At 44.4% G+C, this 72089-nt stretch overlaps 1 protein-coding gene across 1 annotated transcript; it reads left to right on the top strand.

The window, feature by feature from the left end:
- The first annotated feature begins 16735 nt into the window (after positions 1-16735).
- LRRC32 (leucine rich repeat containing 32) lies at positions 16736-68429 on the top strand. Its single transcript, XM_088473807.1, has 3 exons — positions 16736-16802; positions 43040-43130; positions 65553-68429. Exons 2-3 carry the CDS (start codon positions 43044-43046, stop codon positions 67443-67445), a joined length of 1980 nt encoding a protein of 659 aa, XP_088329933.1. The 5' UTR covers positions 16736-16802; positions 43040-43043; the 3' UTR covers positions 67446-68429.
- The last annotated feature ends 3660 nt before the right edge of the window (positions 68430-72089 follow it).

Raw genomic sequence — 72089 nt, 5'->3', positions numbered from 1 at the left:
ATCCCGAAAAGGGTTAACATACCAACACTTGTAGTCAGTATGCTAACCCTCCCCCTCTTCCTACCTTAACCCTTCCTCTTTGGTGCCTAACCATAACCCTCCCCCCTTGGTGCCTAACCCTAACCCTCCCCCCTTGGTGCCTAACCCTAACCTCCCGCTCCCCGTGGCCTAACCCTAACCCTCCCCCTTTGGTGCCTAACCCTAACCCTCCCCCCTTAGTGCCTAACCCTAACCCTCCCTCTACTGCCTAAACCTAAAACCCCTAACACCCCGATACTTACCTTCAGTATCCCGGTGGTGGGGATGCTGGCGTCAGCATCCAGACCATTGGGATGCCTAACGCATGCCATTTCAAGCCTTGGGGGTATATTAATTAAAAGTCAAATTTTTTTGAGTCGATTTAAATCAACTGAACTCAGAACAGAATGTATAATGCACCGCTAAAATCGGTTCTTTGCTAACATTCGATTTTGACTTAAAAATCAAATTCAATGTGAGTGGGATTTGACAGGTGTAAATACATTCGGTTTTGATTTCTGTTCAAAACCGAATGCAAATAGAACCTAAAAAAACGAATTGAAACACATTCTAAACGAGAAGCACTGCACAGATCACTATGATTTGTGCAGGCTTATTTGGGTTAAAAGCACCTAAAGAGTTGAAAAAAAAAATTGGCATAGGGTCCCCTCCTGAATCCACAGCCAGCCCTGGACCTTTTAGCCTGGTCTGGTCATAGAAAAACAGGGGAAAAGCCGTAGTTGGGTCCGTTTTCCACTAACCAGCACCAGGCTGAACCAGCCTCCTCTCCCGATCATAAACCCCTAAGGCTCTTCCCTGCACCCCTGGTGGTGGTGGTGAGTGCATGGGTAATGGTATAAATGAAGTAGTAATATTGTTTTTCACAGTGGGACCTCAAGTCCCAGGCAGCCTGCCCCGCGGCACTTGGAGAACCACAAGTACCAACAGGCTGCTGGAACCAGTACCCACACTGTGGAAAGAATAATAAAAAAAAACACACACTGAATGTTGGAATATTTTATTACACATTTACTCACTGGACAAAGGTCGGTCTAGGCATCCGGTCTTCAGAAAATGAAAAAACGACTTCTCCGGACCAGAATGAATGCTATACTTCATATTCAGTATAGTGCTAGCTGAGTGACAGGGAACTCACGAGGTTTCCTACACCTTGGCTGCTCTTAGCCAATCAGTGGTCGGTTACTATGACAAAAGTCACTGATTGGCTAAGAGCAGCCGGACTCTTAGCCAATCATGGCTAAGGTGCAGGAAACCACACGTGAACTGTTATTCTGTTCTGGTCCGGGTAAGTCTTTTTTTTATTTTCTGAAGACCGGATGCCTACTGGACAAGAGGACCAACCGGCGCCAGGAAGCAGGTAAGTATATATGAGTGCGGGTGAGTGAGTGAATGTGTAATAAAGTATTCCAACATTTGGCGCGTGTGTCTCATGTTTTTTTTTATATTTTTCCACAGTGGGGGTACGGGTTCTACAAGTGCAAACAAAAAGTATGGTGGTCGCTCACATCAGCTTAATGACATTGCACAGGTGCTTGTAAAGGGCGGGGTTTACTCTGAACCACAGAGAAAAAAAGATTCCCTACAGCACAAAATCAACAAAAATACTTGATTCCTACATGATAATAGAGATTCAGAGGTATTAGTTACATACATTTGCGCCAGGCCAGCGTCAAGGCTCCTCTATACTGGTGTCCCTAACATTAAGGGGCTCACGTCCGAGGTGCAAGGTACCCCAAAAAATTCCAGCCAATGACCATCCCCAGGGCATCACATGAAAAGGGGAAAAAAGGTGATTGTGAAGTGTAAAGTATAGATGTGTAAGGATATCATTCTAAATGTTTCATACGTCCCCTCTCAATGTACCCTTAGGGTGGGCATATTGAGCTTCTGTCCCATTCTGTAAACCCTTATAAATTCCCTTTTTTTTAAATCTTTTTTCATCACGTCATTTACTTTTATCTCATTCTATAATACTCATATATATTTATTTTCTCAAATTCTTTTTTGTATCCTAGATAACTTATGCACACAAAGTGCAGGATGTGCTAAAGCTGAAAATGGGGTAAAACCTCAGAAACAGTGTTTTTTACCGCATTTTCCATATGTACTAAGCACCGGAATGCGATGCATTCATGTGCTTCGTCCCGCTACCCAATAGAAGCCTATAGGCTTCTTACCAGGATGATTACCCTGAGAGGAATACGTTCGGATCCCTCCCATCACCCCCTGCAGCCGGCGGCCTGCTGTGCATGCACAGAAGGACGCCAGGGTGACTACTGGGTGTTAAATCTAGAAGTCCCTCTGTCCGGGGCCATCGCAAAGGACAGCTCTATCAGGAGAGCTGTCCTTTACGATGCATTTCTAGGTAATCAACTGCGGTATGTACCCGAAGAGAAGCGGGATGTACCTCATTGCGTAAGTGATGCTTTGTACATCCCGCCTTGACACTTGATGCATCTTCTGGTTGTACCATGAGTACTGTCTTCTTTTGGAAGCTAAGCAGGGATGGGAATAGACCATTTTTGGCTGGGGACCATGGGGTATATTAACTAAAGGTTGATTTTGGTCGAATTTTGGTCACTTTTGTGTTTCAGGGTCTAAATCACACATTTACTTACAGATTTTTCAATGATCCACTCAGCCACACCCCAATCTGTACAACCACTCCTATGGTCCACTCAGCCACACCCCAATCTGTACAACCACTCCTATGGTCCACTTAGCCACACCCCAATCTGTACAACCACTCTTATGGTCCACTCAGCCACACCCCAATCTGTACAACCACTCCTATGGTCCACTTAGCAACACCCCAATCTGTACAACCACTCTTATGGTCCACTCAGCCACACTCCAATCTGTACAACCACTCCTATGGTCCACTTAGCCACACCCCAATCTGTACAACCACTCTTATGGTCCACTCAGCCACACCCCAATCTGTACAACCACTCCTATGGTCCACTCAGTAATGCCCCAATCTGCAAAACCACTCCTATGGTCCACTCAGCCACACCCCAATCTGTACAACCACTCCTATGGTCCACTCAGCCACACCCCAATCTGTACAACCACTCCTATGGTCCACTCAGCCACACCCCAATCTGTACAACCACTCTTATGGTCCACTCAGCCACACCCCAATCTGCACAACCACTCCTATGGTCCACTCAGCCACACCCCAATCTGCACAACCACTCCTATGGTCCACTCAGCCATGCCCCAATCTGTACAATCATTCCAATGGTCCACTCTGCAATGCCCCAATCTGTACAACCATTCCAATGGTCCACTCAGCCACGCCCCAATCTGTACAACCATTTGAATGGTCCACTCTGCCATGCCCCAATCTGCACAACCACTCCTGTGGTCCACTCAGCTGCGTCCCAATGCACAGTCATTTCTATGGTCCATTTAGTCATGGCCCAATCTGCACAACCGTTATTCATATGGTCCATGCAGCCACACCCCAATCTGCACAGCCGTCATCCATATGGTCCACACACAGCCGTCAGTGCAGTGCAGTCCAAAATTCAAATAGGGGAGCCACATCAACTGCGCTTCGAACCACTGCCAAACATCACTGGCTGGGAATCACTGGCAGTTGGTGTGGCTCCCCTATTTGAATTTTGGACTGTGCTGCAGCTGCACCTCTGGTGCCGCCACTGACAACCACTCATAGGGTCCACACATCCACGCCCCAATCTGCACAACCGTCATTCATATGGTCCAAGCAGCCACGCCCCAATGTGCACAACCATTCCTATGGTCCACACACGATCATACCACTATTTTTGGGTAAATTTTCCTGTGAAAATTGGGACTGCTAAGGAGTATTAGGACTATGAAATCACCAATTCAGAGGGTGCTTTCCTAAGAAATTCACCCCTGTCTCCACGGGTAATAATCACTGTCCAGAGAGGTCTGCTTTGAGTGCTGTATTTATTCAGAGGTCTTCCAGGGTTCAAGCCACAGAGAGTGACAGTTGTCCTCAGGCTGGGGTGACTTTCTTAGTAACGATAGTATCGTATGGATGTCCAGGAGATGGGAACTGCACGTTTCCAGACATGCTCTGCAATCAATTACACACTCATAATACACTTCTACAGTGGTTTCAGTTTTTTTTTTCATAGGCTTTAATCAAAGATCTAACACAGATGTTAATGATTATGCAATGGTTTAGAATCAGCAAGTGACACATGCATGTAGTGTTATCAGTGAGTTTATTTTACTATTAGTTTGTTTTCATCACTCTAAACATTGAAATGTAGCCCAGTGACAGCTATAATATTGAGAACAATTTCTTTGTTTAATGTAATGCTGATGCATTCGCTGGTCTGTAAAGTGTAAGAGGATTTAATTAGTTTCACTTGTTATAAAGTAAATCAAACATTATTTAATGTTTACTTACCCAGTCTTGTAACGTGTGTAAGTCACATGAATGCTACAGTATAATATACAAGTGGTTCTCATATATTTATGACTTACGGTAAACTATTTGTATAAACATTGAGATCTCTTAAAGGACTGGTTTATGGCATACTGTACATGCCAACCGTCCCGGAATTCGGGGGAGGCTCACAATTTTTTGGGTAACCCCCCGCACCCCCAGAAGGGCAGGCATTTCTCCCGCATTCTGCATACTTCCTACTGATGTGGGCAGAATGGGGAGAATTTCCGTGGTGATCGCGGGTCCCTATGTAGGGGGCGGGGCTTAATTATGCAACCTGTCAAACCTCACCCCTTCGTAAGCCACCTGCTTCTCCTCCCCGAGCTTCTCCTGGAGAGGAGAAAATAAAAGTAGGCAAGTATGGTTTATGGTCATATATATTTATATATATATATACATATAAAGATAGACAGGTTCATCATGTGCTTTTCGAGGCTCTTGTAGGGAGATTAGAATTTAAGTTCCACTGGGACACGTACTGACATGTCTGAATAAAAGCCTTTACTGTGTAACATCATAGTGCTATTTACAGGGCAATAATAATACATTAACCGACAAAAATGGCCATTATTATTATTATTATTATTATTATTAATAGTAATAATCTAGCTGATTTATATAGCGACACCAATTTACGCAGGGCTGTACAGAGAATATATGCCATTGGATATTACATTCACTAACATGCAAGCAAAAACATACGTATACACTAATTTTAATCAATATCTAGTTAATATTATATAGTTGTGCAACTGCTGGGTCTCCGCCTTTTAGGGCAGTTGACATTAACGGTCTGTCAATTTTATATATATACTAGCTGGAGTACCCGGCGTTGCCCTGGATTTTAAGAATGTTCCTCACAAAAAGTGTGACAAACTTCCCCATCCACAGTCCTAAGGTCTTCGAAGGAAGTAGGACCTGTAACGGTGTAAAGCAAACTTCGGAGATAGAAGCATCCAAAATTTGTCGGATGTACACAGGGCCGGCCCTAGCCCAATTTTTGGGGTAAGCGAGTATATTTTTTGTCGCCCCCAGGTATATTGTTGCACATGCCCAAACAAATTAAGGGGCCGTGGTCTCATGGAAAAAGCCATAACCATGACACACACCCCTTTCTTGTCACTCTGGGAACAGTCCTTTCCATTCCATATGCACCTTAAATCAGTTCCCCCTGTAGTGTCCCTTATACAGTACCCCCAGTATGCAATGCCCCCAGTAGTGGTCCTTATGCAGGCTCCAAGTAGTGCCCCTTATACATTGCCTCCAGTAGTTGACCCCTTGTGCAGTACCCCTTGTGCCCTAGGAGTGGTCCCCCTTATGCAGTCCCCCAGTAGTAGTCCCCACTATGCAGTGCCCCCTGTAATGGTCCCCCATATGCAGTGCCCCTTGTGCCCCTGGAGAGGTCCCTCTTATGCAGGACTCCAGTAGCACCCCTAGTAGTCATCCCCCCTATGCAGTGCCCCTTATACAGTGCCCCCAGTAGTGGTTCCCCCTGTGCAGTGCCCCTTGTGCCCCCAGTAGTAAGCCCCTTATATAGTGCCCCCAGTAGTAGTCCCCCCTATGCAGTGCCCCCAGTAGTGGTACCACTTATGCAGTGCCCTTTAAACAGTGGCCCCAGTTGTAGTCCCCCCCTATGCAGTACCCCCAATATTGCTCTTTATATAGTGCCCCCAGTAGTGGTCCCCCGATGCAGTGCCCCCAGTGGTAGTCCCCCCTTGCAGTGCCCCTAGTAGTAGTCCCCCCCTTGTAATAGTCCCCCCCTTTTAGTAGTCCCCCCTTGTAGTGCCCCTAGTAGTAGTCTTCCCATGTAGTGCCCCTAGTAGTAGCCCCCCCTTGTAGTGCCCCTAGTATTAGTCCCCCCTTGTAGTGCCCCCAGTAGTAGTCCCCCCTTGTATTCCCCCTAGTAGTAGTCCCCCCTTGTAGTAGTCCCTAGTAGTAGTCCTCCCTTGTAGTACCACTAGTATTCCCCCCTTTGTAGTGCCCCTAGTAGTAGTCCCCCCTTGTAGTAGTCCCCCCCTTGTAGTAGTCCCCCCTTGTAGTTCCCCTAGTAGTAGTCCTCCCTTGTAGTGCCCCTAGTAGTAGTCCCCCCTTGTAGTGCCCCTAGTAGTAGTACCTGTAGTAGTAGTCCCCCCCTTGTAGTAGTCCCCCATTGTAGCAGCCCCTAGTAGTAGTCCCCCCTTGTAGTGCCCCTAGTAGTATTCCCCCCTTGTAGTGCCCCCCCCATAGACACACACATAATAAGAATTAAAAAAAAACACTTACCTGAATCCCCGCTCCGGCTCCTGCTCCCGCCGCTGCTATCCACTCCCTCATCCGTCCTCCTTCCAGGCAAAGGCTGCTCCTCCGTGTCCCGTCTTGCAGGCTGCTCCATGTCTTTAGTTTTCTCCCCTGCATCCCAGAATGCCAGGCACGCGGTGCACCGCACAGGCATTTTGGGTGACAGTGGGAGGATCTTAGGGACAGTGGGAGGCGGTGGTCATCATGGCGCCCACCAACAGTGTTTAGGGCGCAGCTGCAGCACTGGCGGCGTCAGCGGGCAGCGCAGCGGCATATAGTATGATAAGTCACTGTGACTTATTGTGATGCCGGCTGCGCCCTTACAGCTTTGCGCCGTATGCGGCTGCGTACCTGGCGTATCGGGCCTGCCGGCCCTGGATGTACAGTGTAAACACGGCCAAGAGCTTCTGTTGCTCTGATACCAGGATGACCATTTACAGAGACTCCCTGTTTTCTGCGCATAAAAACTTTTGGAGAAGCATTCCATGTGTAATATGTTGGCAGCGCACAGTACAGCAGGGTCTTTGCAAAGTCATCATTTTGACACAGTTGGAAGAAAGAAGTCAATGTTGTTGCGTAATTTGGTATAGTCAGAGAGCTGAGAATGCTGGGAAAGCCTGCTAAAGCTCTCTTCGATAATAAACATTAAGATCATGACAAAAGATGATAACACAAAACGCTCACTCTGAGGCCCTACCCATATGCCGTGAGACCCCACAATGAGCGTCCAGCAAAAATGTTGTTTTTTAATTAATTAAAAATGAATAGTAATGAATTTCATTTTCAAATTTTGTTAGTTACCTCGGCCGTGTTTTAATACGCTCGTATGTAAAATTTCACGATCTCGGCTTGTAAACTGTGGATTGTATAGAAAGACAGAAGGACAGAATGAAAAAATTCGCTTTTATATAGTAGAGAAAAAGAAGATAAGAAAGTTCTTAAATATCACCACTAGAGGCAGCAGACAGCAGTACTGAGTGCAAGACCCCACAATGCACGTACAGCAAAATTGGTGGTATTTAATTAATTAAAAATTAACAGTAATTAAATTAAATTTCCAGTTTTATTAGTTGCCTCGGCCGTGTTTTAATACGCTCGTATGTAAAATTTCACGATCTTGGCTTGTAAACTGTGGATTTGTATAGAAAGACAGAAGGACGGAAGGACACATTTTCGTTTTTATATAGTAGATTTATGTTGAAAGATTACAGAGATAACTAAACACCTGAAATGAAAGTAAAACTATATTTTCTGAAAATATAAAACCTGTGCACCATACACTAGACAAATCATTAGTGGCAACTGTGTCCTCATACAGACCAGATACGTATTGTGGAGGGGAGGTAGTCGGCATTCCGGTGTCAGGACAAGAGAGCTGGAATCCCGTCAGCAGTCGCAATCCCGGTTCCAGAATCCCTACCACTGACATACCAATGGTAAGTGTTAGGGTTAGAGGGAGGGCTAGGTTTAGGGTTAGGCACTAGGGGAAAAGTTAGGGTTAGGCTGCGGCGGGTTAGAGTTAGCCTGCGGGGTAGAGGGTTAGGGTAAGACTGTGGGAGGGGAGGGTTAGGAGTTAGGTTACTTGCATGCGTCTGGATTCTGACTGTCAAGACGCTGCTGTTGGTCTTCTGACCAACGGCATCTCGACCGCTGGGATCTCGTACCCAACCCGTGTGGATTCATGGCGCCTGGAGTCAATGGTTGTTGTGGTGATCTCCACGCCAAACCCTGTACTGCAGTGTGCTTGGGGCAAGGTTCTTGCTAAACTTCAAGTGATAAAATAAAACTGCAGGAGCATTGTCATGGCGGGGGATGAAGTGCCCTCTAGAGGAGAACAAAGGTAGTGACCCATAAAGTGGAGTGTGGGCTACGGCAAATCCCCACTGAAGGGTTGAGGTCAGCCACCAGACGGGATGTGACCAGCACATGTAGGAAAGGGAAGCATGTATGGAAGGCACAGCATTGATGAGCCAGAGGCACTGATTCAAGTAAAGGGCTATAGACAGAAGGCCACCTACAGTACCCTGCAGCTTGAGTTCTGGCCTTTCCTGCTTAGTCTTTGTAGCTTAGTGTACAGGTTCCCAAACTTGGTCCTCAAGGCATCCTAACATAAGGATTACCATGCTTGGGTGCAGGTGACTTATTTAGTACCTCAGTCTTTCAATTTAACAATCTGTTCTTAATCATGTATATACTTAAAACCTGGATTGTTACGGTGCCTTAAGGACCGGGTTTGGAAACCTCTGGCTTAGATCGGAGACTATCCACGTAGGAAGCTGGCATCGCCATATAAAGTAAATATATACTATGTAATCACAAGTCACATTGATTCAAAATATCCCTTACTGACACTATTTTTCAAAGAAATGTCACAAGGGGAGCTCAGCAATTCCCAGCTGCCACCTTGACAATGGCCTGGAACTGTAAGGGTGAATAACTCTTTGCCAGGTCGGGTTTATTTTTGTGGTTGTTGTGATATTTGGGCTTTCATTGCTACTAAGGTGGTGAAAAAAAAAGTTAAAATTATTTTTTTTTAAATTATACAATATTTAAAAAACCTTTATACATTAAAAATGTTTTATTCAATAAATAAAACATTTTTTTTTTAAATTATTAAATAATTTAAATATGTTAGAGTAATAAGTATTGCCGGGGTACAAAAATTGCCACAATACTAGAGCAGCTCACATGCTGCAGCCAGGGCATCAGGATTATCATCAGCATTAGTAGTGTTATAGGGCATATATTTTTTAAATTAGAAGCTTTCACTTACATGCCAACCTCACTTCTGTGATCAGTGGCCAGGAGGACTCTCGCTACTGTACTTCAGCAGGAGAGGGGGAGGAAGGTAGGGGGTGAAGAGGGCAGAAGTGGAAGAAGAAAGGGGGTGGCAGGAGAAGGTGAAGAGCAAAAAGAATGGCAGTTTGGGAGGTGTACAGAGAAAGGTGGGTTGTGGGGGTAAATGGTAGGGGTCGATGGGAGATATACATAATAGGGGCAAAGGGAGACAAACTGAGAGACACACAAACGGGGAGGGAGAATGGATAGAAACACATAAAGGGGAGACAGAGACACACAAGGTGTTGATGGAGAGAGACGCACACGGTGAGTAGGGTGGTACAGCTACACATTGAGGGAAACAGGTGTAGAAACAGAGGAGCTGATGCAGACCATAGCAAAATGTTCACGGGCCCCCCTAGGTCCCCCCCCTCTTTCTCAGCACCCCTTTCCCCGCAATCCCCCTTTCCCGATTTACCAGTACTTGGTGGTCGTGTCCTGCATCAGCAGTGTGCTGCGCAGGGCAGGCATATCTCTGCTCCTGGTCGGTTCCATCTCTCTTCACTGACTGATGCTGGGAAGAGTCGTGGCCATGCTGAGCCTGCTGGGACATTACTGGATCACAGCCACACCTCCTCCCAGTATCAGTCAGTGAGGAGAGACGGAGGCGGAGCCGACCGGAATGGCAGATGTGTCTGCCCTGCGCAGCGCACTGCTGAAGGAAGACACGAACACGGCTGGCCTGGCACCGTAGGTGTAGGGACGGGCCTCGGAGGTGGCCTGGGCCCCATTTCAGCCGCACCCCCTGCGCCTACGACAGAACTAAGCATACAGTGCACTCCTGATTGATACTAAGGAAAGGGCAGCAGCTTGGGGGGGAATTAATCTTAGAGGCATGGACGTATCTATAATGGGTGCAGGGTGTGCCGTGCATACTGTCCCCTGGGTCCAAGGAGGCCCACACCGCTCACCCTGCACCCACAGACTGCGATACTTACCTATCTGCACAATGTGCCATCGCCGGGACCAATATCTTTGGGAAAATGGCCTTGTTGCTATTTGCCTAAAATTTTGAGGAGAATCACTGGGAAAATGGTGCAGGCACCACGTTCCTGGAGAGCTGCACATGGCCCCTCCTCTCTATAACCGCCCCCTGCTTAGAGGTACATATAAAGCCCTTCTTCTTACTAGAAAGGAGCAGGGGGAGAAATACAAGTACCCTGTCTGACTGATATCCATTGAATAATAAAACAGATTTCCCATTAGCACATAGGTAGACCTTTGCCATGTGAGGTAGGAGTGGAAATAGAGATGTGGATTAGCTTCATATCCCCTAACGACACTGGTAGGTTAGCTGGCTTCCGACCAATTTAAACCTTGTGTGTATCTATGAATGCAGCAGGCAGCATCTGAGGACAAAAGACGCCTCCTGGCAGTATTGCATATGTCTGAGTGCTGCGTCTGAAGAAGTCTGAAGCATCTGAGTAAGCCTAAGCTTACCGAGACTCGTCTTAGGAACTGCTACATGAAAGTGGGGGGATTTCACCCAGCAGGGGGCGTTTTTGGCTGAATCAGGGACTTGGTTTATTTTGTGCTGATTTTGCAGCTTAAAAACAAAAATATACAAACATAACAGCCAGTGGCGTAACTAGAGAGTGGTGGGCCCAGGAGCAAGAATATGCTTTGGGGCCCCCTATGCAGTGCCCCTTATACAGTGCCCCCAGAAGTGGTCCCCCATACGCAGTGCCCCCAGTAGTAGTCCCCCTATGCAGTGCCCCAGTAGTAGTCCCCCCTATGCAGTGCCCCCAGTTGTAGTCCCCCCTATGCAGTGCCCCCAGTAGTGCCCCTTATACAGTGCCCCCAGAAGTGGTCCCCCTATGCAGTGCCCCCAGTAGTGCCCCTTATACAGTGCCCCCAGAAGTGATCCCCCCTACGTAGTGCCCCCAGAAGTGGTCCCCCCTATGCAGTGCCCCCAGTAGTAGTCCCCCCTATGCAGTGCTCCCAGTAGTAGTCCCCCCTATCCAGTGCCCCCAGTTGTAGTCCCCCCTATGCAGTGCCCCCAGTTGTAGTCCCCCCTATGCAGTGCCACCAGTAGTGCCCCTTATACAGTGCCCCCAGAAGTGGTCCCCCCTATGCAGTGCCCCCAGTAGTGCCCCTTATGCAGTGCCCCTTATGCAGTGCCCCCAGAAGTGGTCCCCCCTACGTAGTGCCCCCAGAAGTGGTCCCCCCTATGCAGTGCCCTGAGTAGTAGTCCCCCCTATGCAGTGCCCCCAGTAGTAGTCCCCCCTATGCAGTGCCCCCAGTAGTAGTCCCCCCTATGCAGTGCCCCCAATAGTAGTCCCTCCTTTGCATTGCCCCCAATAGTAATCCTCCCTATGTATTGCCCCCAGTAGTAGTCCCCCCTATGCAGTGCCCCCAGTAGCGCCCCCTATGCTGTGCCAGTTCCCATGCCTCCTTACACACACACACACAAAAAAAAAAAACTTACCTGAATCTCCACTCCTGCCGCGACCGCCGCTGTCCGCTCCTCCAGGGCTGCTCTTCTGCATGATGGGGGAGACGCCATGACGTTTCTCCCATCACCCACTATGGGGGGAGCCGGAAAGGCGTAGCTCGTGTGTGAGCTCTGTCTGTGGACGCAGCAGCCAATGAGACTCTCATTGGCTGCTATAACAAACACATAGCTGCGGCTGGCGGCTGTGTGTTTGTTACTGTTGCTGTATAGTGCTGACCGCATGGCCAGCAGTTCAAATCCCGACATCGGAAGCTCGGCCGGGGTGAAGATGCCGACAGATAAAAAAGGTAAGTACCCCTAACCCTCTCCACCCCTAACCCTCCCTTAGAGGTGCTAACCTCCCCCCAGTGCCTAATCCTAACCCCCCTCTAAGTGCCTAAACCTAACCCCCCCTTCCCCTAGCCTAACCCTAACCTCCCCGGGGGGTGCCTAACCCTAACCCCCCTCTAAGTGTCTAAACCTAACCCCCCTACCCCTAGCCTAATCCTAAATCCCCCCCAGGGAGTCCCTAATCTAACCCTCCCCCCGTCCGTGCCTGGCGCCCGGCTTACTTTCGATCGAGAAGCCGGGCTCCCGACGTAGGTCTAATGATAGGCATCGAGATCTCGACTCCTGTCATTTAACCCTAGCTGGGATTACACAGTCGGGAAGCTGGCGGCCAGGATTCTGTTCATCGGCTTCCCGACTGCTTCCCGTGCAAGCCACCAGCTGCACCACCGCTAGTTCCACCACTGATAACAGCACAACAGATATCCCTGGAGGTCGATGCCCCCTCTCGTTCCTGTATCATTTAATAACAAAATATCAAGAAGTCATTCCTGTGAGCATGAAGCAAATGTGCACTAGTTACATAAATGTGGAACAACTCCAGCGGTGTACAGTTCACTATGACAGAAGGTCACTGACACAGAAACAATGTTTCATTTATGTACTTTACATGTACATTTGTCACAGTTATGAATACATCAATACTGCAATTGTATCTCTTGTGTGTTAACCCTTAACCTGCCCTGATACTTACTCCCCCTCGCCTGGAGGGGGGGGGGGGGGGAGGCTCTAAATTTGTGCATCCTCTGTGAAAATGAGAGATTTTTAAAAAAACTTACAAAAAATATGCTGGTTCCATCTGATATGTATCTAGCTCACACATGTCACGCTGCACTTTATAGGAAATATTTCAGTCATTACCAAATTTTTGTATATATATATATATATATATATATATATATACACATACATATATATATATATATATATATATATATATATACTGCGTATGCATACATACATACACAGATGAATACATGCTTAACGTGTTACTGTTAATCACACATCACACTGCCATCTTTTAGGAAAGTCTGGTCCATGTCCTAAGTCACTGACTTCAATCAATGAATACATGTCATTGTGAGCGGTAGTGTCCTGTAAAACGAAGTCTATTCCCATCTATGCCAAATGGTACCCTCCTCTGCATGGCCAGCATATGTGCCAGGTTTGTAATCATCGCCAATACACAATTGCCAGAAGCTTCCCTTTCCGAACAGATGAATACGCACATAACTGCTGGTCTGCGTGAGAAGACCCATTCCCTCCCCAGTCCTCCCTCTCTGGTCATAACATGTTAGATGCAAGCAAAATGCTTATGGATCTGCATGGGAGCATTTGCGTGCGTTCCCTTTCTGCGCACGTGCAGTGCAAAATCACGCAAAGTGCGCTACTCTGCCCGGTATAGGGCTCACCCTGCGTCAGCCTCAGGGGGAGATGTACGACAGTAAGTCTTGGAGAGGGATAAAGTGGAGAGCATTAAAGTACCAACATATCAGCTCCTAACTGTCACTTTACAGGCTGTGTTTAAAGAAAAATGACGGTTAAGAACTGATTGTTTGGTACTTTATCACTCTAGACTTTATCTCTCCCCAAGGATTGGTACATGCCCCTCTATGGGGCATATTCAATTGGGTGCGCGAATAGCAAAAAAACGCACCTGCGAGGTTTTCATGCAGGTGCGGTTTTTTTGCTATTCAAATAGGTGCGGTTTTTTCTCTTATTTTACGCGCCGGGAGATTTTTTCCCTAAAATTTTTATTTTTAGGAAAAATCAGCGGGACTTGCTCTGGGACCCCAGCGGTACCCTCCCTGAGGACTAATTAAGCAATTGGAAGTTTCCAATTGGCTTATGTAATTAGTTCTTAATTACTTACCTTCTGCAGTGCTGTCTTCTTCATCCAGCGTCAGGAGCCGGCTCTTCTGCAGCAGGGTGAGTATGTCAGTGTGTGTGAGTGTGTATGAGTGAATGTGTGTGTGTGTGTGACCCCTGGTTTGTGTGGACCCCCCAGTGTCTGTGTGCCCCTCCCAGAATGCACGTGGGAGAACTACATCTCCCAGTAGCCCTTGCCCCTCCCTGAAGTCCCTGGAGCCTCCCAGTAGCCCGCGGGACTACCAGCAGCCTCTTATCCAGTGAGAAAATAGAGGGGAGGCCACTGGGAGCCGCGGAGACCCCCGGGCACAATTTTTTTTCATGTTTTTCGGACACGGCGTGGGGTTTTCAGAGCTGAAAACCCCACAACCACTTTTTTTTAATTGGATACCACGGGTATCGGGAGCGAGCATACCCGCAGTAATCCAAAATTGGGCACGAGGGGCGTGAGGTTTTGTACCTCGATAAACCTCGTGCCCAATTGAATATGCCCCAATGTGTTTGTTTTGGTATCAGGCAAAGCCATAAGGGGGCTCTGGTTTGCACCACAGACTACTATGTCCCTGACACACATAGGACCTGATTCAGAGCCACTCGCAAGTGCTGTGCGCTCGCAAGCGGCCCGATGGTATGCGCGTGCGCACGCTTCGTTCTGCGCATGTGCAAACTACTCTGTACGACCGCAGCCCAATTGCCAGCAAAGACAGCCCAGTGTAATGAGTGACAGGAGAGGCCGCTTGTGGGTGGTAACAGGGGCAGGACACTAATAACGGGGGAGTGGAGGTGCGAACGCAGGCATGCCTGGGTGTTTCCACGCCGTTTTTAAGGCGTGCATAATTAACAGGCAGCGTCACAGTACACGTCACATGCCTGTTTTTTACACTGAAGTCCTCGCAGTGCTTGCGGTAGGATAAGGCAACCACAAGCGCTGCGATCGCATCCGATGGTGCTCGATGTACCAATGTTTTAAAACACTTCCTGGAGATGAGGTGCGCTAGTGGACGTCTCTACATATGCTAATGGGTGTCTGCATTCACAGAGCGATCGCTCGCACAGCCAAAGTGGGTGCGCTTATGCCTTGGCGAGCGAGCGCTTCCCATGGCGTCACTTTGACAAATTTGCATACGCTGGATGTGAGCGATCGCATCTAGCGAGCAGCTTTGAATCAGGTCCATAGTGACGTTACTGAACAGTACCTCCCACTATACGGCCCTGACGCACGTGGTGACGTCACAGAAAAGTGCGCCCTATGCATTCTCCCTGCGCCTTTCTAGTTAGCAGCAGAATCGTACTCACTGGGGTATTGCCAGGATCCGATGCGAGTCTCTGTGTTCCAGGACAATGTTTTGAGTCACCTGGTTCTCTGCACTTGCACCTACAATGGGCATCACTCACAGTCAGTAAGCGATGCCAATTATTGGTGCGAGCATAGACAGACTGGCAGTGGATCCCGGCAATACCCTGGAGAGCCAGTACAATTCTGGTTAGCGGGATGTCTCTCCTGGCACCCCAAATCTGCAGAAAACTACTGTCTAGGCAGCGGCCATACCACCCCCTTAGGCGTGAGCTCTAGGCGGCAGCTCTGATCGCACAACCCTCGTTACTGCCCTGATAGCACCATCTGTCTCAATCAGTATGTGACCGACGCATGCAATCGGCCGATGGTTGCGTTCTGCGCATCCGTATGCATGGCAGTGCGCGTACACGAACACTCCACTGCGATCGGGACTACGAATGCAGTGACTACGCAGACCCATCGCAGAGTGATTGACAGGAAGTGCCGTTTGTGGGAGGTGACGGAGGTGTGGTCGGCGAAACCCAGGTGTGCCAGTGCATTAAACGCCGTTGCAGGGGTGTGCATAAATTAGCCACTGTGATGCCATACACACCTCGCGTACTCACTGCGTGCGCTGAGGTTAGCGATTCCTGAGTAAGGTCAGAGCTTGTGCAAGTGTGCGTGAGGCTGCGATGGTACTCCATGTTACCGATGGTTTCGCGGTCTCGCTAAGTATTACGGAGGTGTGTAAGGTAAAGTGGGCGTCCTTATGTTATGCTGCCCAGTATTGCGATTGCAATCATTAGCATATCTTCGCAGTGGGACTGCGTGCGTAATCGCTATTGCAATCGCAATAGCGATCCTTACTGGATCAGGCTTCTAACCCTAGTATGAAATGCCAAATGATAACTTTGGTAACATGAATAGATGTAATATTTAAGTGTTGGCCTTCTAGGTTACAGTGTCTCTCTAGCAATGAATTTAGTTACTGATTTAGATAATAGCTCTGTCCCAGTCTCTCCCCATTAACACTTCTAGCACTAAGACCTAGTACACATCCTGCTCTTAAAATAAATTAAAGCAAGCGGAGTCCCTTATATGGATAGCAGGATATTTCCTTTAAAATGTCTTAGTTCCTGTTCAGTTAACAAAGTTCCCAGTGAGGCTTCCCACATAGGAACAGCAAGCCACAGGGATGAATGACTCCAGGGAACCTGCAAAGTTATTTTATACAGAACCAAGGGACCAAATCAGCCTCCACTATAGATAAGGTAACACGTCAATAGCTGCTTGTGTGTACAGATAGATAGGACTACATCTCTGTGCATGAGATCTGATCATGGATAATAGATACAGAGCAGATGCACTACACGGTACTAATGGGCACTAGTATACTCTCTGCAGGCATTTGTTTTGTTTTGGTTTATTAATATGACTTTTATGTTGCTTTGCATGCAGTCATTGTGGAAGCAGGATTGATTGTGTCATCCTTCTTCTGATATTCCTGGATGCATAATAATTGAAGCAGTCAACTGCTATTGTAGAACTACAAGTACCACAAAGCTCATGTGGACCTGCTAGCTAGTAATCTGCCTCCTGTAATTAAACATATTTTTGGTGCGGAGGAATACAATACACAGATTTTCAGCTGATGTAGGTCACAAGTCTCTGACAGCTTGCTGAGACCTGTAGTTCCCCAGCAATTGGGGGAACATGTGTTGCTACACCTGTTCTGGGGTGGGTAAAAGTTGTTTTCACTGATAGGAAACAATGTTGATAGCAAATAACAGTGACTGCAACAATATAATCAGTTGTGTAGACTGTCAGTTCTCCAGCAAAGATAGTGTGCTATGTTACAGTACTGTATATGTAGCCAGCTGCATAGTTTCTGTTGTGCAGTTGTTTCTGCATGATTATGGCCACTTCAGAGCGTGTTGCAAATTTATTGCAAGTACACAAAACTACTATAGTGTGGCATTTGCGCTGTATTGTATCCCTGACATGCTGTACTGTGCTTCAGACATACTGTACTATACTCCTGACATTCTGTACTGTACTCCTGACACACTGTACTGTATTCCTGACATTTTGTAACGGTACTCCTGACATACTGTACTGTACTCCTGACATACTGCACGGTACTCCTGATATACTGTGTAACGATATTTCTGACATACTCTACTATACTCCAGACATACTGTACGGTACTCCGGACATACTGTACTGTACTCCTGAGATGCTGTACTGTACTCCTGAGATGCTGTACTGTACTCCTGACATACTGTACTGTACTCCTGACATAATGTGCTGCATTCCTGACATACTGTACGGTACTCCTGACATGCTGTACTGTATTCTTGACATACTGTACGGTACTCCTGAGATGCTGTACTGTATTCCTGACATATTGTACTGTACTCCTGACATACTGTGCTGTACTCCTGACATAATGTACTGTACTCCTGACATACTGTACGGTACTCCTGACATACTGTACTGTATTCCTGACATACTGTGCTGTACTCCTGACATAATGTACGGTACTCCTGACATACTGTACGGTACTCCTGAGATGCTGTACTGTATTCCTGACATACTGTACTGTACTCCTGACATACTGTGCTGTACTCCTGACATAATGTACTGTATTCCTGACATACTGTACTGTATTCCTGACATACTGTACGGTACTCCTGAGATGCTGTACTGTACTCCTGACATGCTGTACTGTACTCCTGACCTGCTGTACTGTATTCCTGACATACTGTACTGTACTCCTGACATACTGTGCTGTATTCCTGACATACTGTACTGTACTCCTGACATACTGTGCTGTACTCCTGACATAATGTGCTGCATTCCTGACATACTGTACTGTACTCCTGACATGCTGTACTGTATTCTTGACATACTGTACGGTACTCCTGAGATGCTGTACTGTATTCCTGACATACTGTACTGTATTCCTGACATACTGTACTGTACTCCTGACATACTGTGCTGTACTCCTGACATAATGTACGGTACTCCTGACATACTGTACTGTACTCCTGACATACTGTACGGTACTCCTGACATACTGTACGGTATTCCTGACATACTGTACTGTACTCCTGACATACTGTGCTGTACTCCTGACATAATGTACGGTACTCCTGACATACTGTGCTGTACTCCTGACATACTGTACGGTACTCCTGAGATGCTGTACTGTATTCCTGACATACTGTACTGTACTCCTGACATACTGTGCTGTATTCCTGACATACTGTACTGTACTCCTGACATACTGTGCTGTACTGCTGACATACTGTACGGTACTCCTGACATACTGTACTGTATTCCTGACATACTGTACTGTACTCCTGACATACTGTGCTGTACTCCTGACATAATGTACGGTACTCCTGACATACTGTACTGTACTCCTGACATACTGTACTGTACTCCTGACATACTGTACGGTACTCCTGAGATGCTGTACTGTATTCCTGACATACTGTACTGTACTCCTGACATACTGTGCTGTACTCCTAAATCACTGTACTATACTGTACTCCTAACATATTGTTACTGTACATCTAACATACTGTACTGTACTCCTGTTATATTGTTTCTGTACTCCTGACATACTGTGCTGTACACCTGAAATACTGTGCTGTACTATACTCCTGACATGTACTGTACTCCTAACATGTTGGATAGCAGTATTTCTGACATACTGTTCTGTATTCCTGACATAGTGTACTTCTAAAACACTGTACTGTACACCTAACATTGTTACTCTACTGTACTCCTGAAACACTGTACTGTACTATACTGTACTCCTGAAATATTGCTATGGTACTCCTGACATACTGTACTGTGTTCCTGACACACTGTACTATACTGTACTCCTGATATATTGTTACTGTACTCCTGACATATTGCACATTACTGTACTCCTGACATACTGTACTGTGTTCCTGACATACTGTACTCCTCATATATTGTTACTGTACTCCTGACATATTGCACATCACTGTACTCCTGACATTCTGAACTGTACTCCTGACTTACTGTGCTGTACTGTACTGAGGCTTCGGTCATGTGGAGGGTCTGTCATGGAAAACATATTTTGCAAAAATAGCCATCTGTCATATTTGTTTTTGCAGTAGCCGTACCCCAGTCATAGTAGTTTGGTAACTTTATTACATTGTTTAAAACAAAGGAAGGGGCACAATGCATTCACTAATCATGTTTGTGTTGTGCTCCAGTAATTAGGACACCCAGAGGGATGAATGTTGGTCGCCTAGTATCAGCAGGAAACATTTTTAATACATTATTTTATTTTATATGTTTGAAGCATAAGAGGGGTCCTTTAATCGATTATCCATATCCCCAGAACATACATCGCTTTGCAGTTTTAGAGGGAATTCTTATCCAATAATAACAAATAAATGACTCCACATGAGATCTGTAACGTGTGATTGTGCAAAGCTTCCTTTTCTGCATGTACCAAAATGTCATCACGTTTTACTGACTCAGCGATATCTTTCTCCAAAACTGTCAACCACAGATTCTAATATATTACTGGTATTACAGACCACATTGTGCGCACTGGTGAATACGTGGGCGGATCAGTACGGCCAACCTGGGGAGTAATGAATTCACTAATGTGTCAAAACATTCATTTTTACTTGTTATGTAGAGATAAAATATCAGTCAAAGCTCTAACTTGCTGTATACATATATACTGTCACAATATCAGTCAAAGCTCTAACTTGCTGTATACATATATACTGTCACAATATCAGTCATAGCTCTAACTTGCTGTATACATATATACTGTCACAATATCAGTCAAAGCTCTAACTTGCTGTATACATATATACTGTCACAATATCAGTCAAAGCTCTAGCTTGCTGTATACATATATACTGTCACAATATCAGTCATAGCTCTAACTTGCTGTATACATATATACTGTCACAATATCAGTCAAAGCTCTAACTTGCTGTATACATATATACTGTCACAATATCAGTCAAAGCTCTAACTTGCTGTATACATATATACTGTCACAATATCAGTCATGGCTCTAACTTGCTGTATACATATATACTGTCACAATATCAGTCATGGCTCTAACTTGCTGTATACATATATACTGTCACAATATCAGTCATGGCTCTAACTTGCTGTATACATATATACTGTCACAATATCAGTCAAAGCTCTAACTTGCTGTATACATATATACTGTCACAATATCAGTCATAGCTCTAACTTGCTGCATACATATATACTGTCACAATATCAGTCATGGCTCTAACTTGCTGTATACATATATACTGTCACAATATCAGTCATGGCTCTAACTTGCTGTATACATATATACTATCACAATATCAGTCAAAGCTATAACTTGCTGTATACATATATACTGTCACAATATCAGTCATGGCTCTAACTTGCTGTATACATATATACTGTCACAATATCAGTCAAAGCTCTAACTTGCTGTATACATATATACTGTCACAATACCAGTCAAAGCTCTAACTTGCTGTATACATATATACTGTCACAATATCAGTCAAAGCTCTAACTTGCTGTATAGATATATACGGCCACAATATCAGTCAAAGCTCTAACTTGCTGTATACATATATACTGTCACAATATCAGTCATGGCTCTAACTTGCTGTATACATATATACTGTCACAATATCAGTCATAGCTCTAACTTGCTGTATACATATATACTGTCACAATATCAGTCAAAGCTCTAACTTGCTGAATACATATATACTGTCACAATATCAGTCATGGCTCTAACTTGCTGTATACATATATACTGTCACAATATCAGTCATGGCTCTAACTTGCTGTATACATATATACTGTCACAATATCAGTCATAGCTCTAACTTGCTGTATACATATATACTGTCACAATATCAGTCATAGCTCTAACTTGCTGCATACATATATACTGTCACAATATCAGTCATGGCTCTAACTTGCTGTATACATATATACTGTCACAATATCAGTCATGGCTCTAACTTGCTGTATACATATATACTGTCACAATATCAGTCATAGCTCTAACTTGCTGTATACATATATACTGTCACAATATCAGTCAAAGCTCTAACTTGCTGAATACATATATACTGTCACAATATCAGTCATGGCTCTAACTTGCTGTATACATATATACTGTCACAATATCAGTCATGGCTCTAACTTGCTGTATACATATATACTGTCACAATATCAGTCATAGCTCTAACTTGCTGTATACATATATACTGTCACAATATCAGTCATGGCTCTAACTTGCTGTATACATATATACTGTCACAATATCAGTCATGGCTCTAACTTGCTGTATACATATATACTGTCACAATATCAGTCATGGCTCTAACTTGCTGTATACATATATACTGTCACAATATCAGTCATGGCTCTAACTTGCTGTATACATATATACTGTCACAATATCAGTCATGGCTCTAACTTGCTGTATACATATATACTGTCACAATATCAGTCATAGCTCTAACTTGCTGTATACATATATACTGTCACAATATCAGTCATAGCTCTAACTTGCTGTATACATATATACTGTCACAATATCAGTCATGGCTCTAACTTGCTGTATACATATATACTGTCACAATATCAGTCATAGCTCTAACTTGCTGTATACATATATACTGTCACAATATCAGTCAAAGCTCTAACTTGCTGTAAACATATATACTGTCACAATATCAGTCAAGGCTCTAACTTGCTGCATACATATATACTGTCACAATATCAGTCATGGCTCTAACTTGCTGTATACATATATACTGTCACAATATCAGTCAAGGCTCTAACTTACTGTATACATATATACTGTCACAATATCAGTCAAAGCTCTAACTTGCTGTATACATATATACTGTCACAATATCAGTCAAAGCTCTAACTTGCTGTATACATATATACTGTCACAATATCAGTCAAAGCTCTAACTTGCTGTATACATATATACTGTCACAATATCAGTCAAAGCTCTAACTTGCTGTATACATATATATGGTCACAATATCAGTCAAAGCTCTAACTTGCTGTATACGTATATACTGTCACAATATCAGTCAAAGCTCTAACTTGCTGTATACATATATACTGTTACAATATCAGTCATGGCTCTAACTTGCTGTATACATATATACTGTCACAATATCAGTCAAAGCTCTAACTTGCTGTATACATATATACTGTCACAATATCAGTCAAAGCTCTAGCTTGCTGTATACATATATACTGTCACAATATCAGTCAAAGCTCTAACTTGCTGTATACATATATACTGTCACAATATCAGTCAAAGCTCTAACTTGCTGTATACATATATACTGTCACAATATCAGTCAAAGCTCTAACTTGCTGTATACATATATACTGTTACAATATCAGTCATGGCTCTAACTTGCTGTATACATATATACTGTCACAATATCAGTCAAAGCTCTAACTTGCTGTATACATATATACTGTCACAATATCAGTCAAAGCTGTAACTTGCTGTATACATATATATGGTCACAATATCAGTCAAAGCTCTAACTTGCTGTATACATATATACTGTTACAATATCAGTCATGGCTCTAACTTGCTGTATACATATATACTGTCACAATATCAGTCATGGCTCTAACTTGCTGTATACATATATACTGTCACAATATCAGTCAAAGCTCTAACTTGCTGTATACATATATATGGTCACAATATCAGTCTACGTATGTAAAGAGGTTTTTAAAAAGGATTGTAAGATGTGCGAGTTCGGTTTACTCGGTTCTTTTCGTCACATTAGCGCAAGTTCGGATTCATCTTATTGGTTACCCAGCTCTCACGTGTTTTGGATAGCCAGCAAGATAAATCCGAACTTGTGCTAATTTGGCAAAACCAACCGAGTAAAACCGAACTCGCACATCAGATACATTAACCTTATTAATATGTATATCCTGTTGCAATGTTATAATAAATACATTGGGCTCTATGTACTAGTGTGCAGCGGATGTAGGACCCTGCTTAAAATAATTGTTTGTTATAGACAAAGTAATTCTGCTCCATCCTGTATTTGTCTTAGTTTTCTTTTGTGCTTTTCAGCAAAGTCGTTATAGAAGGAGTCAGAGTGATTTCTGTTCTGTTGCCCTGAGGTTACGCCACCTGTTTGCTGTGACCACCACATCGGATATAATTGAACCCAAAGAGCTGGTCTGTGTTGTATCCTGGGGCAACAAACAGAAACTCTTCTGTCTGCTGCTATAAAGGCAGTGCTGAAAGGCATAAAGCAAATTAATTTAGTAAAAGTTTCAGGAAGGAGTTTACAAGCCAATTATTTACGTCGCTGTAAGGTGGAAAATCCTCTTAATTCTTAATCTGGAAAAAACAGACTTTGCCAAAGTGAAGCTGCCGGGACACCACCAGACCTGTAATTAGCCGCAGAGGACAGAGGTGATTACAAGTATTGAGGATATTGCAAAACTGTCTTAGAGTTACTTACAGTAAATGATAATAGCAATGGGAATAATTGAGTCACTGCACATTCACTGTCCTTTAATGTGATAATTCTCACTGTACACTGTATTCAGACTTCAGAGTATAATGACTTTACTATGATATGAGTAGAAGCGAAATAAATGCGATTACTGGGACACATGTGACACGGAAAGCACCTAATTCATTTATAAGTAGTGGCTATCATTCTCACCGGGCCTGAGTCAGCAAGGATTGCAAGTGAAAAAAACGTACGCTCCCGGTTGATTGTTGCCTCCTGCGCAAGCGTATATATCGCAGTGCGCGAACCAGCCCTTGCAATCAGTGACTACGCAGACCCATCGCAGAGTGATTGACAGGAAGTGCCATTTGGGGGGCGGTGATGGGGGAGTGGTCAGCGAAACGCAGGCGTTCCTAGGGCGTTTCAATGCTGTTACAGGGGCGTGCATAAATTAGCCACAGTGTTGATATACGCAGCCTGAGCTCTAGCTGCGTACAGGGTATTTAGCAGTGTGTGAGTGAGGTCTGACCTGCCTTAATTGTGCATGAGGCTCCGATGGTACTCGATGGTATCGATGTTTTCACAGACTTGCAAGGTATTACGGATGTGAGTAAAGGGGAGTGGGCGTCTTTAGGTTGTGCTGCGGCGGCATTGTGATCGCAGTAATTTGCACATTTCGCAGCAGAACTGCGTACGCGATTGCTGCCACGATCACATCAGCGATCCTTGCTGAATCGGGGCCATGGGAGGGACTGCAGCAAATGTCCTGTAAGCGGGTTGCACACCAGGGAGATTGGCTCAATCAACATACGCCAAAAAGTGCAGACGCAAAATGCATGCACATTTAACCATCGATGGTAAAATCATTGGCGGCTGCTGCTGTTGATGGCTGCTATCCATCGATGGTCAATGGCCATCCCTTGTTTAAAGCATGACCACTGGCTACTAAGCAGATCAGCAGGCTGCTGAGATGCCAGTTACCAGCATCGCCTTCATAACGATGACTGGTGTTATATAGTGTATACAAAAAATATATAAATTATTTTAAAAAAACAAAAAATGAAACAAAGCTGTTACCAGAATGAGGCTGTAGCAGGCTTAGCTCGTGATACTACATGTAACATACTAGGTAGGTGATACTACATGTAACATACTAGGTAGGTGATACTACATGTAACATACTAGGTAGGTGATACTACATATAACAGACTAGGTAGGTGATACTACATGTAACAGGCTAGGTAGGTGATACTACATGTAACATACTAGGTAGGTGATACTACATATAACAGACTAGGTAGGTGATACTACATGTAACAGGCTAGGTAGGTGATACTACATGTAACAGGCTAGGTAGGTGATACTACATGTAACATACCAGGTAGGTGATACTACATATAACAGACTAGGTAGGTGATACTACATGTAACAGGCTAGGTAGGTGATACTACATGTAGCATACTAGGTAGGTGATACTACATATAACAGACTAGGTAGGTGATACTACATGTAACAGGCTAGGTAGGTGATACTACATGTAACATACTAGGTAGGTGATACTACATATAACAGACTAGGTAGGTGATACTACATGTAACAGGCTAGGTAGGTGATACTACATGTAACATACTAGGTAGGTGATACTACATATAACAGACTAGGTAGGTGATACTACATGTAACAGGCTAGGTAGGTGATACTACATGTAACAGGCTAGGTAGGTGATACTACATGTAACATACCAGGTAGGTGATACTACATATAACAGACTAGGTAGGTGATACTACATGTAACAGGCTAGGTAGGTGATACTACATGTAGCATACTAGGTAGGTGATACTACATATAACAGACTAGGTAGGTGATACTACATGTAACAGGCTAGGTAGGTGATACTACATGTAACATACTAGGTAGGTGATACTACATATAACAGACTAGGTAGGTGATACTACATATAACAGACTAGGTAGGTGATACTACATGTAACAGGCTAGGTAGGTGATACTACATGTAACATACTAGGTAGGTGATACTACATATAACAGACTAGGTAGGTGATACTACATGTAACAGGCTAGGTAGGTGATACTACATGTAACAGGCTAGGTAGGTGATACTACATGTAACATACCAGGTAGGTGATACTACATATAACAGACTAGGTAGGTGATACTACATGTAACAGGCTAGGTAGGTGATACTACATGTAGCATACTAGGTAGGTGATACTACATATAACAGACTAGGTAGGTGATACTACATGTAACAGGCTAGGTAGGTGATACTACATGTAACATACTAGGTAGGTGATACTACATGTAACATACTAGGTAGGTGATACTACATGTAACATACTAGGTAGGTGATACTACATGTAGCAGGCTAGGTAGGTGATACTACATGTAACAGGCTAGGTAGGTGATACTACATGTAACAGGCTAGGTAGGTGATACTACATGTAGCATACTAGGTAGGTGATACTACATATAACAGACTAGGTAGGTGATACTACATGTAACAGGCTAGGTAGGTGATACTACATGTAACATACTAGGTAGGTGATACTACATGTAACATACTAGGTAGGTGATACTACATGTAACAGGCTAGGTAGGTGATACTACATGTAACATGCTAGGTAGGTGATACTACATGTAACATTCTAGGTAGGTGATACTACGTGTAACAGGCTAGGTAGGTGATACTACGTGTAACAGGCTAGGTAGGTGATACTACTTGTAACAGGCTAGGTAGGTGATACTACATATAACAGGCTAGGTAGGTGATACTACATGTAACAGACTAGGTAGGTGATACTACATGTAACAGGCCAGGTAGGTGATACTACATGTAACAGGCTAGGTAGGTGATACTACATGTAATAGACTAGGTAGGTGATACTACATGTAACAGGACAGGTAGGTGATACTACATATAACAGGGTAGGTAGGTGAAACTACATGTAACAGAACAGGTAGGTGATACTACATGTAACAGGACAGGTAGGTGATACTACATATAACAGGCTAGGTAGGTGATACTACATGTAACAGGACAGGTAGGTGATACTACATGTAACAGGACAGGTAGGTGATACTACATGTAACAGGCTAGGTCGTGATACTACATGTAACAGACTAGGTAGGTGATACTGCATGTAACAGGCTAGGTAGGTGATACTACATGTAACAGGCTAGGTAGGTTATACTACGTGTAACAGGCTAGGTAGGTGATTCTACATGTAACAGGCTAGGTAGGTGATACTACATGTAACAGGCTAGGTAGGTGATACTACATGTAACAGACTAGGTAGGTGATACTGCATGTAACAGGCTAGGTAGGGTGATACTACATGTAACAGGCTAGGTAGGTGATACTACGTGTAACAGGCTAGGAAGGTGATACTACATGTAACAGGCTAGGTAGGTGATACTACATATAACATACTAGGTAGGTGATACTACATGTAACAGGCTAGGTAGGTGATACTATATGTAACAGGACAGGTAGGTGATACTACATGTAACAGGACAGGTAGGTGATACTACATATAACAGGCTAGGTAGTGATACTACATGTAACAGACTAGGTAGGTGATACTGCATGTAACAGGCTAGGTAGGGTGATACTACATGTAACAGGCTAGGTAGGTGATACTACGTGTAACAGGCTAGGTAGGTGATACTACATATAACAGACTAGGTAGGTGATACTACATATAACATACTAGGTAGGTGATACTACATGTAACAGGCTAGGTAGGTGATACTACATGTAACAGGACAGGTAGGTGATACTACATATAACAGGCTAGGTAGGTGATACTACATGTAACAGGACAGGTAGGTGATACTACATATAACAGGCTAGGTAGTGATACTACATGTAACAGACTAGGTAGGTGATACTGCATGTAACAGGCTAGGTAGGTGATACTACATGTAACAGGCTAGGTAGGTGATACTACGTGTAACAGGACAGGTAGGTGATACTACATATAACAGGACAGGTAGGTGATACTACATATAACAGGCTAGGTAGGTGATACTACATGTAACAGGACAGGTAGGTGATACTACATGTAACAGGACAGGTAGGTGATACTAAATATAACAGGCTAGGTAGGTGATACTACATGTAATAGGACAGGTACAGTAGGTGATACTACATGTAACAGGACAGATAGGTGATACTACATGTAACAGGCTAGGTAGGTGATACTACATGTAACAGGACAGGTAGGTAATACTACATGTAACAGGCTAGGTACAGTAGGTGATACTATGTGTAACAGGCCAGGTAGGTGATACTACATGTAACAGGCTAGGTAGGTGATACTACATGTAACAGGCTAGGTAGGTGATACTACATGTAACATACTAGGTAGGTGATACTACGTGTAACAGGCTAGGTAGGTAATACTACATGTAACAGGCCAGGTACAGTAGGTGATACTATGTGTAACAGGCCAGGTAGGTGATACTACATGTAACAGGACAGGTAAGTGATACTACATGTAACAGGACAGGTAGGTGATACTACATGTAACAGGCTAGGTAGGTGATACTACATGTAACAGGACAGGTAGGTAATACTACATGTAACAGGCTAGGTAGGTGATACTACATGTAACAGGACAGGTAGGTAATACTACATGTAACAGGCTAGGTACAGTAGGTGATACTATGTGTAACAGGCCAGGTAGGTAATACTACATGTAACAGGCTAGGTACAGTAGGTGATACTATGTGTAACAGGCCAGGTAGGTGATACTACATGTAACATACTAGGTAGGTGATACTACATGTAACAGGCTAGGTAGGTGATACTACATGTAACATACTAGGTAGGTGATACTACATGTAACATACTAGGTAGGTGATACTACATGTAACAGGACAGGTACAGTAGGTGATACTACATGTAACAGGGCAGGTAAGTGATACTACATGTAACAGGACAGGTAGGTGATACTACATGTAACAGGCTAGGTAGGTGATACTACATGTAACAGGACAGGTAGGTAATACTACATATAACAGGCTAGGTAGGTAATACTACATGTAACAGGCTAGGTACAGTAGGTGATACTATGTGTAACAGGCCAGGTAGGTGATACTACATGTAACAGGCTAGGTAGGTGATACTACATGTAACATACTAGGTAGGTGATACTACATGTAACATACTAGGTAGGTGATACTACGTGTAACAGGCTAGGTAGGTAATACTACATGTAACAGGCTAGGTACAGTAGGTGATACTATGTGTAACAGGCCAGGTAGGTGATACTACATGTAACAGGACAGGTAAGTGATACTACATGTAACAGGACAGGTAGGTGATACTACATGTAACAGGCTAGGTAGGTGATACTACATGTAACAGGACAGGTAGGTAATACTACATGTAACAGGACAGGTAGGTAATACTACATGTAACAGGCTAGGTAGGTGATACTACATGTAACAGGACAGGTAGGTAATACTACATGTAACAGGCTAGGTACAGTAGGTGATACTATGTGTAACAGGCCAGGTAGGTAATACTACATGTAACAGGCTAGGTAGGTGATACTACATGTAACATACTAGGTAGGTGATACTACATGTAACATACTAGGTAGGTGATACTATGTGTAACAGGCCAGGTAGGTGATACTACATGTAACAGGGCAGGTACAGTAGGTGATACTACATGTAACAGGGCAGGTAGGTGATACTACATGTAACATACTAGGTAGGTGATACTACATGTAACAGGCTAGGTAGGTGATACTACATGTAACATACTAGGTAGGTGATACTACATGTAACATACTAGGTAGGTGATACTATGTGTAACAGGCCAGGTAGGTGATACTACATGTAACAGGACAGGTACAGTAGGTGATACTACATGTAACAGGGCAGGTAAGTGATACTACATGTAACAGGACAGGTAGGTGATACTACATGTAACAGGCTAGGTAGGTGATACTACATGTAACAGGACAGGTTGGTAATACTACATGTAACAGGCTAGGTAGGTAATACTACATGTAACAGGCTAGGTACAGTAGGTGATACTATGTGTAACAGGCCAGGTAGGTGATACTACATGCCTCCCAAAATTTAGTCTCGGGGAATCAGCAAATGAGCATGTGTGCAGCCACAATTCAGCAGTACATCTACAGTACGGAGCGTGGCTCTGCGCGTGACTCTGCATTACAGGAGATATGGTCATGTGTCACGACGGTGTGTACAGCGCTTCTGTCTCCCCCGTCATGCTCCCTTCCCTTTGAGTGGCGCACAAACCATGGGAGGAGCATACAGAATAGCAGAGGATGAGTCACATATTCCAATCAGGAAGGAGGCCCAGAGCCCCGAAATCAACACGTAAATAAAACCAGTAGGGAGGAATGACACTATAACAGGGCTATCCACTGCATGAGACCCCTCTTCTATAATGTCCCTCAGACCAGTCTGTTCAGCATGGAGCTCAGGGCCCAATTCAGACCCGTTCGCACGCAGCCAAAGTATGAAAAAGCCAGTGATTGCACAGCAAGGCATTAGCACGCTCACTATGTCTTGGTGTGCGATTGCGGTGTGTATGTAGGCGCCCAACAGCCTGTGTAAAGACGCCCACTTTCCCTTAGTAATACACGTCATCTCCAGGAAGTGTATGCAACCATCACTAACATCGGGTAACATCGGACCCATACGCAGCACTTGTGGCTGAAAATACCCTACCGCAAGCACTGCGAGTGCTTCAGTGTGTAATTCAGCCATGTGACGTGTACTACGATGCTCCGTCTTAATTATGCAAGCCTCTAAAATGGCGTTAAGATGCTCAGATACGCCTGCGTTCACACCACCACTCCCCCGTTTCCATTAACCAACCCCTGTCACCACCCACAAATGGCTAGTACTGTCACTCAAACTAGCGAGGCGTCTGTGTACAAGGGGCGATCGCTTTGCGATCGCATGAACTGGTTCGCGCACTGCGTTGCATACGCATGCGCACACTGCAAACATCGGCAAGCTACGTGCAATGGGTCTGAATCAGGCACCCAATTCTCAAAGTAGAAAAAATGGCAGCTCCCTCCTCTGGACAAAAGAATTTGCGATGCTCACAGTGCCACTGTGTGGTGGGCATTGGGATAGTACATTTGTAAAGTATAAATATTAGTATTGTTTATGGTGTACTACGGATCCCAATAACACTTTGCATCCCTAAATTGTTTTGGTATGCACCATTCACCCAATAAATTCTGGAGAACTGAGGGGGTGGGGGTGAGAAAAATCACAGGGGTCTCTGTAGCGGCCAGGATGTGCACGGCAGATTAAGCACGCCCCCCACAATGGCACAACTACACCTTCAGTGCACCACAATGTACTGCAGGAATGGGCGTAGCCGTGCCCTCCATCAAGGCCAGATTATCAGCGAGGCGGATGGAGTTACAGCTCCAGGCCTCCAAACGAAAATAGTCCCATCATCATGGCGCCATGCTGATGATTAACTGCACCAAGCCGGCCACATAGTCGGCCATAAATCATTCAAGTATTAAAATTGTATTTCCATAACAAAATTTGTATTTGTGACACAATTCTGCCACTTTTCTATGTATTTAGGGAGACAGTGGGGCTGAGAGTGTAATGGTGCGCACACACACAGTCAGATTTCCTGTCAGATATGAACGATAACAATTAAAAAATTCGTTCAATCGTTCATATCTGAAAGAAAATCTGACATGTGGGCCTGCAACGATGAGCCATGCGCGTTCCCGCATGTCAGATAACCATATCCGGCATCTGATGTGTTTGCAGTCAGATTTAGACAATTCCATTCATTTTAATACTGTCTGAAATCGTTCAAATCGTTCAAATTGATGGTAAAAATCGTTCAATTGTTCAATCGTTCATCTGACAAATCTGACTGAGGACCTGATTCAGAACTGCTCGCGAGCGCTAAGCGGGTCGATGGTGGCCCAGTGCGCATGCGCCTGACGGAGCCGTCTCTGTCGTGCACATGCCCGAGACCCGGATAGCGACGGCCAAGCCGTCGCTCCAGGTCTCGTAACAAAGGGGGCGTGCTGTCGATGTTGAGTGACAGCACGCCCCCTTTGGTGGGCGGGCCGGGGGCGTGGCTGCCCAGACGGAGGCCCCGTTTTGTGGGCGGGGCGGGGGGTGGCTACACACACGGAGGCGTTCCCGAAGGAACGCCTACCGTCTGGAGCCGGCCCCACTGACATCACAAGTGATGTCAGTGGGAGTGCTTCTGGCTCTGTTAGAGCCAAAAGCACTCTAGGGCTTGCGGCAACGAGACCCTACCACAAGGGTCTCGTTGCAAGACCGATGGTCGCGATGGTCTTGACCATCGCGACCATCATCATGGCCGCTCGCATAAGCTGTGGCCGCAACCAAAAAAAAACAAAACGCCCTGATTCAGAGCGGGCGCTCGTTCAGAGCGTCCGGCTCTGAATCAGGCCCTGAGTGTATGCACCATTAGAGGGATGGCAGTTATTACATTCCTTTAAATATGCAAATAGTAAAGGTACCTCTTCCACAGAGCCAATACCAGTTGTAAATTTAGTGTCCCTTTAACAAAGGTTTATTCTTTCCCTTTTTCTACTACTGACAGGCCTTTGAAAAGTATACAGAACCGTTAATGGTTTCAGCCTGGGAACTGATTGGGTGCCCTTAATTAAAAGGAAATAAAAGTGCAATAAACGAAACCATTGATATTACACAATAACTTATCTTTAAAGTTCTCCTACCGAACCTGTCTCTGCAATGTTCTCCCGAGGGCAGACAAAGCCATGAGAAAAATATAGATTAATAACGACGTAAACTACAAAACACTAATGTTATTGTTATTTTAAGCAACAATCCGTCTTACACAGAGCAGGTTGTCTGACATAAAACGTAACCGCTCCGTGTTTCCCACCTTCCCACTTCAGGAAAAACAAGTTTTACTCTCTGGCTGATGGGGATGCCAATGCCGTCAGCAGCTACTATATAATACAATAATACATCACCAGGGTTTAGCAGGCCGCAGGGAGGGAGCAGAGAACCTTTACAGTAGATCCTAGAGAAAAAAAAATGTGGGAACCAGGAAGAACCTGTCGAAGAAAGTCACCCCATTTACCTGTCAAAAGTCTTCCAGTAACTATTGGTGACTGCTCCCAATAGTTTTGTTTTATACTAATTTCCATAGAAGGGATTGTTTAGGGACACTCAGCGTTCAGAGGTAGGTTAGGATTGGCGGCAGCGATGGTGCTGCTGGTCGGGGCTGGTTACTTTCCAGTTGACGTATAATGGTATAAGGGCATTTGCCCCTGGGCCAAAGTTGGTTTTATAGATGGATGGAAGTCATTTTATTTCTGTACGTTCAGTAGTACATATATTTTTACGCCTGATCACACACTGAAATACTGACTATTCTTTAATACCCTCTCTGGGTGGAATCAGTATGATTTACCACCGGACCCATGCCCGGCGGTTGGAATCCCGACTGCGGCATCCCGGCAGAGGAGGAAACCCTGATAGTCCTAAGGTAAGTATATATTAACCTATTTCTACCCCCTAACTCTAACCTTCCCCCCCAGTGCCTAACCCTAACCTTCCCCCCCAGTGCCTAACCCTAATCCCCCCTCTAAGTGCCTAAACCTAAACCCCTCCTTCCCCGCCGCCTAAACCTAAGTCCTCCGGGGGGTGCCTAACGCTAACCCCCCTTCCCCTAGCCTAAACCTAACCTCCCGGGGGGGCGCCTAACCCTAAATCCCCCCCGGGAACCCTAAACCTAATACCCCCCCCTACGGCTATCCGCGCTCGGCTCCCAGCGTCCCTTCGACCGTATGTCTAATGACAGGCGTCGGCATATCGACGTCTGCCTTTAGACCCTTGCCGGGATATGACAGTCGGGAAGCCTGCTGTCGGGATTAGGTCGGTCGGCTTCCCGACTGCATACCCTCTGGGTCACCTATTAAGCCGCACAGCAAGCCTCATACTCCAAGTAATTGAATTACACGGCGGGATCTCCCCACTAAATTCATTGTCCTCTCTCCCCGATCTCGGTCAGGGAATAGTTGTGCCACCACGATGGAATGGGCAATGCCTGGACCACCTTACAGCCTTGGGCTGCTGTTGCTACTGAAATGTCCCCCATTATAGTCCAACACTGTATAACCATGAACACTCTGTAAGGCTAAGTACACACTACACGATAAAATGGCCGATTTGTCGTTTTGAGGCAAATCGGGATGACAAATCGTGGATATCGTGCAGTGGGTATGCCCGATTGCTCGCTCCAGTGGGTCGCACGCGAGACCGCGTGATTTACCGTGCTGTACGGCCAGTCACATGATATCGCATGCTGGGCCGGGTGGTTTAATGAAGAGCAGAACGATTGATTGCTCCGGCAGTCCTGCATGGTCTGTGTTGAAAGTAAATCGCCCCGACTATTGGCAAGATTGCCGGGTCGTCTAGTGCGTATCCGGCACTCATAGGAACACTTATAAAATGTATTTATAAATCCACAAGAGAAAGTGTTTATGATACTATAACTCTCTATGGAGAAATACCCCTGGTTCCCATGAATGTGAGTCATCTATGTGAATTGTGTCTGTGACGCTGTGATACACAATAGGACAAGTACCTTACTCACATGTAATGAGCTATATAAAGCAGGAAGGTCCAAACAGCGGGTAAACATTGAAACAAGAGTTTATACACAGAGTCAATGAATTATACCTGGCTTTTTTAAATTGCAAATTGTTATAGAATGCTGTAAGTGTACAAATATCACAATAGAGGCTTTTCTCGCTACAGATGTGTCCATGCTCATCCGTGCAGAGTGATATGCCTGGCATGGGTGAGACGCCAGATCCTGTGCAGCTCTGCTAGCGTCGGGCACCGAAAATGCATCCAAGTCGCAAATGATGCAACTAGGACTCACCAGGAGACTGCGCTGATTAATTTGATATGCGACACTTCTATATCTGTGCGACTGAGTCAGTAAACAGAGCTTGGCATGGAAAAACGCTGCGGCTGCTTCATCATAGCACTTTGAATGCTGATTCAGAGACTCAGTCGTACACAGATATACAAGTGTAATGCTGGCCACACACACAGCGATATTTCACCCGATCTGGCCAATTCCGACACATTGGAACGACAGATCGTGTAAAATATGGTCAAATCCTGAGTAAATCGTGAGTCCCCACTCACGATCACGATGTGATGCGCGTCCCCGCTGGTCGCATATCGCATCGTCAGATCTGCCGTGCAGTTGGGCAGATCTGACAATCTGGGACACAATGCACTGTGACAGTCTGGATGCAGGAGACATCGTATGAAGATTGGACACCAAATTCTGTGCAGATCGCGTGGAGATCATGTGCAGAGCTGCCGGGGAGAGTTTCAAGGGAAATCGTACACAAATAGTACACATCGGCTGATCGTGTGCACATCGCCATGTGTGTGGCCAGCTTTACATATCAATTTAATCAGTACAGTCTGCTGGTGCGTCCTAGTCATATGGAATTGCGACTTACTGTAGGGTAATTTTCAGCAAAAAAAAAATAAAGACACTCGGCGCTAGCAGAGTCTACCGGGACCAGGCGTGTGTTGAGTGGTGCTGTTTGGTGCAACTGCAGCAAAGTCAGACAATATATCCCATCTAAACGGTTATAAAAATACTAAGCAATGAAATGAAAATAATATCATCGTACCAGATAGTAATAAAAAAAGCCTAACATGCAAAATATAAAGCATAAAATTGAAATCACAGCAAAAAGTCTCAATAAAATCAGCTACGCGTTTCACTGCGCCAGTCTGCTTCATCAGCCAAAAAGTGAGATGACTTCAGCTTTCTGCAATGACTGATTTATTACATTTTTGTCTACTCGCTGCAACCAAAACAACCATACCAGACCCCCAATGGCGACTATATTATTAGTGACGGATAGCGCTGTTGCAGTGGTCACACACACTTTCCCCTCCAACAGCTTCAATTGTTATTCCGCTACTTTATATATCAACTGTTTCCACGACACTATAGCTGGGAACACATTTAACGATGTGTACCCAGCCGACCTATGGCGCGACCGGAACAGGTGGGGGTTCCGGCATCGGTAAGTGCATGCTCACTTGCCGATGTCGGGAGCGACAACGTGGCAGAGAAGGCCATGTTGCATATGGCAGCATGGCCCTTCCTGACGATGACGCGCGTCAGTGACATTGAGGGTACACACTAGACGATGTTGCCGACATGCCATTCACAGGGGATGCAATCGGGAAGCCGGCTGACATTATACCGACAGCTGGCTTCCCGACTGTCATATCCTGGCGAGGGGGAAATGACCGGCGTCTAGATGTAGACTTCGATCGGGATGCCGGGCGCCGCGAACGGACAACCGCGGGAGGGGGGTTAGGTTTAGGGTTCCCGGGGGGGACTTAGGGTTAGGCACTCCCCCGGGAGGTTAGGGTTAGGCTAGGGGGAGGGAGGGTTAGGGTTAGGCACCCCCGGGGGGAGGATTGGGTTAGGCAGCGGGGAAGGGGTGGGTTAGGTTTAGGCACTTAGAGGGGGGATTAGGGTTAGGCACTTGGGGGGGAAGTTAGGGTTAGGCACCCCTAAGGGAGGGTTAGGGTTAGATTAGGTTAGTTAATACTTACCTAGGGACCTGTTCCTCTGTCGGCCTGACACTGCCGGGATTCGAACTGCCGGCCATGCGGCCGGTGGTATTACATACCGATTCCATTCTCAGCGGCCGGATCGGACGACATATCGTCTAGTGTGTACTGTCCATCAGATTGTCAGCTCTGCTGGGCAGGCTGTGCCACGTCATTGCCTGTAATCTATTTGTATCATGATCCCCTCAATGTACAGTGCTGCATAAAATCTTTATATATAAAGTATAATAATAATAATAAATAATAATAATAATAACTAGGGTCTCATCATTTACCATAGTAGTCTATTAATATAACATGTAGGTGGTGGTATTATAATGCACTTACAGCTGCTTAGTAATGTGTGCAATGCATTAACTTATTAACAACATTTATCTATCAATATTTACATAGCGCCAGCAGATGTCGTTGCGCTGTACAATTGAGAACAAGCACAGTCATAAAATGAGACTGGCTAATAATATTAATGACATGTAGATGTGTCCTCATAGACCTTTACGCTATACGGTGTGAGATGCCCGGAGTGACTGTAACATTCCCAAAGGAGGAGCGTACCGTATTTTTCTTTAAGTTCTGCTTCTTACTATCATCAGTGATGCAGCAGAAAGCCGCTCACAGTGAACCAGAGAGGCTGATCTGCGACTTTAGTTTACTTTTATACACAAAATACAAAGCTGTAGATGAAATACTGTACTTGGCATGAAGGAAACCAGCTGCCGCCGCCGCATCTGGGCCCTTTATACACAGAATTAGACTCAGTCGCACACAGATGTACAAATGTTGCACACCCTAGTGATCAGAGGGCCTGATTCAGACCCGCTCGCGAGAGCATAGTGCTCGCAAGCAGGTCGATGGTGGGGTACTGCGCACGAGCGGCGCGGTGCATGCCCAAGCCCCGGACCGCGAGAGAAATTCTTTCGCTCCAGGACTCACTACAAAAGGGGCGGCTGTCAATGTTGATCGACAGCTCGCCCCGTTTTGTGGGCGGGGCGGGGGGGTGGCTTCACACACGGAGGCGTTCCCGAAGGAACACCTGCCGTTTGTGGGAGGCACCACTGACATTACCAGTGATGTCAGTGGAGAGCTTCCTGCTCTGTTACAGCAGGAAGCTCTCTGGGGCTTGCGACGGACAATGGGCCTCATTCAGAGGTGGTCGGAGGATGCAAGCGGTCGCTCAGAAACTGGGCGGCCACTTGCATCCTGACCGCCTGCTTCTGTTGCGGTCGTTAGGCTGTGGGTTAACACCCACATCTCTAACGACCGCTCCGGTGATGGTCGCGATGGTCAGAGACCATCGCAACCATTGGGGCTTACGACGAGACCCTAGGGTAGGGTCTCCCTTGTCTTAAGCCCCGGAGAGCTTCTGGCTGTCTGAGCCAGAAGCTCTCCACTGACATCACTAGTGATGTCAGTGGGGCCTCCCCCAAACGGCAGGCATACCCATAGGAACGCCTCCTTTTGGGCTGCCACCCCCCCGGCCCGCATTCCAAACGGGGCGAGCTGTCAATCAACATCGACAGCTTGCCCCCTTTGGATCGAGACCCGCTACGACCGGCGCTGTCGGTCGTAGCGGGTCTCACACATGCGCACGACGATGCCGGCGATGCCGTGCGTATGCTTTGTGGGGGGCCATCGACCCGGTCCGAGCGCATCGGCGCTAACGACCGGGTCTGAATGACCCCCAATGACCCTACCACAAGGGTCTCGTCGCAAGCCCCGATGGTCGCGACCACCGCGACCATCATCTGGCCGCCCGCAAAAGCTGTGGGTGGTAACCCACAGCTTAGCGAGCGGCTAGGAGGCCGCACCAAAAAAAAAAAATGCCCTGATTCAGAGCGAGCGCTCTTAAAGAGCGTCCGGCTCTGAATCAGGCCCAGTACACACTGGCAAACAATTCTGTCTCTTCCACTTATTTTATTTGTGCGAATAAGAAGATGCACATTTTGAACCACAAAGACGCTCGGCGCGACCGCCCGTCAGTCACTTGCATCCGTAGTCTCCTGTGACAATGTTGAACAATACCTGACATGTCACTGATCTTTCATTTCACCTGGAAATCACCTGAAATATTGAGGAAGCCAGATCAGGTCCGTACAGCTTCACGACTAGCCCATGGGAGCAGTAAGAGGTGACATTCCACCCTGGTGACATAAACAGATAATTATACAAAACAATAATATGTCATGTGAAACAACACTAACGTCTCTCATTGGCAATGAAACTTGGCAATCGTTTAAAAGGGAGCTTAATGTTTTTTTTTTGTTTCTTAACATCTTCCAATTGAACATACATGGGCTGAAGGGGAGATGGGCACATTTTACATGAAAAGATAACGCAGGCGTACAAATGCACTCACGGTGCAGCTTCACCAAGTGCCTGTACAGTATCTCAATATCCAGAATGATTCCCTTAGTGGTTGGTATACAATGTGTTAATCTGGATGAGCACTGGCTGAACTCACAATAAGTGACTGCGTCTCCGTACCCGTTTCCTGGTGAAATGTTTTTTGTTTGTTTTTTTCCTCTGTGCAGAAGAAATTAAAAACCATTTGAAAAACAGGAAACTTCTTGGGTACGGCTGAGAAATTAAGGAAAACATCCAGAGACTCCTTTGTTGAAAATGCTGGAGGAAATGGCTGTCCTTTCTGGCGTGCTTGGTGTGAATCCCAGATAAACACATTTTACTTAGAAAGCATCACCCAGTGGGGTCTGGAGACCCCAATTCTACTCTCTGGGAGACAGGGCGATGGGACGCGGCATTAAATGCAGCCGCTCTGGTTATCAGGAACGGATGTGCCGCCAGTCTCAATACCGACACCTAAATCCCGCCAAGGGGCTTAAGATAGGCTTTGAAATGCCTATCTCAATCTGACGGCGGAACGCCGAAGGATGCCGGACCGATCGAGGTAAGTCCGGGGCGCCCTAAGCGTTAGCCGCGGGAAACTGCGCCAAATTTTTCGGATCTTGACAGCAGGAACTGACTTCAGATGGCAGCAGTTCCCGGACACCCATGGAAAGAAGGTCTGGGTTGTGAAAAGAGATCCTTTTAGATCTGTCCACACCCGTTCAGACCACTCTGAAGCCCGTTGGGCTTGTCTGAACCCAGCTCATGCAAGTGCACTACCACGGCAAGTGCACTAACACAGTCAGGTCAGGTCAGGTACGGCAATGTAAGGTTTTGTAAGGATACAGAAGAAGCACTGTCAGAGCTCATGGAGACAGCTGATTTTCACATAAATTGTCCCTATACTGGTGCAATGATTAAATAATCCGGTATTTTATTATTCACCATTGCAACTTGCTGCGAGTTGGATACTAAATTCTAGTGGGTCCAGTCATTGCTGGGCTTGTATAATCTGCATATGGAGGAACCCTGTCCTGCACTGACATTGGGCATACTTACTATGGCACACTTGTGGTCTCCTCGTTATAGTGGAAACGAGCCCAGTGCACTGAGTATGCGATTGTCCGCATCGCAGTTGTCAGTTTTGTGTGTCAGGTGTTTTGTTACTCGCAGTGCCGGCTGGAAACGTGCCTATTCCTTGGTAATACAGTGGGCAGAGTGTCATTACATCACAGTACGACATGAGCTCCGCCAACTCTGACTTGATGCCAATTACAGGTACTGTAGCTTGAAAGAGAGAGAGAGAGAGAGAGAGAGAGAGACCTACGTAGGTACTGACTGACAGTTTGATATGAGATAGACAGACAGATTGGTTAATATGAGATAGATAGATAGATAAATTAATATGAGATAGATAGATTAGATATGAGATAGATTAGAGATAGATAGATAGTTAGCTAGATAGATAGATAGATAGATAGATAGATAGATAGATAGATAGATAGATAGATAGATAGATATGAGATAGATTAGATATAGATAGATAGATAGATAGATATATAGATAGATAGATTAGAGATAGATAGGTAGATAGATAGATAGATATGAGATAGATTAGATATAGATAGATAGATAGATAGATAGATAGATAGATAGATAGATAGATATGAGATATATTAGATATAGATAGATAGATTAGAGATAGATAGATAGATAGATAGATAGATAGATAGATATGAAATAGATAGATATGAGATAGATAGATAGATAGATTGATAGATATGAGATAGATAGATAGATAGATAGATAGATATGAGATAGATAGATAGATAGATAGATAGATAGATAGATAGATAGATAGATAGATAGATATGAGATAGATAGATAGATTAGATATAGACAGATAGATAGATTAGAGATAGATAGATAGATATGAGATAGATTAGATATAGATAAATAGATAGATAGATTAGATATAGATAGATAGATTAGAGATAGATAGATAGATACAGGGCCGTAGGGAGGGTGGTGCGGCCGGTGCCTCCAGCGGCACCGGCCACACACTTCTCTGCGCCGGAGGTCTGCAGGAAGAAACCTCTGGCAGTGGTGCGTGCCGCACAGTGAATGTCGGCGCAGGATCCCGCCCTCCCTCCTCCCCTCGGAAGTAACGGTAAGCGCTCAGGGGGGGAGGAGGGGGGCGGAGAGAGAGTGAGAGGGGCGGCAGTGCTGCACAGGGCACACTGCCGTCTAGCTACAGCGTTGGATAGATAGATAGATATGAGATAGATAGATATGAGATAGATAGATTGATAGATATGAGATAGATAGATAGATAGATAGATAGATAGATAGATAGATAGATAGATATGAGATAGATAGATAGATAGATAGATAGATTAGAGATAGATAGATAGATTGATAGATTAGAGATAGATAGATAGATAGATAGATAGATAGATAGATAGATAGATAGATATGAGATAGATAGATAGATTAGAGATAGATAGATAGATAGATAGATAGATAGATAGATAGATAGATAGATAGATAGATATGAGATAGATTAGATATAGAAAGATAGATAGATAGATAGATAGATAGATAGATAGATAGCTGGATATGAGATAGATAGATAGATAGATATGAGATAGATTAGAGATAGATAGATAGATAGATAGATAGATAGATAGAAGTTAGATATATAGATAGATAGATAGATAGATAGATAGATAGATATGAGATAGATAGATAGATAGATAGATAGATATGAGATAGATAGATAGATAGATAGATAGATAGATAGATAGATAGATAGATAGATAGATAGATAGATAGCTGGATATGAGATAGATAGATAGATAGATAGATAGATAGATATGAGATAGATTAGAGATAGATAGATAGATAGAAGTTAGATATATAGATAGATAGATAGATAGATAGATAGATAGATAGATAGATAGATAGATATGAGATAGATAGATAGATAGATATGAGATACATAGATAGATAGATAGATAGATAGATAGATAGATAGATAGATATGAGATAGATAGATAGATAGATAGATAGATAGATATGAGAGAGAGAGAGTATAATGTAAAGTGTAGTTTTTACTTTTACTTTTAGATATTTCCAAAATGTGCAAACAAACAGATCCAGCTTCCTGACATTCCCTGTAATCAGTGTGTACAGATGTGAGCTGTCTCCAGGGCTCCGCGCTCTGCGGAATGTGATGCAGAACAATGAGACTTCCTTCTCACAGGACGTCTGTATAGAAGAACCCTCCATGTGACTGCAGGGAAAATGAATGTGTACTTAGCCACTCTCGGGAATTCACTTCTCCTCTGTTATATCTTCAGGTGCAACAACCTGGATCATACGGATTTTGGCTTATATAGCGTTGAATGCGTTTCGCACAGGTTGTAGAGATGTACTCATTCAGGGTACGTCTGATATGCTTTGGTAGCATACAGTATGCCCCCATTTTGCACCAGAATACTACAGTACAATACTCACCAGGTTTACAGCAGGATAAAACTGCTGTATCTGAGCCAGGTTTACTCCTGCAGATATGGCTACAATTGTAGTAAATCAATGGAGTATTTCTAATAGGTGCAGTTATGTACACCCACTGCACCCAGGAGAGATTCAACGGCTTCTGTGAGGATGCCCCCATCACCTACAGTATATTTGCAGCTGTATCCAGGCAGATGGCTTCGGCACAGTACAGTACAACATGTTGGACCTGATTTATCAACGAGTGATAAAACTGGCTGCGTAGGATACATGGTGCTCCAGCCAATCAGCTCCCAACTGTCATTTTTCAAACAAGTCTTAGATATTTCTCTGTGTTTCATTGTCATCTTAAGTTATTCTCTTAACAGTAACAAACATATGATTAATGTTATTTTATGTCTCTATTTCCCAACACAGAGCCATGCTCCTTTATCTCATACTATTTCTGGCAACTGTTAACGAAGCATCCTCAAACTATCGCCCCCTAGAGGACTCGCCTTGTATAACGGTATGGAGTGGCTGGGACTACTGCAACAGTTTTGTGGTTGTTTATTGCAAACCTTTAGGGATCATCCGCTGCTGTGTTGTCACCTATATGATAAAGGATAACATCCATTTTATTTACTTTATGTGATTAAATAAATACTGTAGACAGAACCTGTATAGTCACGCAGCATGTAAGTCAAGTCTGGCCACTCTCAGACACTGCGGCTCTCCTGACACGCCGAGAGCTCTCATGCTGCACGGGAGATCGCCATGGCTAATTTATGCATGCCCTCGAAACGGCGTTTAAACCGGTATGACACGCCTGCATTTTTCTAACCACCCTCCCCCCCATTACCAGCCCCTAATGCTGCCAACCTGTCACTCACTTTGCGAGTGGATCAACTGTGTGTGAGTGATCGATATGCAATTGATGCGTGTGCGCAGTGTGGTGTTCACGTGTGCGCATTAGCAAACAATTGCTCGATCTGCGTGAAAATCGCCATTGCATCCGTCTCTGAATGAGGCCCTTAGACAGTTAGGGTCAGTTAATCTAATAAAAACTCCTGGTTGGCGGCTTTACCAGAAACATAATCGGTACCTTTAGGTCCAATGTAAATCCTAGACAGACGACTTCACCAAGACTGAAAGTCCCAGAGCAAATAGGTGAATCCTGGTAGTGTGGTTAGTCCCCCGGGGATGCCTAAACCTAACCTCCCCCCGGGGGTGCCTAACCCTAACCCCCCCTTCCCCTAGCCTAAACCTAACCTCCCACCAGGGTGCCTAAACCGAAGTCCCCCCCGGGAACCCTAAACCTAACCCTCCCCACCTGCGGCTATACGCTCTCAGCGCCCGGCGTCCCTTCGATCGGGATGCTGGACGTAAGGCTCCCGGCGTATGTCTATTGACAGGCATCGGCATATCGATGCCTGTCTTTAGACCCTTGCCGGGATATGACAGTCGGGAAGCTGGCTGTCGGGATTAGGTCCCGACTGCATACCATCTGTATATCTCAAGCTGCATGAGGGAAAACGGGTTGGATACGGGATTCCGGTGCTCGGGATCCTGGCGGTCAAAATCCCGACACCGGCATCATGACAGGGTTAGGATACCGACACCTGTCGGTCGGTATCCTAACCCTCCTCCTCTCCCAACCCCTATCCCTCTCTCCCCGATACCTAAACCTAACCTCCCTCCCTAGTGCCTAAACCTAACCCTGCCCCCTTAGTGCCTGACCATCCCCCTACTGCCTAACCCTAACCCCCCCCTCTCCCTCAACCCCGCTACTTACCTTCGGGATACCGACGTCAGGATCCTGACAGGTGCCAGGATTCTGGCGCCGGTATTCTAAGCGCCAGTGTCCCCTTTGTCTGGATATTGAAGTGTCCCCTCGAAGATATCCATTTTTGAGGGCTACCTGCAAATATTAGGCTTCACTTGAATGTATTTACAGGGGATCACAGCGGATATCAGAGATATTTGCTACAGTCCCCATTTTCGACCATAGAACACTTGTGGCGCCATATAAATAAAGAATAATAATAATAATAATAAAAGCAGCTCCCATAGGTTTCTATGCGGGTTGCTACAATGTTGACATCACCAAGCTCCGGAATGCAAAGCATATCTGCACTTGGCCCTGTAAATAGCGCCATCTTCAGATGACATTGGTCATTGTAGCCCATGGGCTATTTACTGCATGAACTCTAGTCATATACAGTAAAGTAAATAAACGGTGGAGTTATCCTACTGTACATGGATGAGTGATTGGGAGTGTTAATAAGCCCAGAGGCTGTGTATGTTTTCCATGTGATTTGTATCTTTAATTTGATGTCTTTGTGGCTTCTTTATCTTATAGCGTTGATGACATATGTTGCATGTAGATAATGCTGCTGTGTTATGTAAGCTCCACATTCTATTATTCTCCTTAATACATGTCTCTTGCCTCCTCCCCCCAGGATTTTACCATAACATATAGTATTTTTACTGCTGTACTGTTATATGTGCTGTGATTGGTAACAGCGGAATGGAAGGTGGCCGAGCTCTTATAACAGAACAGTCCGGCCAAAGGGCCTGATTCAGATTTGCTCGTAAGCGGCCGCTCGTTCGTTCCAAGCGATGTTTGCCCAACTGCGCATGCGTACGGATCTTAATACGCATGCGCGAACCAGTCAGTGCTGCCGAAAATTGTTTGTTCGCTAAATAGCGAGTGCCTGCTAATATGAGTGACAGGAGGAGGCGTATGTGGGTGGTAACAGGGGAAGGAGCTTGAAAACGGGGAGTGGAGATCAGAACGCCAGCGTGCCTAAAGGTCAAAACGGGCGTTTTATGGGTGAGCATAATTAATACAGCAGCATCACTGACCACATCACTGGGTTATTTTATAGTCAGAACTGCTCGCAAGATTGTGGTAGGAAAAACCAACCACAAGAATAGCGAGCAGTTCATATGCTGGTCGATGTACTCGATTAATCTAATAAATAGCGGACATGACGTAGGTTGCGAGCGGCCAGGGGGCGTAGTTATCCAAAAAACGACCGCAAGTTTTGTTCGCTCTTTCAGACATATAGGCGTGAACAGACCGCAAAGAGTGAACGGTTCATTTGAATAGCCACCCCTTTTTTCTGAACGAACGACCGCAAATAGCGTCCTGCTCTGAATCAGGCCCAAAGCCCCATCCATGATTTTATAACATGCATTCATGCCAAACACTGAAAAATTATCTCTTCATCCGGGATCAATCTAATTATTCTCTATGCAGCTTTCCTGTATACATGTATCTTGTGATCTCAATAGAGAGGCTTTGGTCTTGTGATTACACTTACAATTATACTTATACAGTAACTGGTTGGAAATTCATCTTGTCAAAAAAAACCTGTGCAAAACAACTATAGTCTGACTAGACGAAAAGCATCGCAGGATAAGCAGAACAGAATGATGCAACTGATATAATAGTTAAAGATTTTATAATGTACTTTTGGTTCAAAAGGAATATATACAGTATTATGGTGCTTCACAGAAAAAAAAAGTATTATGGTGCTTGTCTAGGGTTCAGAGCATTCATTCTTCAAAACAGGGCGAGCAATAACAGCATTAGAATGCGAACAGCAGAACAGAGTATTTCAGCAAGTTGGAAGTCCGATGGACTAGCCAACATAGAGCCAACATTTTATGGAAATAAGCAGTAAAAAATTATTTTGCAGCAAGACTGGTATACAGACGTGTCCTCATACGCCTATCCTCAAAACGCGCCAATTAGTCCCGCCACACACTATGTTACAAAATATGCATTTTATTCGCATCACTGATGCATAAAATAGTACCCTGGGCACTGGTGCGGGCATCACATGCAGCTGATGTTTGTGACTCAGACGCTAACCTGGGTAAAAAGGCAAAAGACTGAAGACCGATGTGAGTGATCTAACCAACGCATTTCGCCATGTTATGTATGCTTATTCTATGACTTTATACTAATTCCTTTGCAACAAAGACAATAAACCCAGTGTCCAGTATAGTATAAGCAAATTTGAGGGAGGGGGGGAGTACTAAGCCTTGGTGAGTGATAAAGTGGAGATCAATAAAGTACCAGCCAAACAGCTCCTAACTGCCATGTTACAGACTGTGTTTGAAAAATGACAGTTAGGAGCAGATTGGTTGGTAGTTTATCTCTCTACACTTTATCACTCTCCAAGGCTTAGTAGTAAACATCTTTATGCCTTCATTAACGGTATGCGTTAATAATGCATGTACTTTTAAGAAACATAAAAATCATCGGTGGACGACTATTATGAATTAAAATGAGCACTTTTGCTTGGATTAGTAATAGCATCTGAACACATCACGCCTCACACAGGGGAATGTCTGCGTTATGTTCAGTCATCAAAATAATATGGATGTAAACATAAGTGATTCTCAGCGCTATAACCTTATCCACATATTGGAGATATTATTCTGAAATATATGTAATATTTATGTAACACATGTTGTTTTAGGAGTGTGTCCCTCAGGTGGCTGCAAGAGGGGGCTGACAGGATCCGTTGTTGCTGCACAATATCACTGTGGCAGTATGTGCGCTGTGCGTTTGGGGCTGTATGGGAGATTGTACGTTTTCATCTCAGGAGAAAATATTTTATAGATGTGTAACTAATCCATAGCAACAGAATTATGGCTGTAATAAAGTCTGATCGGCACAGGGAAAGTATAGTAAATGTAGGGGCATAGCTAGACCTAGGGGGTCCCCATAGCAACAATTTCACGGGCCCCCCTAGGTCAATAGCCCCCCCTCCACACACCCCACCAAACTCCCCCCCCCCATCCCCACTTTGCTCTTTCATGCTTTATCCTAAATTTAGCATCTCCTTCGCAACCAAGCTGTTTGGCGCTAGCTGAGGAACGGTGTATGAGGTCACATCTGTACTCGCCTACTCTCCCGGGACATGCAGGAGACTCCCAAATTTCTAAGGAGTCCTGCAGACTCCCTGGAGAGCAGAGCACCCTCCCATATACTGTCTTTCTATTGCAATGAGCAGGATGGGGGGGGGGGGATAGCACAATTTTCAGCAAAACGCGCCTGATCATCATAGCCACGCCCTTTCCATTTCAGCGCTTCAGCTTCTGTTTGTCCTATATGTGTCTATACAGCACATCTGTGTTTGTCTGTCAGTGTATGTTACTGCTTGTGTACTCGTGTTCATCCGCACATAATGCTGCACAAGTATTTGTACTTGGGCACACTTTGGGCCGTCCATTTGGACTTTGGCACCAACACTTCAAACACCCCAAAGGGTGATTTATCCTTCCGATCTATTTGCGTAAATGAGCAAGAGCTGCCTACTCTGCCGCGTAATGTCAGCAAGATTTACACATTTGAGGGGTGTCTACGGACTCTAAATTTACTAAAGTGAGAGTTTTCAGAAGTTAGTATTAAAAGAGATGTTGCCCATAGCAACCAGTTTAGATTCTAGCTCTTATCTTCTAGAAGGTGCTAGTTAAATGTTAAGTAGAATCTGATTGGTTGCTATGGGCAACATCTCTTTTAAAACTCACGTCTAAAAACTCTCACTTTAGTAATTTTACCCCTCAGTCTCCCGGAATGTGCAGCAGCTGCACGAATCAATGAAATGCGCCATTGCACAGCAGCTTAAAAGCCCTCAATGCTTCGAATGGCGTCACCGCACCTCATCCCCAATTCCCACTTGGATCTCCCAGAGGAAAAGTTAAAGAAAAATGAGGCAAGTATGTTCTCCTGAGAGCAGGTGATTGTCCTGGAGAGCCCTTACCTGGGAGATAATGCACAGGGACATGCTTCAAGTGTCATTTTATAGCCCCAACCCTCCACCCCACCCCAGTAAGCCACAAGCAGTGGGGTTCTGAGGATACAATTATATTATCTAATGCCTGCTACCCTGTGTTTTACTGAGGTGGGTGATGATATACATGCCCTCTACACCTGATGAGGAACCTCCCGCCATTCCTTTTTCTAAACATATTATCACATCCCTCCTGCAATGTACTGTGGAAAAGTGTCAGCCCCATCAGATATGACATCACATTCACACCTCACTGCAGCAGATAGAAAATCACTATTTTTTTTACTATAAGCTGCTGCTGAAATAAATTGACCTTTCTTTTTTTTTAATTCACTTTTTATTAGAGCATCACCCCAAATCACTAACATCGAGCATAATATGTCAGCTATACAGAAGAAAAATAGAAAAACACTTTCATGCTCATAATCGTATACTGTAATTTACATAAATGTAGTCATTCCTATGGCTAATGCGCCCAATACCACTGTTACAATAGCAAGTACATAAATATAGTATCAGTTCCTTCCGGTATGCAGTCGGGATGCCGACGGTCTAAATGCCGACCGTCGGCATCCTGACTGTCTAATCCCGGCAAGGGTTTAATGACAGGCGTCGAAATCCCAACGCCTGTCATTTTACCTATGCCAGGAGCCCGACGCCCGGCATCCTGACCGAAGGTGCGCCGGGCGCCGGGCGCAGACAGCCGCGCAGGGGGGGAGGATTAGATTAGGGCTCCTGGGGGGGACTTAGGGTTAGGCACCCCCCACGAAGGGTTAGGGTTAGTGGGGGTTTAGGGTTAGGCACCCCCAGGGGGAGGTTAGGGTTAGGCACCCCCCCGGGAGACTTAGGTTTAGGCTGTCGAGAAGGGGGGGCAGAGGTTAGTGAATAGAAAAATACTTACCTGTCGAGATTAGAACCACCGGTATTCCAGTGTCGGGATTAGAACCGCGTCCGGCGGTAAATCATACCGATCCCTCAGTTCCAAGACTATATCCCATTAGGGCACTTGTTGGAAAATGTACCTTTCTTAATTACCATTAACTTTTGCAGTTTATATAAGTGTAACAGTCGTATTAAATCAATCATAATTCATCTTAAAAAAAAATATACAAAATTGGCAACAAAACAATAAAGGTTAATATGTTGTAATGGTAGATGAATTGTACTGTCTTATGCATTTATCCACTATAAATGGTTGCTCACTGAACACTGCCATATAGGATATATTTTTGTGAAGTACATCCCACAGGCTTTAAAGGTAATTTACGAAGGATCAAAACATGCGGATACGTAGAGCAGTTATCTCCTTTGTGACATCATTCACCTATTTTTGCCTGATTGCACCATTGCGAATGGTAAAACGCGTAGATGAGTAAAATGGTGGTTACTGCAGGGGGTCACACTTTTGTTCCTAGTGACAGAAGCATCCAGGCAGTTCTGAGAAAACGTTGCTGAATGCAGGCCTTGGGCACTCATGCAACTTGTATTGCGGCCATATGCAATAATTACAATTTGTGTTGTGAGGTGAACTATATTTCAATGAGCTCATTTATTTATTATTTATTACCAGTTATGTATATAGCGCACACCTATTCCGCAGTGCTTTACAGAGAATATTTGGCCATTCACATCAGTCCCTGCCCCAATGGAGCTTACACTCTATATTCCCTACCACATGCTCACACACATACAAACTAGGATTAATGTTTGGTAGGAGCCAACTAACCTATTGGTATATTTTTGGAGTGTGGGAGGAAACCGGAGTCCCCGGAGGAAACCCACGCAAGCACAGGGAGAATATACCAACTCCGCACAGTTAGGGAATCGAACCCACAACCTCAGTGCTGTGAGGCAGTAATGGTAACCATTACACTGCCTGTGCTGCCCATGGGTATAGAGTGCACAAATAAGGGTGTTCCTGGTTTAGTCGCAATATGCCCCCAACCAAGGGTTTGTGTGCGCAGCCTTGGCAATAGAAAGCTATAGTCCAAATAGCCACCTGTCCTCAACCTGGTACTGCAGATGGGGCAGCTGGAACCCCGTCCACTGTCCCACAACCGGTAACAAACGCACAGAGGATGCCCCAGGTATTTTTGTTGGCCATGAACCCTCTTTGGCCTTTATTATAACTACTATATCACTATCTATAAGTAACAAACACAAGCCCTGGCCATGCAAATCCCTGACCATGACTTAAAAACAGGGACAAATACTGTGCAGGCCTCTGTGGGGTCGCTGTACTCTGCCATTGGTTATCCTCAATAAAAAATTTGGAATAAATAAAATACACAGACATATATTGTTCTGTGCCTTATGAAGTTTTACTTAACCAGTTTCATACTGTGTCCTGTGTGTTTCACTTATTACAGAATTGCATCCAGAAGTTACTCCAGATACTGTGTGTAAATGCCGTGTTAATCAATCTTGGGCGGCTCTCCCATGCTTGTTACATTTGGCAGTGCCACAGAAGGCTGGACAGAGGATCTCCGTGTTCAGGGCTGTGGGAGTTTCTGCTGATTGTTGTAGTTGTACAGAGACATCTGCTGCACACGGAGCCTGTGCGGATGAAGCAGCAGCAGATGGAGTTGCATAATACCATCACATGTCTTAGATTTGCCCTTTAGAGTAGACTTCTTAGTATATTTTTGCTTTTGCGGCTCTAAAGCTAAAATATGTTTGTGATTGAGAGCTGAGGCAGATCCAGAAAAAGATGTAATTACAGATCTAGCGAAACTTATACTGATTTATCCTAACAATCGTGCGCACATTAGGGGAGGGGCGTATTAAGAGAGGAGAGGGCCCGTGTTCACTCCCTGTCCGAGGCCCCTTCCTCTCTCCCCGGCTGTCGTCAGCGAACTGACAGCAGCGGCCGCTATTTTTCCGTTCCGGGACAGCACACTGCGTCCAGTGACTTTGCAAGTTTTTCTTTGCACCCCAGTAAAACTTGCAGTGTTGGGGTACCCGTGATGTTCTGTGGAACATTGCAAAGAACTGAATCAGCCACTAAGGAGGGGAATTGAATTAGCATGTTGGCCAATGACGGTTGTGCTGACATTGTAAGTTTCCCACCACGACCTGTACAGAGTGCGAGGGATAACTTGCAAAGATGGCAAAACGCGTTGTGAATTTCCCCCTATGGGTTCCTCCCAACCCAGTATGTTTTTATATTGCCCTGTTATTACTTTTATTACGTTTTTATTATTCTTCAATTTATTTTTTACATTAGGATTTTTAAAATGTGACACTCGCGCATTTCTTGCTAATTGCTAAATGTTAACAAAATGGCGATAGAACCAATAAGGAGCAGCCGAGAGCGAGGAAATAAATATTTCAACAACATCATAAGCGTAACACAAGTGTGCAGCCTTTCTCCTAAATACGCCATGGGCAGGGGGAAGATTTGTCCTCCATTGTGCCCAAATAGCAAACGTAAATCGCATTCTATAAAAAAAGCTGCAAAGTGGCAACTTTCTTTAGATGGCATTATGATCTGAAACAGCAGCATGTGCCCCTGGGTTACGCCAGACGTGCATCACAGACACTTACGCCCCAATCGCACCCATGTTTAGACCAAATGCATTCTTTAAACTTAGGCAACCTCTGTAATGCAACAGAACCATCTCTAAACGACGCAGCAGACAGCAGACAGACAACGGTGCATTCGCAAACAGCCAATCATGAGCAGTTCATTAGTGCCAGCGGTTGTTGTCGCCATCTGCTGTTTGCAGCATGCGTCTGTTTCCAAGTCCGCATCTGTCCGCAATTGCATGAACTTAATGTTCTCCCTGTACATTACAACGTCAGCTTCATGCTCCAATTAGCCAGAACTCTGCTGCTATACAGTTACTTTCCTCCATGAGAATCTGCAGGTCTGCAGCTGGCTTGGTGAGCTTTAGTGCAAACCTTCCATTCCTTTATAAACAGCGCCAATAGAACTAACATTAAGGCGCTAACTCTGATTCACGCGTAATGCGAATGCAATTCCGGATGCCTGCTGTGAGCGAAATGCTGACGTCTTACACATCTACGCCATCACACCACCTCCAGTGCACAGTCCGACATACCAGCCATCATCGCTGGTATCTGATAGCTGCACTACCCCATGCTAGGGGCAGGCGATGCAACTGAATTTGGCGAGCACTCTGCACACGCATAACACATAACATGACACGAGTCGGTCTACATGCCTAGGACACACCCACGTAATATTCCTCATACGTGCAAAACCCTGTTGTCATACAGTTGACACCCAGCAGCGCCCACTCAGGCGGTCCCAGGGAAAACACTAAGCTTATGGGTGAGAGTCGCTCACAAGGACATAAAGATGCGTATGCAGCCCGTGACACCGACGCAGTTTGCTAACAATCTATAGACACCTAAAATCTATAACAATCTATAGACACCTAAAATCTATAACAATCTATAGACACCTAAAATCTATAACAATCTAGATGCTGCCACATTCAATCTTGCTTCCTCTAAGTTTCTATTGTCAAAGCTATATATTGTACCTTATAACATTGTACTTTGTACCATAACTTTGTACACTTAAATAGCCTATTTGGCTTGTTGGACCTTTCCGTTCTTTTATACTGTAATAATAATAATAATAATAATAATAATAATAATTATATATTTTTTTGTTATTAATTATTTTATTATGTATCATTATATACAAAATATAGGGGTCTATGTACTAAGCCTTGGAGAGAGATAAAGTGGACGGAGATAAAGTACCAGCCAATCAGCTCCTGTCACTTTACAGGCTGTGTTTGAAAAATTACAGGAGCTGATTGGTACATTATCTCCGTCCGCTTTATCTCTCTCCAAGGCTTAGTACTGCACATAGACACATATATTTTATACATAGTAATGAATAATAAAACAACTTTAAAAATATAATATATATATTATTATTATTATTATTATTATTATTATTATTATTATTATTATTATAATAGAACGTAAAGGTCCAACAAGCCAAATAGACTATTTAAGTGTGCAATGTTATGGTAAAAAGTACAATGTTATAAAGGAACAATATAAATAATAATAATAATAATAATAATAATAATAATAAATAAATAAATAAAAAGCTACAACCCTATACAAAGAAATATAATAAGAATATAATAATATATATAATAAGCCTATTCTAAATCCTAAACTGGAGCCAAAACTCTAAACCCTAGGTTAACATTAACTGCACAAAATTATACAATATTTCTGTCAAAACTGAAATGGAACTCTGGAGCAGAAATGTATCTAATTTGAGTGGGAAGGGATTAAATACTACTTCATGTTCCATGGCGAACTATTAGCTGTTCTAGCTCGGATCGCTGGGCTTATTTCAAGAAATATCAGTTACAATAAAAGATGACGGAACATAAAACACATTTCTTCAGTTAACGCTTCTCTTAATTGCTTTGATGTTCCTTCGATGGAGTTTTCCAGTTTGAAAACAGATGCTGGGAGTCAAACAGCGGGAGTGAAGGAATGGTAAATATTTCCATTGAGAAGGGCTCCACATTCCAAAAACATCATTTCCTAAAGCCCTCTCTGGAGAGGAGATGATTGTGCACTGTCACAGGGATTTGACTCATGGCTGACGGTGACTGTTTGTAGCAGAGTAAAATTCTTGGATACTGTATGTGGCAACATAATGTTGAAATGTATAGATTTCAATTTAACCAGTTTAAAAAAAAAAAAAAAATGTATCGCTCTCTGGGCCTGATTCAGAGCCGGACGCTCTGACAGAGCGCTCGCTCTGAATCAGGGCCGGGCTATTTTTTTTTTAGAACGGTCTCCTTGCCGCTCGCATAGCTGTGGGTGACCACCCACAGCTATTGCAAGCGGCCAGGAAGATGGTCGCGATGGTCAAGGCCATCGCGACCATCGGGCTTGCGACGAGACCCTTGTGGTAGGGTCTCATTGCCGCAAGCCCCAGAGAGATTTCGGCTCTAACATCTCTCCCACTGACATCACTTGTGATGTCAGTGGGGCCGCCCCCAAATGGAGGCGTTCACACGGGAACGCCTCCGTTTGGGCAGCCACTCCCCCAGCCCGCCCACCAAAGGGGGCGAGCTGTCACTCAACATCGACAGCTCGCCCCCTTTGTCGGCTCTGACGTGCGCATGCGTCCTGGCCCACCATTGACCCAGTTGCGAAGGCACAGCGATTGCAACCGGGTCTGAATCAGGCCCTCTGGGCGGGATGTACTAAACTGAAAAAAGCGGTACAACTCCCGAAAACGCCATTCTCCATGTTTTACTGCATTTCTCATATGTACTAAGCACTGGAATGTGATCCCGGGGCCCAGTGGCGTAACTAGGGCAGGGCGAGCGGGGTTCGTGCCCTGGGCGACGTTGGACCAGCGGCGCGGGGGGGCGCCGCCGGCCACGGTACCGGCCCGCCCGCCCTAGATAGCCAGTGTAGCGCTGACCGCAATGAGTGTGGTCAGCGCTACACATTTGCACAGGACCGGCGCTAGGCTTCCAGCGCCGGTCCTGTGCTGCACGCCTAAGCCCGTTCCCTCCCCCTGAGCGCTTGCCCAATAGCGCCAGGAGGCGGGCTCAGGCTGTGCATAACACACGCATCGCCGCCAGCGCTGGCAGCGATGCGTGTGTTAAACAGCAGCCAATGAGAGTCAGATAGACTCTCATTGACTGCTGCAGCACCCACTGCAAGAGCCGGACTTCCGTCCGGCTCCTGCAGTGGGTAATGGGACTGACGTCATGACGTCAGTCCCATAATGCTGAGCGCGCCAGCCCGGGCGGACTGGAGGGCGGGAGCGGCATCGCGGACAGGAGCAGGAGCAGCGTGGAATCAGGTAAGTATATTTTTATATATATTTATTTATTTTTAAACCTATGTGCACAACGGGGGAGGTGTGGCTACTACTGGGGGTGCCATTGGGAGGACCTCTACTGGGGGGGGACTACTACTTGGGAGGGGGACTACCACTCTAAAAGGGGCCTATTACTAGAGGCACTGCACTCGGGGGACCACTACTGGGGGCAATAATAGGAAGGGCCACTACAGGGACCACTGGATAGGGGGGGGTCACTACTGGGAGCCTGCATCAGGGGGACCACTACTGGGGGCACTGCATGGGAGGGGGGGACACTACTGCTGGGGGCACTATATAAGGGGCTTACTGCTAGGGGCACTGCGGGGACCACTACAGGGGGCACTAGATAGGGGGGATCACTACAGGGTGCCTGCATAAGGGGACCACTACTGGGAAAACTGCATGGGGGGGACTACTGCTGGGGGCACTATATAAAAGGGCACTGCATAAGGGCATACCGCTACTGGGCGCACTGCATTGTGGGGACTGCTACTGGGGGCACTGCATAAGGGGGAACACTACGTGGGGCACTGCATTTGGGGGGGCCACTACTGGGGGTACTGAGTAAGGGGAACTAATTGGGGGCTGTATAAGAGGGACCACTACTGGGGATACTGTATAAGGGGCACTACTATGGGCCTGCATGAGAGGGACCACAACTGCATACTGGGGGTACTGTATAAGGTGTAATATGGATAGGAATGTTCAGTTTGAAAATAAAGGGTCCCCACATCAGCGTCATGTGACACATGTCAGTGACGCTGAGGAGGGAACCCAGGACCAGCTCTGCCAGCCGGGTCACATCAGGTGAGAGGCTGGAGGGGGGGACGGAACATAGGCACAAGCACATTGTGGCTTGGGGGGTGGGCACAGGTGCCGTGTGGCTTTGAAGGGGGCCCCACAACTTAGTTGCCCCAGGGCACCCAAAAGCCTTAATCCAGCCCTGTACAGCGGTAACCAACCCTGGTATGTACGCGATAAGAGGTGGGATGTACCCAATAAGAGGCGAGATGTACCTCATTCGCGGATACAATGCTTAGTACATTCCGCCCTTTGTGATTTTTCTTTTTGACTTAAATTCAGCAATTTTATCACATCAAAGTGTCTGAAAAGTGCTCTTTAAGGTGCGATCTTGTTTATGCTTAAAACAATGTGCTGCTGTGAGCTGTTTATTTGTTTACACTGCTGATTATACCAACCTGCATTCTAAGAATAATAGCCTACAGCCCAGATACAGCTATGGGAGTGAGAGAGCAAACCATTTTGGTATTTTGGCTGTGGTACCGAGCAACGCCGTGTCATTGGTGATCAATATACAGAGAATGGGCAAGAAACTTATGTACAACAACAGCAGGTGCAATTTGGGCAGCACAGTTGGCGTAGTGGTCAGCATCACTTTCTCCAGGGCCGGATTAAGCCTTGTGGGGGCCCTGGGGCAACTGGGATCCTACTTCCCCTCCCTCCTCCCCACTGCCACACATAGCCTACCCTACCCCCCTGATTACTTACCTTCTGGCTCTGTGTTGTGAATGAAGGAGCACAGTCATAGAGCGCAGAGCGGCTCCTGAGGCCCATACGTGCCTACTTTTGAAAAAGCATTTCCGGGAGATTGTAAAAGCGACACCTATGACCGTGGCGGTAAAGTGGGCGTGTACTGCTACATCTTCGGGGCGTGTCATAACACTGACTTGCATCCAAATGTAAATGAGCCCCAAAGCAGTTAGTAAGATCTACATGCTGATGAAAACACACTGATACTTTTCAGAAAATGCCTGTAGCCATAGGGATCAATGTGCCTTATAACCATTATACTAATGATCCCATTTGAATATATATATAATTATATATATATATATATATATATATATATATAACAGCTTCATAATGAGAGTAAGGTGGAGTCAGGGAGATTTCTAGTCTCTTCAGGGAGATTGCTACTATTTCAGGGAGTCTCCCTGACAATGAGGGAGAGTTGGCAAGTATGGCTGAGGCCTGACATCACATAATGAGTCACGTGATGCTGATGAGGGGACTCGGGAGCCGCTCTGTGTTCTATCGCTGACTGTGCTGCTGCATTCAGAACACAGAACTGCGGAAGCTCAGCTGCATCTGGGAACAGGGGACACTGGACACTGACCCTGTGTGGGTAGAGGCAAATATACTGTATGATTGTCTGGGTTGGGTGGTATATATATATATATATATATATATATATACACACACACACACACATACAGTATATGCGTGTGTGTATTATATATAAAACAAACGTATATATTATATAACATACACACTAGCACACTCATATGCAGTATACACACACATACATACACACTAACACATATACATGCACAGTATACACACACTAACACTTATTATATATATACTGTGACACTGTCAGGATAGGGGTCCCTCTCCTGGGGTAGATGGACTCCCTCTTTACACACACGGCAGCCGTAGAAACAGGATACAAGTCTGGGGTTCTCGTACAAACTGGTCGGCGCCAGTCTTTATTGTGCCAAATGGATGTAAACATAAACAAAACATAAACATAAGTCCTAGCCCGGCTGGGCACTAGCTACACAGCAGATTCCCTCTCTATAATAATGGTAGGGCCTATTGCCCTCACCACCAACAAAACACGTGCACATTACTTACAAGGAAAGTAACCAAGTGTCTCTGAACAGGCTAGTCTGCCTGCTCTCCCAGGTGTGAGACCCTGCATCAAAACTCTACACAGCTCTTATGAGCCACTTCCAGATGTAATCATGTATATATTATTAATAATTTGGAGTTGTGCACCTGAGATTTGTCTGTTTCTGTGCCTGCAATTAGTCTCATCAGGTAGCACCTCCCATTATATATATATATATTAGGGTTGTGCAGTCCAGAAAACTTTCCCATGTATTCATTAATTAGCCTGCTCTCAGGCTGAAAAGCCCAACACCTGATGGGGCCCTGTGGATGGAGCCGTCCCTTCTTTCTCACACCCACACCCCCAGGACCTATTATCCGGCTTTTACCAAAAGTCGACACTCAAATCTGCTTGGTAAAACAGACTTTTCCTGGGGGTTTAAAACACATATTACAGGAATCTGGACACATATACACGCCATCCCTAACTTCTCCAGTGATTCTCTCACACAATACACATTAACACACATACATACACATATATACACACTAAAGGTGCCCACACACTAGGCAATATTTTACACGATCAGCCCGATTCGACGCATCGGGACGACAGATCATGTAAAATATGTCCTAATCGTGAGTCTCTACTCATGATTACGATGCCGATGCGCGTACCCGCTGGTCGTACATCGCATCTTCAGATCTTGCTTGCTGCAGGCAAGATCTGAAATCTTATCACGATGCAATGGAATAGTATAGGATGCACGATAGATCATGGGTCAAATTGGATTGTTTTTAACACCAAATCGTGCTCACGACTGCAGGGGGAGAAATCAGACACGATATCGGATCGTGACCTGAACGCCTAGTGTGTGGGTACCTTAACACTAACACATACACAGTATACACACACTAACACATACTGTATATATACAATAACACATACACATAAATACACACTAACACATACATACATAATAAATTAGTACACTACACATACACTTACAATTTAATGCAGCAGCACCAGAATGATAATCGCAGGCACCTCACCTCATTAGGTCCCGCCCCCTCATGCCGTAATTCCGCAGTTGATATGGGGACAGGGCTTGCCGCATTGGCTCCGCCCCCACTTTGGCCAGCGTAGGCTGCGTGTGCTAGTGGTGGGGGCCCTTTTGTGTGCTGGGGTCCCGGGGCGGTCACACCTGTCGCCCCCTCTTAATCCGGCCCTGACTGCCTCATATCACTGAGGCCTTTTGGTGTGGAGTTTGTATGTTCTCTCCATTTTTGCATGAGATTCCACATTCCAAAAACATACTGGTAGGATAATTGGCTTCAGAACAAAAAAAAAAAAGTACTTTGTATGAATTTTGTATGTGTATGCATACAGTGATATGGAATATAGATTGTAAGCTCCACTGATGTAAATGCCCAAATACAGTATTCTCTGCGGAATATGTGCGCTATATAAATAATAGATCAATATGTGATCAATGGATGGAAATGGATGGAGCTAAATTAGAAGTACTGGACTTACTGGCGTTTATTTACTAAAGTGCAAGTTTTTGGAAGTGGAGATGTTGCCCATAGCAACCAATCAGATTTTGTTGACAGCTCGACATTAGGAAAATTAGTTTTATCCTTTTTACCTTTCCGTAGCTTCTGTCTGATAGGCAACCCCATGTATAGATGACGTTGCCTATAGAAGTCTATAGTCTTCTTTCCGCAAGATTTCCTCTCCGATCCGTGTGGCTTGTGCTGGCGATGGGCGTTCATGCGCATTAGGACTCCCGTACATAAAACCAAAACTCACTTCTTTGCAGTGACAGCTCTATATCGGAAGAGCTGTTCCGGCATGTAAGTATTCATGATTACCAACACTAAAAGCCACCGGTATGCATGTAAATAGGGGCGGGATATATCGATATATCACAATTAAATACGTGATACATCCCACCATTTATCCTTTTTAAATACAAAAAGTATCACTTGAAAGAGTAAAGAATTGAGGAGATTTAAATGAATCTCCCAAATTCTCATGTGATCAGGAACATGCACTTATAATGAAAGAATGTCTTTATTTACCAACTGTTTTTTAAATAGCGCCAACATTTTTACAAAGAATATTTATTCAAGACCATCGCGACCATCATTTTGCACGCTCGTATATGCTGTGGGTGGTGACCCACAGCTATACGAGCGTCCAGGAGGACACTCCATATTAATGGAGGTGGGCCCTGATTTAGAGCGAGCGCTCTGGTCAGAGCGTCCGGCTCTGAATCAGGGCCAATGTTCCCTACCACATGCTCACACACAGACACACTAGGGGTCATTTTTGTTGGGAGCCAATTAACCTACCAGTATATTTTTGGAGTGTGGGAGGAAACCGGAGTACCCGGAGGAAACCCACGCAAGCACAGGGAGAATATACAAACTCCACACAGGTAGGGCCGGAGTGGGTATCGAACCCACGACCTCAGTGCTGTGAGGCAGTAATGCTAACCATTACACAATCTGTGCTGCCCATAGTTCATAGTTTATATAGTTCATGTTTTGTTCACACTGAGCATATATGTGACAATGAATTTCAGAATGAAGAGGAGGAGACAGGTTTACAAGCCGGCAAGGAGTTGATGGTTCTGGAAACTGTGATGTCCCCCAAAAAGAGACCTTTGAGTGTAGAAAGCTTATCATAGGGGATGCTATTGTAATATAAGGGCTACCGTAACTGGCTGATATGTGCGCAGTCGAGTATCGCCCGGCAGTACTTCGCCAGCAAATGAATCCACACCTTTGATTTAAGGTTGACAGCTGGATGTTATTGAACATGTTGTAACGATACTGGATCAGAACCTCTATATACCCCTGCCTATACCTTCTAATATCCTACCTATAAACCTCTAAGGATGACGCTAATTTGCGTACGCAGTCATACAGTAAATAAGACTCCAGACTTAGAACATGTGGTTCCAAAGCACAATGTATTATTCAAGTAAAACTACAGTCAGTTACACACTATTGATCCAGACACAATTCGTCGCAAAGGAATTATACAGACCCAAGTACAGTATACATACGCAGTGCTTCCGGACCAGATGTTAGGCATCAGCAAGAAACCCCTTGTCTATCAGCATTCAGCACGAAGACTAAAAAGCCAGCATTTGAGCACACATATTTATACCCCCCAGGAATAGACAAAACAATAGAGACGTTTGTTGCTGATGTCATTGGTTCCCAAGGGGGATACATCTGTTACAGAGCGTTTAACAGGCTGATTCAAATACACCCAACCTAGCCTCTAACAACTGGGGGTCTCTGGATTCCCGCCTCATGCAAAATCCTAACAGTTGTTCATATTATATACATTTTGTTGCTTGAAGTCTTTGCGGTCCATAAGTCGGAAATGCATGATGCGATCTCCACACCGATAATACCGGAATTCTGTTGAAAGAGTATGCATCAGTACAAAACCAAACACGGCTTACTTAGCATGTATAAAACCTTAGTTACCAAATAATCTTTATTTCACAGCATTTATACTAAGTGAACAAACTTAAATCTTATACCTTAAAGCTTATGGAACCTTGTATGTGAATATGTAATGTGTGAGTATACGGGGTTTGATATAAAGACGCTAGTTAACTGGGGACAGATGCGTGCGCGTTTAGCTACTAAACAGCGTTTTCATATAGGATCTTATGCATTCGCTAATATGTGACTAGTTAACAGCGCAATTGTGCGTATTAATGTGTATATGAGAAATGATGAAAGATGCAATCGCATGGTGCTAATAGTAATATCGCCATATGTACTTAATTGTGAGTTTATCTAAAATGGCGCTTGGGCGGCCATTCGCAAAATGGCGTCTTGCAATCTCATTTCCAAGATGGCGTCTTGCGGCCAGTCGCAAGATGGCGTCGCCGCGATTCAATTTTAAACTGATCTTGTCTCAGCCAATAATCCAGCTTCGACAGTTGGTACTACAGGTGGAGTGTCCAATATCCAAATAATCCGAAATACTGAACACGCAAAAGGGAATTTTTTTTTTGCGTGACTGAGAAAGTGACATCTTTGCTTTCTGTTGGTTCCATGTACACAAACTCTGTTTAATGCACAAAATTATTAAAAATACTGTATAAAATGACCTTTAGGCTGTGTGTATAAGGTGTATATGATACATAAATTAATTTCATGTATGTACACAATACATGCTTGATGCACAAAATTATTACAAATATTATATAAAATTACCTGCAGGCTGTGTGTATAATGTGTATATGAAACATAAATGCATTCTGTGTTTAGCCTCGGTCCCATCCCCAAGATATCTCCTTATGGTATGCAAATATTCTACAATACGGAAAAATACAATATCCAAATTACTTCTGGTCCCAAGCATTTTAGATATGAGAGACTCAACCTGTATTGGTTTATCTACAAGTTATGTCTGAACGGTGCTATGAACTTTTATGGCTAATTAAACAGGAGCTTGTCTAGGTAGGGTCATCGGTTTACTTTTTTGAAAGTGTTCCCTGACCACAGAATGAGGTACATTAGGATACTGTGCTAAACTCACTTTGGTCCTTGGTTAAAGGGACTGGTGTAAGAAGGAGGCTTTTGGATCTGTCAGTCATTGGCATACTTTGCAACGATAAGACATTCCCGAAACGCGTCTGACACAGAACGAGCAGGCCCGCCAATAGCTGCGCCAGGTCCCGGGTATAAGGGGCGTGGCCTAATAATGGCAGTGTGGCCACGCCCCCTTATGTTAAAAAAAAGAAAAGAAAAAAGTTTTGTGGCGCTGCACGTTGGCGAGGGGGGCTCTGTGAGCCCCCTCAGCCTGGAGCATAACCAGTGGGGGGTGCGATCAGCTTGATCGCTCCCCCCAAAGGAATAGGAGACTGCTATGGCTGTGTGCTTAGGGTCGTTGTCCTGCTGAAAGATGAACCGTCGCCCCAGTCTGAAGTCAAGAGCGCTCTGGAGCAGTTTTTCATCCAGGATGTCTCTGTACATTGCTGCATTCATCTTTCCCTCTATACTGACTAAGCTCCCAGTTCCTGCTGCTGAAAAACATCCCCACAGCATGATGCTGCCACCACCATGCTTCGCTATAGGGATGGTATTGGCCTGGTGATGAGCGGTGCCTGGTTTCCTCCAAACATAACACCTGGCATTCACGCCAAAGAGTTCAATCTTTGTGTCTCATGGTCTGAGAGTCCTTCAGGTGCATTTTGGCAAACTCCAGGCGAGCTGCCATGTGCTTTTTACTAAGGAGTGGCTTCCGTCTGGCCACTAAACCATACAGGCCTGATTGGTGGATTGCTGCAGAGATGGTTGTCCTTCTTGAAGGTTCTCCTCTCTCCAGAGAGGAATGCTGTAGCTCTGACAGAGTGACCATCGGGTTCTTGGTCACCTCCCTGACTAGGGCCCTTCTCCTCCGATCACTCAGTTTAGATGGCTGGCCAACTCTAGGAAGAGTCCTGGTGGTTCCGAACTTCTTCCATTTACGGATGATGGAGGCCACTGTGCTCATTGGGACCTTCAAAGCAGCAGATATTTTTCTGTACCCTTCCCCAGATTTGTGCTTCGAGACAATCCTGTCTCGGACTTCTACAGACAATTCCTTGGACTTCATGCTTGGTTTGTGCTCTGACATGCACTGTCAAGTGTGGGACCTTATATAGATAGGTATATGCCTTTCAAAATCATGTCCAATCAACTGAATTTACCACAGGTGGACTATAATTAAGTTGTAGGAACATTTCAAGGATGATCAGTGGAAACAGGATGCACCTGAGCTCAATTTTGAGCTTCATGGCAAAGGCCGTGAATACTTACAGTATGTATATGTGATTTCTTAGTGTTTTTTTTTTTTAATTAAATTTGCAAAAATCTCAAAAAAACTTTTTACATGCTGTCATTATGGGGTATTGTGTGTAGAATTTTGAGGACAAATATGAATTTATTCCATTTTGAAATAAGGCTGTAACATAACAAAATGTGGAAAAAGTGAAGTGTTGTGAATACTTTCCGGATGCACTGTATATGACAAGATTGAGTCAAAAGTAATAATAGGGGGCAGGAAGCCAGCATTTATAAAATAAGCAAATTTCTGGTACAATGGGACACACTTTGGAATTCCAGGGCATAAAACTGACAGCAAACATAGCTAAGACCTTGGTTACAGTGTGTGAAAGATCCATAGAATAGTATAGGATATAGTAGTAGAATGCATGGGACACATTTATGGCTATTGTTTAGACTTAGAAAATTTTAAAGAAATAAAAAAGATAAAATATCAAAATTATTCTTAAAAACAAGAAAATAATAACATAAATGAATAAAACCGGAAAATGGCAGACAAGGACTACTTTTATATTCTGCAAGTATTTTTCTTTATATCCCCAGATTAAAATTTAGGTGCTATAAGGTGGCATATTAAATGCTTTTTTAAGACCTTTTCACAGAGAATAATTCTGCCGATAGGTGAGTGTAATGTATGAAGATAGAACACTATAATACTGCACTGTAATACTGTAAGTGTGTCTACTGACATACACCAAGCTAATTCTTTAAGCTATAGATTTGGGATGTAGTTTCCTTGCTAACAGACGGGACGATGGCTGTTGAAATCCCGGCGTCGGAATCCCGACCTGGGACTAAACATAGGCGCCTAAGTCCCGACGCCAGTTTATACGCCAACGCCAGAATCACGTCAGCCGGCATCCCGAACGTAAGTATAGCGGGCCGGGTTAGGTGTTAGCCACGGGGGGGTAAGAGTTAGGTTTAGTCACCACGGGTCGTTAGGGTTAGGTTATGGGGGGGAAGGTTAGGGTTAGGCTACAGACAGGGGGGGGTTAGGTTTAGGCACCACTGGGGGGGTTATGGTTAGGCACTAAGAGGGGAGGGTTAGATTTAACCAGCAAAGGGGGAGGGTTAGCTTTAGGCACTAACAAGGGAGGGTTAGGTTTAGGCACTAACGGAGAGGGTTAGGGTGCGAAGTGTGGAGGGTTAGGGTACAAAAAACGAGGGTTAGAGGTAGAAGTGGGGAGAGTTAGCATAGTAACTTGCCCCTGTCGGGATACTTAGCATCGGGATGTCGCTATTTTGACAGCTAGCATCCTTAATGCCGGTATTTCATATCCAACTCATAGATTTAAATGCTTGTAATCCCTGATTTGTAAAACATAAAAATGTAAAATTAGGTTTTTTTTAGCTTAAATCACTGTTTCAGGCTGTAAGGATAACCTTGGTATTTACCATTGTCCTTAGTTTGTTTCTTCAGCATTCTATTAATGAGCAATCATTCTGAACAGTGTCATTAGACAACCATGGCAACTACAGCCACATGGAAAATGATGTAGTGAGCAGAGAGACTTTAGAATGTCTCTATGAGCTTTGTCTGCTCTGGGTATTGCTGTAACATCCCCCCCCCCCCCCTCCGGCTCCCTCCTCTGCTATCATGTGAGATGCTTACAGTTCTCAGCATATGTAAGTATGACTGACAGCCATACGTTGCATGCTCTGGTGAGATTTTGAAGAGATCATGATTTGTAGGAGGGCATGCTTATAAGGATTTTAAATAAGAAATAACTTCTAAGCTTTAATGTGCTACTATTAACTACATTTTTTCTAATATTCCTCTCTCCAACAGAAAAAGATGGTGACATCTTGTCAGAACCGGTCCTTGCAGCAGATTCCTCTGGCTCTTCATCCGGCCATCAAAGTGCTCTACCTATCTAATAACGGCTTGCGGAACATTACCAAGGATCCACTGTCTTACTACTCCTTCATAGAGATCCTTGACATTAGCAATAACAAAATAAGTTTTATCCAGCCTGATACCTTCAAGGATATGGTCTATTTGAAAGAAATAAATCTTTCCAACAACTACTTAGATAGATTTTCTTATTACGGGTTGCCAGGCATAGGACTCTTACCCAATGTCCAAAAGTTGGACCTGTCAAGGAACAGCTTGTATACCGATATGACTGGATACTTTCTGGAGGATGCTCCGGACCTTCGTTACCTGTCGCTGTCAGAAAACAGCATTACTATGATTTCGCAAGAAATGTTTTCAGGCACCCCGCTCTTAGAAGAAGTGGATCTTCGCAATAACATCATCATGGACATCGAGGAAGGCTCGTTCGAGCTACTTACTCATCTCACCAAAATTAACCTTGTAATGAATTCCATTACCTGCATATCGCAATTTAATCTCCGACAGCTCCACGGCCTTAACCTCAGCAAAAATAGCATACAAACATTTCACTCGTCGGAGTCCGAAGAGGAATATAATCTTACATATGTTGACCTAAGCGACAACAAGCTTGGGTATTTTCCTGTGCTTCCCAGCAACAACAATATCGTCTCCTTAAACTTATCCATGAATCTCATAAGTTTTGGAGGAAACACATCTCATGAAGAACTTGATTGGATGGAAGAAGAAGGCTTAAGAAACGTGAGCGTGGTCAATTTACTGAAACTCACTCATCTAGACCTAAGTTACAATAATATAAAGTCCATACCTGAGGATTTCTTTGCTGTGATGCCAATGCTTCAATTCTTGATCCTCAGCAGGAATTGCCTTGAATTTATTTCATTTGCGGGCTCTACTAAACTAAACTCCCTGGAATACCTTGATTTAAGTTACAATTCTTTACAGAATATTTCGCTGGCTTCAGACTCCCTACGTTCTTTGAGAGTACTTGACCTACAAAATAACCAACTACACTTGGTTGAATCTATTGTCTTTCAAGTTCTCCCAAGCATCGCCTCCATTAACCTTGAAAGTAACAGCATGGGTTTGTGTGGTCAGAACTTCGAAAAGGCGAATCAAGAGCCAGAGAGAGATGGATGTGTGTATTTTTCTAACATTCCAACTTTACAACGTTTAAACCTCAGAGAGAATATGTTGGAAACTCTACCACAGTATGCATTTTATGGCACTCCGCTGACTTTTCTTGATCTCTCCTTGAACCTTGGTCTTACAATAAGACCAAATGCCTTGAAGGGGTTGGAAAGTTCTCTAGAAGTTCTACATATCGAAGACAATTCTCTCTTTCAGTTGAATGTTGACCTGCCTCTATTAGTCCAACTTAGATATTTAAATTTATCTGGAAATCAATTAACGTGGCTGCCCACGTGGAACCGAAATTGTCACCTGGAGACACTTGACTTGAGCAACAATAGCTTTAGCAATCTGAAAGACAGCAATATCCCTGCCTTAGAAAACACTTTAAAAACTCTGTCTTTACACGGAAATCCACTCGGCTGTTGTACAAACTCCTGGATCATCCACATGGTCAGAAGAAACACAGTGACCATCACTGGTCTGGAGGTCACAACATGTCAGAACTCTAATGGTCAAAAGGAGGAGATACTTTTAGGCCAAAACAGTTCAGACAATTGTGAAAAGGAGGATTTGAAAAACACGAACACGGTCATAATTTTAACGGTAGTCTTTGTGTTTTTGGTGACTGCCATTGGCGTTGGGTCTTTGGTTTGCTACTGCAGACACAAACTTAAACAACAATTTAAGGCTTAATATGAAGGATGTGCGTTAACATGGTGGACAATGATGTTCTAAGTCAGTGAGTACAGCCGACAAAAAGGGTGGCAAATTGTTCCCCCACCTAAATCATTTTAAAACAAAATGGTTTGTGTTTTGTATTCCCTCCTAAACACTGACAGTCATGAAAGTCTGAGGAACACTAACTTTTAAATGTAATTGTCACCATTGTTGGTGATTGTTTTCTTGCGGGGTAATGGGCTGTTTAGCAATGCTGGGGCAAACCAGGTGAGCAGTACTTTATATTGTACTTCCTATGGCAGGTCACAATGTAAAGGAAAATAATTGCTACAATACACGTTGCTACTATTATTTGCATAATTGCGTCAAATCATAAATTATGTACGTATATGTAAATGTTTGAAAGAGTTGTCATCCAATATGTGGGTTGATGTGCCGCGTCTAGACCTACGAGGTTATGTAAAGAGAAAAGCAATATATTTTCTCAGTAAGGTCCAAAGGCCATATATTTCATGGAGCATCAAACATCAAAGCTGTTCAATAATGTATGTTCACATTTAATTTCAGATCATTTACGTTTCTGTATAGCTCATTAAACACTCAATGCACTTTTAAGGAAAGTTGAGTATATGAAGTTAACTTCAGAGCTAGTTAAACCTTCCCTCTAATTACGGTTATACATTCCACTGCAGGGCAATCTAAAGAGTATACATAACTTAAAACATTTTCTTTTACCAATACATTTATCGCCCAAGCCAATCAAATATAACATAACATTTATATTGCTTAATGCATTGTGGCTGGCTGACACAGCTAGGATATCCAGTACAGCGCGGATGCAGATAAAAGCATTATGGAGCCGGTTGTCGAGCGGGGCTGAAATCTGTAGTACAGGCGTAGCTGACGGGTGAATATTTTTAAGAAGTTGCGCAAAGTAACCAATCATTTATCTAGCACAGTCTAGGCTGTGAAATGGCAAATTTACCAAGGCGAGAGTTTTTTAGAAGTGGAGATGTTGCCCATAGCAACTAATCAGATTCTACTTAACATTTAACTAGCACCTTCTAGAAGATAATAGCTAGACTCTGATTGGTTGCTATGGGCAACATCTCCACTTCTAAAAGTTCTCACCTTAGTTAATTTACCCCTGAGGCTTGATATATAACCCCTTTAGTATTCTGTTTAATATCTATTGGGTACATTTGGCAAGTTGATGAATTGCGATAAAGCCGGGGGTTCTCAACTCGAGTCCTCAAGTACCCCCATCAGTATATGTTTTCTGGATTCTTTAATCGTGCACAGGTGAGTTAATTTATTTTGCTGGGTCAGTAATTAGCCCTACCTATATCCACAGACGGGGATCCTGAAAACATGACCTGTTGGGGGTACTTGAGGACTGGAGTTGAAAGCCAAAGTGATAAAGTAAGAGTGGGTATTGTTTTAAAGCAGTGTTTTTCACACTTTGTCCCCGGGAACCTCTGGAACTGCATGTTTTCCATGTTCCATGTTTGAGAAACACTACTTTAATGAATATACTGTACAATGCTATGAGCATTTTAGAGTCTAGGGTAAATAAAAATATAAGAAAATAAAATAATTTTAATGATTTAAAAATCAATTCTGCATATTCAGCCCTTTGCAGATAAATGAAGGGACCCAAAGTAATATGTGAAATGTTGTTTCAAAAGAAGATGATGTAAAAATATTTATTGTGTCAATGCCATGAAATCAGTATTATTTTATTCAGTGAAAATTGTAATGGTCCAGGAAGTTGGTATAATTACATATCTACATATTTATTTTGAATGGACTGGTAAATCATCTTACAATTAAACTAAGGCTTCCGGATTCTAAAAGAAAAAAAAATTGTGACCCTCCAGTAATATGAAATTTGTTACTATCTATCTCATATCTATCTATCTATCTATCTATCTATCTATCTATCTATCTATCTATCAATCTATCTATCTCATATCTATCTATCTATCTATCTATCTCATATCTATACCCCTTGATATATTCCATTTAAAGTGTTTCTCCTACCTCCGCTCTGGTCGGGCCTCCCATGCCCACATGCTTTACTAAATGTCTTTCTGCCACGGGGCCATGTTGCATTTGCCATGGGAGATGAGCAACCAGGTCAAAGTATGGCTCTCGGCTGCCAAATTCAGTTGTGCTGTTTGCGTACAGGCTCCAAGGAGGAAACCTGGCCCCGAAAAGAATGATACAGCCACCAGTACTCAACTAGTGAAAGTCAATCAATTCTATTTATATAAGTGAAATATGTACAGTATTCCTTCATAGTTTATTTCCACAATTCGTATTCTTGTCACCTTCACTGGACCATCACAAACCTTTGGCTAGATGTTTACACAGTTTAATCCATCCACTACTTAACTCACCAGAAGCAATCGGGAAATACAAACAAACTTCACAAAAAACTTGATATGTTCAGAACATAACTTGGCACACAGGGGAAGTTATGTGCAACAAGCCAGAGTACTGGTTCTTTCTGTTATGTGCAACAAGCCAGGGTACTGGTTCTTTCTGTTATGTGCAACAAGCCAGGGTACTGGGACTCTGTTATGTGCAACAAGCCAGAGTACTGGGACTCTGCTACAGTATGTGCAACAAGCCAGAGTACTGGTTCTTTCTGTTATGTGCAACAAGCCAGGGTACTGGTTCTTTCTGTTATGTGCAACAAGCCAGAGTACTGGTTCTTTCTGTTATGTGCAACAAGCCAGGGTACTGGGACTCTGTTATGTGCAACAAGCCAGGGTACTGGGACTCTGCTATGTGCAACTAGCCAGAGTACTGGGCCTCTCTGTTATGTGCAACAAGCTAGGGTACTGGGACTCTGTTAAGTGCAACAAGCCAGAGTACTGGGCCTCTCTGTTATGTGCAACAAGCCAGGGTACTGGGCCTCTGCTATGTGCAACAGACCAGAGTGCTGGGCCCCTCTGTTATGTGCAACAAGCCAGGGTACTGGTCCTCTCTGTTATGTGCAACAAGCCAGGGTACTGGTCCTCTCTGCTATGTGCAACAAGCCAGAATATCAGTCCTCTCTGCTATGTGCAACAAGCCAGAATACTGGTCCTCTCTGTTATGTGCAACAAGCCAGGGTACTGGTTCTCTCTGCTATGTGCAACAAGCCAGGGTACTGGTTCTCTCTGCTATGTGCAACAAGCCAGAATACTGGTCCTCTCTGCTATGTGCAACAAGCCAGAATACTGGTCCTCTCTGCTATGTGCAACAGACCAGAGTAATGGTCCGCTGTGCTATGTGCAACAAGCCAGGGTACTTGGACTCTGCTGTGTGCAACAAGCCGGAGTACTGGGCCTCTCTGTTGTATACATTCTTGACATGTAAAATAGGTTCTCAGGAATAAGGCCAGCTCACCCTGAGTGCATATCTCCAGCTCCCCTCTCTGATTACTCATGCTGCAAAGAAAAAAACTAGTAAATGTAGTACTGTATCTATCATTTTGCTGTAGAAGTTTTTTTTCAACATTAATTTCTCTATAACCAGCCCTGATACAGAGTTGTACGTAGGCCTGTCTGTGTGGCGTACATTGTGTGGATTCGCGCTGCACATGTGCCAAAAGTGGGCGACACACAAGTACGGGCTATGCAGGGTAATGCACATCCATACTTACAACCGAAGTGGCGGAAATCACATAGACAAAGTTCAGGGAGGGCAAATTAACACATATGCAACCTACAGATGCATCCACATGGCACGACTTAGATGCTCTGTCATGGGTAGCGTTACCCGCACTTTTCCTGGGCATCTATAATTTGCATAATAGTCATATACAAATTTGTTTATAGTGTCCTAGGCACTTAGGATCAGGGTCGGTCTGGCCATCTGGCATTTTTGGCAAATGTCAGATGGGTCGATGGTCTGATGGGCCAGCCTGGTCAGCTGTCAGAGGCTGGAGGCCTGGCAGAGCTGCTCTGCCTCCAGGTGCTCTGCTTGGTAGGATGGATGAATGATGCGATGTGATGTCATGATAAGTACCAACCAATCAGCTCCTAACTGTAATTTTTCAAACACAGGGCCTTATTTATCAATGAGTCTTATCATTCACAACGAGTGAGAAAACTCATTGCTTATGATAATGGTGCTCCAGCCAATCAGTGCCCAACTGTCATCTGTTTGAAAAATGACAGTTGGAAGCTGATTGGCTGGAGCACCATTTATTATACACAACAAGTTTTATCACTCGTTGTGAATGATAAAACTCCTTGATAAATAAGACCTACAGTAAAATGACAGGAGCTAATTGGTTGGTACTTTATCTCTCTCCACGGCGCTTAGTGCATATTGTGGGAGCCTGAGAGACAGTCGAGGAGCCCTGAAAAGGACATCAGAAGCCGGACGTCATTTCCAAGGTGGTCATTTGTGCTTTAATTGCCAGGGCCAATCTTTAGTACCAGTCCGGCCTCGTTTAGGATTTATATTTTGGTGGCAAAGGAATTGGTATTCATTTGTAGATTAAGCATAACCAGTAGCGGCGCAAGGCATGTAGCCGGTCACTCATATCAGACCTCCATCTTTTTGCCTTTGTACCCAGATTAGCGAATGAGTCGCACACGGAAAAATACATGGAATGCCAGCATCAGTGTTGAGGGTATCCTCGGTGCATTGTACCTGTGT

The sequence above is a fragment of the Taudactylus pleione genome, unplaced genomic scaffold (assembly GCF_031769625.1).
Source record: "Taudactylus pleione unplaced genomic scaffold, aTauple2 ptg000140l, whole genome shotgun sequence".
Taxonomy (NCBI): domain Eukaryota; kingdom Metazoa; phylum Chordata; class Amphibia; order Anura; family Myobatrachidae; genus Taudactylus; species Taudactylus pleione.
Note: the sequence above shows the minus strand (reverse complement) of the source record. Positions and strands in the feature narration are given on the sequence as shown.

Coding starts and splice junctions, on each gene's coding strand:
- LRRC32 (XM_088473807.1), top strand. CDS start 43,044: ATGCTCCTTTATCTCATACTATTTCTGGCAACTGTTAACGAAGCATCC. Junction 43,131..65,552: donor AGGACTCGCCTTGTATAACG/GTATGGAGTGGC, acceptor TCTCTCCAACAG/AAAAAGATGGTGACATCTTG.